This window comes from Azolla caroliniana, unplaced genomic scaffold, assembly GCF_043228905.1.
Source record: "Azolla caroliniana isolate FFs.n. ecotype wild unplaced genomic scaffold, voAzoCaro1.0.p SCAF_2, whole genome shotgun sequence".
Lineage (NCBI taxonomy): Eukaryota > Viridiplantae > Streptophyta > Polypodiopsida > Salviniales > Salviniaceae > Azolla > Azolla caroliniana.
In genome coordinates this window covers 18176841-18231423 of record NW_028230437.1, presented here as the reverse complement: position 1 = coordinate 18231423, position 54583 = coordinate 18176841, and the positions used below count along the sequence as shown (strand labels likewise).

The window sequence follows — 54583 nt, the reverse complement described above, 5'->3', positions numbered from 1 at the left end:
TCCTTCATCGCCACCACTCGGAGCGGAATGTCGTTTCTCTTCTTCGGGTGCTTCCACAAGAATCCGTCCCGGAGAAAGAATCGGTACGCTTTCTTCCGGATCCGGTTGGCCTCGTCCTTCGTCCATGACGCGTCCGGCGTCATCGTCCTTAAGAAACCCCCAATCTGCAGCCACTCCCCATCGTACTTGCTCTCGTTAAAATCATTAGGCGCCGGAGTGCTCGCCCCCTCGGTTGTTACGTAAGCCGCCTCGAAGAAGTCCACGCCGACTTCCTCGTCCTCCGAAACCATGCCGCCCTCGTCGTCGAATCGCGCCCTCGAAAGCATGTCGGCCATGGCATTGTCTTTCCTGGAAATGTGTCGTATTTCCGGATCCAGGGACTTGATGTACGCTATCCACCTGAGCATTGCCAGGTCCGGGGTTGCGCATCCGGAAACCATGCCGAGAATCGGCAGGCAGTCCGTCTCGATAATTACCACTGGCCCGATCAGATAGTCTTTATCGGCCTTCACCGCCAAAACGATACCCCAGAGTTCGCGTTTAACCTGGGCGTATCCTCGTTGTCGCTCGCTGAGGACCTTCGCGCCGAACCGGATTGGGAACCGAATACCGTTCTCATCTCCTTGGTTGACGACCCATCCGATCCCGGTCGGACTTGTATCTACCGTTATGTAGATGGGAGTTCCTTTCTCGTAGACAGCCTTCCGGAGCGCCGGAGCTGCAGCAAGAGCCTCCTTCATCTTTCAGACCGACTCCGTATGCTCGTCTCGCCCCTTTTTTAGCAACCCGTATAGCGGCTCGGCAACGTGGGCGTAGTGCGGGATCCATATGTGGTAGAACGCGCATGCTCCCAAGAACATCCGTACCTTCGTGACCGAGTTACAGTCGGGTTTCATTGCGGAGATGGCTTCCACCTTAGCCGGGGACGGTTTCCGGCCATACGGTCCGCATAGATGTCCGACGACCATGATCTCTGATTGCCCGAAGGCCGATTTCTCCCCGGAGAAGGTGAGCCTCGCGTCCTCTAGCCTCTACAGCACCCTCTCGCAGTCGTCAATGTGTGTCGCTACGAATCTCCGGCATCCGTCTGGTCTGATCGTTTCGTCTTTTTCCTCCACCGGACATCCCTTGATCGGGATGTATTCCAAGAATGGCATGGTGATGTCCGGGATACAATCCCTCAGCACGTTGTTCATCGCATTCACCCTGTGGGCCACCAAGTTCGTCCCTCCTTGTGGCAGGGTACACATCCACACTAGGCCGAGAGGAGTCCGCATCGTCGTAATGTCTCTGCTCTCTACGGTTAGTTGTAACTGATCGTACCCCGAGTACAGATCACCGACCGAGTAGATCGACCTTCCGGCGAAGGCCTCCGCAAACTCGTCTATCGTTGGTCCGATTCCTGCGTTTCGAGTGGTCACTCTGTTGACCGGTTGTAGGTCTTGAATGAAGTGCAACGTCCCGTTCATCTTTGGTACGGTAAACCACCGGTTCGAGTACGGGGCACTCGACGGTTCGAGGATGCCCATATCAACTTTCTGCCTCAACAGCTCCATCAGCTCCGGGATGTGAGCTCTCGGTACCGGAATTGGTTTGAGATTCCACGGCACATGCGGTACCGTGAATATCACCATCAGCTTCACGACTGTCGGGTCTACGTACCCGATCTCTCCCGGTGAGAGGAGGCTTTCCCATGCCTTCCGAGCATTCTCCGAAACCGGTCTTCTTCCGCCGGCAGTAGGAACCCGCCCCCACCGATTTTGAGCTCCCGTAGCGTTCTGTCGGTGAAGGTGTGTCCTATGCTGGCCGGATCTCGTAAACTGGGGTCTGACGCGACCCCCTTGATTCGCAACTCGCTGCCCTCTGGTAAGGGTGCCGCGACTGGCCTTACCTTCCGGTCCACAGTCTTATACTTCGTGTTAACCCGGGCCGTCCGATCCGACTCGAGCCCTCGACTGAAGTCCGCGATGATTTCGTACATCTCTTCTGAACAAACCGGTATCATCCGGTTCTCTTTAAGGCCCTCTCTGACCACCTCTCGTAGTATTCCCAAGGTGTCGTCGAAGGAGACCGCCTCCACGGCACCGTTGATTTCTTCGCTGGGCCCGAGAACTCCGCATGCCCAAAGTCTCTCTTCCGCCCTTGTCTTTTCTCGGCCAGCGACGCCGACTATCGTACACCCTTAGTTGTCGGAGAAACAAAACTTCCTACTTATGGTACAAGGCTTCTTCGGTTTCGTCTCTATCATACATTTGTGGGGGTTTCCCGAAGTGTCCGGACTGTCGCGGCCCCACGCCTTGGCAGCCCTCTCTAAAAATCCTCTCGGTTCTCGCCACTGAGGGACTTGCGGTTTCGCTCATGGTTCGGTCGCACCGTCAGGAACTGGACTGAATGACGCCCGTCCTGACTCTTGACCCTCACGTAAGCCGACCCGTTGTCCAGCACCTTGGTCTCCATCCGTGTTGCCGTAATGTACGGTTCTCCTAGTATGACCAGGTGCGAGGACGTCTCCTGCACAAAGAAGTGTTGGTCTATCTCGACGTCGCCGATCTTGACTCGCACGTTTGGGCAGGCCCCGTGTAGTTCCTCTGTGGCGCGCGTCGCCGCCCGTATCTTCCACCCGTGCTTGGTGTTGATCGCCCATTTCCCCTTTTTGTAGAAGTCCATGGACATCAGGTTTATTTCCGAACCGTGGTCTACCAGCGCCACCACCGGTTCCTGAACATCTCCGATCTTCACCGGGCTTTCTGTGGTCGCTCGGGCCCAGTGTGGCCTCGAATAGTGGCTCTCCGCCCACTCGTCTTCCAGTGCCATGTCCTCTATGTGTGTCGTCCGCACCTCCACCGGCCTTTCCGGTTCTGCCTCCGTCGACAGCCTCTTCCTCTTTACCAAGTCTACGATGGAGTCGTGGAACTCCTTCTTGGCGATTCTGAGCACCTCCCGCAACGACAGTTCCACCTTGCTGTCGAGGATTTGTCCTTCCAGGACCTTTCGTAGGTCCGTGGTCCTTTCGATCTCCGTGCCCAAATGGTATCCGCCCTTCTTGTGGTTGTCCCGGGCACTGGACTCACCGGCCTCGTTCCGTTTTGACCCGAATCGGGTTTCGTATCTCTGCGAGGGTCCGACCCCTCCGGTTTTATCTACCCGTTTGTCTTCAACCAGAGCCTCGTAGTTCTAGCAAGCTGCTTCGACGAAACCCGTCTTTTCTTCGACCGAGTCACTCGACCCGGTTACCTCCTGGACCCGCTTCTCCGCGCGGTCCGCCTCGTCTTTCTTTAGTCGGGCACCGGCGAGGCCTTCCAGCACCGTCGGCCAGAACCCGGCTTTGCTCTCCTTCCGGGCCTCGCTGCCTCCGACCCGAATACCGGCTGACACTGAGTAGTAGACGGTCTCCGCGTGCCGGGCCGCCGCCTCTTCCATCAGCCTTTTCATTCCTCCTCGCCCGTCGTTTCGATTCAGGGCCCTCCGGGTATCGCTGGCGTGCACCTGACCTTCCCACAGGTACACTACTCGGCTTCTCAAAGCCTCCGCAAAGTCCCCGCAGTCTTTCCGGATGTGGCCGACCTCGTCGCACCACATGCACCTATTTCCTGCCGGAGGCCGTCGGTCACAAGCTTGATCGCCGCCCTCCCTCCGAGCCTGGGCGATCTGGAGATCCTTAACCACTTGTGTCAACTCCTCCAAAGTTGTTCCCCCGGATGAGCCTCTGACCACGCCGGTCGAAGCCGAACCGGTTTCGAGCCACTCCCGGGTCTCTTCCCGTCGTGCCTCCGGTATCGGTTCGAGCTTCCTTGCTGCGACAGGTCCCGCCCCGGTCGCCTCTGTATCAGCCCACTCCCACCGTTTGTTAAAACGGTCGCAGACTCTTTTTACCGTGGCCCAGTCGGCCGTCAGTCCGTCTTCGGTTTCCAGTAAGGAGCCCACTTGCCCCCGATCCCGTGCGTCAACCGATTTGACAAACAGTAGGACACAACTTGTGTCCAGAACGGTCCGATCGAGCGCTGAAAGGCGCGCAAAGCGTTCCTCAAACTCCCGGAGGAGTACCGACGCATTTCTTCCTTTGTTGGGGGACTCCACCCACTCCATGAAGCCCTGCTTCGAAAGTTCAAGCACGTCATTCAACCCGTATTTCTCCAAGAGCCGTCCTTCGAACTCCTCCCAGGTCCGGCTCTCTGCCCGGACCCCGAGCACCTCCGCATCGATGCCTGGCATCGCCACTCAAGGGAATCCGGCAAGACGCCTCTCTTCCGGAATATCCCTCATCAACATCTCCGCCTGGTAGGACGCCAAATACCTCGTGGCATCCTTTCCACTGAACCGGCCGTTCATACCGACGATCGCCTCAATAGCCCTGTCAAGGGCGCCGGTGCCCTCGCGCACGCTCATTATCCGGTCCACGGCCGAAGCCATGGCCTCTGCAAGATCCGACCCCCTCATCTTCTGCTCCTCTGTCGCCTGTTTCACGTCGGGTTCACCAAATAAGTCGCATTGTTATGCGCGTGCGTGGAGAAACGAGGCGGGACCACCGGGGTCTTGAACCGAAGAGCAAGTGATAGGAGGGGAAAGAGAAAGAGAGAAACGACCAGTTACGTATGAGCAAAGAAACACAGGGACACAACCCGTCAACGCAGAAGACACGAATGGACACCGAGACAGAGAGACACGAATGTTTGTATATTAACAAGTGACACAAAAACAATAGAGCATGCGAGCGGTTACAACCGAACAGGCCGACGAACAGATGCCGATGCCTGCTCGTCTGCGCACGAAAGGGGATAGGATGGAGGTGCTGCCGGAAGCACATGGGCGTTCCTCGAAGCAGCGCGAGCCTCCCGAAAACCTGCAGAGAAGAGCAATAGAGAACAAGCAGAGGAGAAGTGTTCGGTTACGATCCGACAACACTTCGTCCTCCTCAATGCGCGATCCCTTCTCCCTGCGTCTCCCTCTCCTTTATAGCGTCAAGAAGGGAGCCGTCTCCCTCATTTACTTCCTACCTACCGAATCTAACTACCTAGGATATACCTATGTACCTAATTCCCTATTGTATACATTAAGGGCGCGTACGCGTGAAGAGCCGGTTCACGCGCGCTATGCACCGATTGCGCTAAGGGACGGTTTTCTTCACGACAACGGATGTAGGTGAACCAAGCTCCTACGAGGAAGCAATCGTTGCACCTAACGCCGAGACATGGCTACAAGCCATGAAGTCCAAGATGGAATTGCTTCATCAGAATCAAACATGGGAGGTGGTTGAACTACCAATCGGAACGAAGTTGGTGCCTTGCAAATGTGTCTGACTCAAAGAAGCCCAAATACAATGTTGAACTCGTCACAAAAGTAGGACTTGGAGGCTGCAATCCCCATCTTACGCAACTGGTGCATGATTTTTGAGTTCCAAGCACAGAGGGCTTGCTTGAGGCCGTAAAGCGACTTCTTCAGTCGGCATATTGCCGACTTGTTCAACTCTAACTTAAATCCGGGGGGCTAGACCATGTATATCTGTTCTTCAAGATCTCCTTGAAGAAATGCATTCTTCATGTCCATCTGGTGGAGATGCCACCCCCTTGTCGCCACTACTACGAGCACCACATGAACCGTTGTGAAGGTCTTGTCGTAATCAATTTCGTGGGTCTGTGCATATCTTTTGGCCACCATATGGGCCTTGTATCGGTTGACCGAACCGTTGGCATTATACTTCACCATGTATACCCATTTACATCTGATCGGTTTGTAGTGTCGGGGAGGGTCAACCAAGTAGTCCCATGTGTCGTTAGCATCTAATGCCTGCATTACTTCCTCCATGGCGGATCACCACTTGGCATTTATGATGCCTCCGCATAGCTTTCCAACTCACGGGCTTCAGGCAGTTTCGTCATGTATGCGTAATGGTGCGCCATGTACTCATTATAACCGTACCGAATTAACAACTTCTTGTGGCGAGTCGATTGGCGTAGCTTCTCATTCGCCGATTTGAGGGACCTCTTGGCCACACTCGACCTCAACTCTTGAGGTCTGTCTTCACTCTAGTTGGTGTCGGATTCTCCCTAATCTGACGCCGCTTTGTTTGTGCCGTACTCCAGTATCTTCATCTTCCCCTTCTCTTTCTGCGCATATCATCTCCTCGGTTCCTTGTGTGGGGAGTGTATGACCAAGTCGTCACTGCTCACCATCTCTTCATTCTGCTCGTCTTCCCGACTCAACTATTCATTTGAACCACTAAGTTGGAATGAAATCAGACTCTCTTCCTGACTGCCAAAATCTTCTTCTTCTTCTAGGATCATGTTGGCCTCATTGGCCTCATCCTCAGTAATCGGGAGGTCGGACGTGTCGTGGGTTGGAGTCGGAAGTGAATACCAGGAGGATGCCAAATCGTCGAACACAACGTCTCGGTTCACTCGGACTTGTTTGGTGGGGGGTTATAACACTTATACCCCTTCTGTTCTTGTGAGTAACCGACCAATATGCACTTTTCTGACTTCGTATCCAACTTCTTCCTCTTCTCATTGTCATGAAGACATACATCTTGGCTTATCATGACATTCATCTTGGCGAACCAGGAATCGAACCCATAACCTCTTGGTTTACATATTGTACTTTAACCATTGTAATAACATATGTGAGATGTAATCATAATAATTATATGTTTAGTTATTACGAGATATTTAGAACATTCTAGATTATTCTAGAATGTTCTTGAATATTTCATGATTATATTTATTATTATTATTATTCATAAATATCTAAAATATTCTAGAACATTCTAGAATACTCCATAAGGGCCTATAAATAAGAGTCCATACACTCATCACAACTCATTCGGTTCAAACTGTCGTGACTCTTGAGTAGGAAGCAGAGAGAGAGCGATGGCGATAGAGATAACGATAACCATTACTGGAGGATTTCGAGGCATTCGTTAAGGAGTTTCAAGCTAGTTTTGGAGATACGGATAGCACTAGGACTGCAATAAACAAGATTCGAAGACTCCGACAAGGAGATCGTCCCGCTTCAGCTTATGCCGCAGATTTCCGTCTCTTGGCATGCGACATCCCTTGGGATGAGGCAGCCTTAATGGATCAATTCCGTCAGGGTTTGCGTAACGATGTCAAAGATCTTCTTCTTACTTTCCATGAAGATCCAAAGTCTCTTACTGAAGCTATTAGCCGAGCTGTGCGATGTGATAATCGCCTATTTGAGCGACGTTCTGAACGTCAACAAATGTTACGCCGCCAACCGGAACAGACATACGCTTCTATAGTCGCCACACCGCCACAAGGTTCTAGACCCGTTACGAGGGATGGTCCCACTCCGATGGAAATAGAGTCGACACAACGTCGAGGGCCCTTATCAGATGCTGAGAAACAACGACGTCGGGCGCATCGCCTATGCCTCTACTGTGGTGGTCCAGGACATATAGCTGTGAATTGTCCACATAAACCCAGGCGTCAAGTTTACCAAGTAAGTGCACATGACAACCCTACATCAAGTTCTACTATCACTTCTAATAACTTAAGTACTAAGCCTAATAGCCCATGCCATGAGAATAGATTTGATGTCTTGAGCCAATTAGAGGATGTGTTAAACGAATAAGTCCGGCCAAAATAGGAGCCATTTGGTTGGACCATCCTAGTTATGTAGAGTCAGTACCTAGTTGTGGTTCCATTTCATCAAATCAAGTTAGTAGAGTTTTTTCTGCACAAGTCGAGCTTAGCACATCTACAGGTCATCGCGCCCTAGCCTCTGCCCTCCTAGATTCCGGAGCCAATTCTTGTTTCATGGATCGCGAGTTTGCATTGACTCAAAACATCATCTTGAAAAAACTCCCAAACCCAGTAGCTGTAGGAGTCATCGATGGTCGCCCTATAGCATCAGGAGATATAGTCGAAGAGTCTGAACCAATTCGTGTAGTCCTAGGTAATTTGGCTAGTGTCATCTCATTTAACATCATTAGTAGTCCAGAGCACTCTTTAGTTCTTGGTCTTCCTTGGTTTGAGTTACATAACCCAACCATTGATTGGAGAAAAAGAACTATTGAAGAGGTCACCGTACAATCCAAGTCTCTTGAAGCTCCAACTAAGGATCTAGGATCCCCCACAATTTCAACAATCTCTATACATCAATTACGAGAGGATGGAAGAAAGGAAGACATGATGGTATTTGCGGTTTTAGCAACTCCCTCATCTAGCTCACAAGAATTGGGGGTCCAACTACCAAAGAAGTACATAGAATTCTCCGATGTGTTCGATAAGGTGAAGGCTAATAGACTACCAGAGCATCGACCATATGATTGCCCAATTGATTTGCAGCCAGGAAAAGAGCCTCCATGGGGACCAATTTATAATCTTTCGCCCATGGAGTTAGAGGTTCTTCGAGAATATATCAATGAGAACTTGGCAAATGGTTTTATCCAACATTCAAAATCTCCTGCTGGTGCACCCATCTTTTTCGTTAAGAAGAAAGATGGTACGCTTCGTATGGTCGTGGATTATCGAGGCTTGAATAAAGTGACCGTTAGAAACCGATATGCTCTCCCATTGATCTCAAGCCTTCTAGAACGCCTCAGTGAAGCAAAGTATTTCACGAAGTTAGATCTTCGAGGTGCCTACAACCTTGTTCGAATTCGTCCTGGGGATGAATGGAAGACGGCGTTCCGCACTCGCTATGGTCATTTTGAGTACACAGTGATGCCTTTTGGCCTCACGAATGCACCAGCAGTCTTCCAACATATGGCGAATGATATTTTTCGAGACTTCCTCGATATCTTCATCATTGTTTACCTGGATGATATCTTGATCTACTCAAAAACTCAAGAAGAACATGATATACATGTTCGCCAAGTTTTGCAACGGCTACGAGAGTATGGTCTCTATGCAAAATTGGAGAAGTGTAGTTTCGACCAATGTCAAGTGGAGTTTTTGGGGTACATAGTCTCTTCAAATGGCATCTCTATGGATCCATCAAAGGTTCAAACAATTTTGGATTGGCAAACACCACAGTCCGTACGAGATGTGCAATGTTTTTTGGGGTTCGCAAACTTTTATCACAAGTTCATCAAAGATTATTCAAAAATTGTGTTGCCCCTCACTCAACTGACGCACAAGAATCGACCATTTGTATGGAGTATAGATGCGAACTCTGCATTTGAGGGTTTAAAGCAAGCATTTACATCCGCACCAATCTTAATCCATGTCGATCCAATGAGGCGCTTTATACTTGAAGCTGATGCATCGGATTTCGCACTCGGAAGTGTACTATCCCAAATTGGTGATGATGGTGAACTGCACCCGGTGGCTTTTCACTCACGAAAATTTGAAGCCGCAGAAATCAACTATGAGATTCACGACAAAGAGCTTCTTGCCATTGTGGATTCTTTTCAACAATGGCGTCATTTTCTGGAGGGTTCTTCTCAGCAGATTATTGTCTACAATGATCATAAAAATCTAACATACTTTCAAAGTGCTAGAGTTTTGAATCGACGACAAGCTCGTTGGGCGCAGTTCTTAACTCGTTTCGATTTTGTAATTCTATATCGCCCTGGGATGCAACAAGGAAAAGCAGATGCTTTATCTAGACGTTCGTATATGGAACTTCAACCTGGAGAGGCCGCATTTGAAAGCCAAAAACAAATCCTCTTAGGTCCTGATCGTCTGCGAATAATGGCAATGCATACCATCAACACACCGGGAGATTCAAGGCTTCTTGATTCCATTCGTGAGCAGATTGCGACTGATGCGTTCGCCCAAGAGGTTTTGAGCCATATTATCCCAAATCGTGCATCTAGCTCCCAAACTCAAAATCCTCGTCTAGACTACACCCAGTTTAGTTGGCATGATGGGTTACTTTTTCGACAAACTCTCTTGTATGTGCCTGACGGTCCTTCTCGACTCAAAGTCATGCAACAATGTCATGACACACCAATGGCGGGACACTTCGGCATCCACAAGACTTTTGAGTTGATTTCTCGCCGATATTGGTGGCCACGGCTTCGCCATTTTGTTACGGATTATGTTCGTAGCTGTGATACATGTTGCCGATCAAAAAAGCCTCGACATCATCCATATGGCTTATTACAGCCAATGCCTATTCCGGAGAGCCCATGGAAATCTATTTCCTTGGACTTTATTACGGATCTTCCACCTTCCAAGGGATTTGATTCGATTCTCACGGTTGTCGATCATTTTACGAAGATGGCACATTTCCTTCCATGCACAAAGACCATTACTAGTCAAGAGACAGCTGATTTACTCATGCGGGAGGTGTTTCGCCATCATGGTCTTCCGGATGATATTATCAGTGATCGGGGTCCCCAATTCATCTCGAAATTTTGGCGGCACATGTTCAAACTCTTACATACTTCTTGTAAACTCTCTTCCGGCTACCATCCAGAGACTAATGGGCAGAGTGAGCGCACCAACCAAACAGTCGAGCAATATCTACGTTGTTTTGTCAACTATCAACAAGATGATTGGGTGGATTTACTACCTTTGGCAGAATTTGCTTATAACAACTCCGAGCATTCTTCTACTGGATATTCCCCATTTTTTGCAAACATTGGGTACCATCCTCGTTGGACGATGCTTGAACATCCTGAACTCCCAAAAAACCCAGCTGCTGAAGATCGGCTCACTCGACTCCAAGAAGTTCAGGATATGCTTTTGCATCATTTATGTGAAGCCCAAAACACTCAAAAGAAGATTGTTGACCGTCATCGGCGTGATTCATCGACTACATTTCAAGTAGGCGATCGTGTATGGCTCTTACAAGGTAGCATTAAAACGACCCGACCTTGCTACAAATTGGATTATCAACGTTTTGGCCCATATGTCATAAGTGGTAAGATCAATGATGTGACATTTCGTCTTGATCTTCCTCCTCATATGCGTTGTCGTAGTGTATTTCGTACACTACGTGAAAAAGTAAAAATAATATAACCGATTTAATTACATATAAATAAATAAAATAAGAATAATCAAGATATTTATCACGTGCATAGGGCAAGATTCGAACCTTGTACCTCCACATAGTCAGACCTCAACTTTACCATTATACTACCTTATCTTTAGTGTTTTATAAATAGATTTAATAACTATAATTGCTTTATTTGTGCCTACCTTTATTAAAAGGTAAATCATGCATTTTTAGAGTGCGTGAATATTTTATAGAAAAACGCAAGCAACTAAAAAGTGACTCATGCACATCTAGCGTGCATGAGCACTATATTTAGCAAATAAAAGCAAGGATTAGAAAAGCATTACATGCACATTTAGTGTGCATGAACGTATTAGAAAAAGCATGTAGCTATGCTTAGTCTCTCCCATCACTATATAAGGATGGGGAGCACATTGTAGTTTTTGTTGATTATTTTTCTATAATGATCAATCAATCTAAAATATTCGTGGGATTCACGAATTTGCTAAAATAATTCTCTCTTACTACCTAAATATTGACTAAATATACTAAACTCGTGGGATTCACGAGATTCTTATCTTATAACTCTTTATACCTATTCTTTACTAGCCTTATTTGTATTTTTCTTTCTCCTAGTCCAAAACCTCGGCGGTTCCCACCCGACTCACGCAAACGATCCGGAGCCGAAAGGCACGACAGCGTCTTCACCCGGTCTTCCATGTTTCACTTTTGGAGCCCTACACAACGAGCTCTATTCCGGGTCGTGTTACACCTCCCCCACCTCCAATTGACGTTTCCAATGGCTCTGAATATGAGGTTGCCGCTATCCTCGACTCTAAGATCATTCGCAACAAACTATACTACTTGGTTGGTTGGTTAGGCTATACACCTAATGATCGAACATGGGAGCCTGCCGAACATCTTGCCAATGCCTCCGACATGGTTGTTGCATTTCACAACCAATATCCTCATAAACCAAGTCTGAACTCTTTTCTTCCGACTCGTGCAACTCGTCATCGAAAAGGGGGGATAATGTCATGAAGACATACATCTTGGCTTATCATGACATTCATCTTGGCGAACCAGGAATCGAACCCATAACCTCTTGGTTTACATATTGTACTTTAACCATTGTAATAACATATGTGAGATGTAATCATAATAATTATATGTTTAGTTATTACGAGATATTTAGAACATTCTAGATTATTCTAGAATGTTCTTGAATATTTCATGATTATATTTATTATTATTATTATTCATAAATATCTAAAATATTCTAGAACATTCTAGAATACTCCATAAGGGCCTATAAATAAGAGTCCATACACTCATCACAACTCATTCGGTTCAACACCAGTCTTTAGCCCTTAGCCTACTCCTTGTAATCTTCTTTCTCATGATATAATCTCATTCCCATTTCTTATCTCTCACTTATACTTTTCTCTCTCTCGCACTCTCTCCCTCTTTCACTCTCTTTTGCTATCACTATCGCTATCTCTACCGCTCTCGCCATCTCTATCGTTATCGTTATCTCTATCGCCATCGCTCTCTCTCTGCTTCCTACTCAAGAGTCACGACACTCATCTGGCACATGCACATAGGAAATGCTACCAAATACCCTCAGGTGTTTCAATTTTGTCTTTCACCCGAAATTTAGCTCATGTGCTAACACCTTTTCTTCAATCCTATTCTGGATGTAGTTCGTTCTCCGAATCACTTCGGCCCAGTAAAACTTGGGCATGCTCTTCTCCTCCAGCATTGCCCGTGCCACCTCGACAATTGAACGATTCTTTCGCTCGGCTACACCGTTCTGCTTCGGCGTATACCTACAACTGAATTCTCACCGAATTCCCATTTGTTGTAGATAACAGTTGAATTAGCGGGAAAAGTATTATTTTCTGCCATCTAATCACAGGCACTTGATCTTTCTTTCTGTTTCCCTCTCCACTAAGCTTTTTAGGTTCCGAAAGTAGTCGAAGACTTCACTCTTCTTTTCTATTAGGTAGATCCACGTGTGCCTATTGTAGTCGTCGATGAAGGAGACGAAGTATCGACTCCTGCCTAAACTCACATTCTGTGCCGGTCCTCATACATTTGAATGTATCAAGTCGAGCTTGTTTCGGCTCTGATTTCGCTCATTGAGGAATGGAAGTTGGTGTTGCTTATGTAGCTGGCAGGCTTCACAAATTTGGGCCTTCCGGCCACTTAATTTCGACAAAACGAACACAACTTGTTTTGTTTACAACTCTTGACGCCTTAGGTAGTTGTCGTGGCCGATCCGCTTACGCCATAAATCGAAGTCCTACTCGACTTTTTGTCCTTTGGCGAACAAAGCGGTGCCGACATCATTTGTGTTGAGGCTGAACATCCTCCCTTCTCGGTGCCCTTGCGCAATGATTTGGCCTTCTTTGATGAAGCACCCACGATGGGTGAACCAGACTTGCATCCCTTGCTCGACGATCTGTCCGATCGACACCAACTTCTTTGTGCTTGTCGGGATGTGCAAAACATTCATCAGTCTCCCCTTCTGTTCGATATGGCTCAGGGGGACATCACTGACATGCTCGATGGGATGTGAGTTGTCGTCATCGGTTTCGACTACCCCCAGTTGTTTTGGTCTCTCCAGATATGAGAACCACTCTTTGTGGCTCGGCATGTGATTTGTCGCTCCGGAATCTATGTACCACACCTCCTTCGGTTTTGAGGTGCTTGTCATCATCGAGTTAACTTTGTGTTTCATCACAAAGGTAGGGCCCTTTCCGATTCTGGGTCATTCTGACCCCTCGGCGTAGTGCAAACGTGGCCGATTCCCGTGTTCGGATTTGTTCAATCCGGATTTATCCGAATAAGCCTTCTTCTTCTAGCATTTGCTTTCTCGATGACCCTTCTAGCCACAATACCAGCATTTCGTCTCAGTTTTCCCATGCCGGTTCCCAGTCCAGAACTGCTTTTGACATGTCAATTATGCTTTTGATTTTTCTCTTGTTGCCTGCCACCATTGCGTGCTGATCCACCTCGTCCTCCATGAGCACGGGGCCGATTCACCTCTGTGCACACCAGTTTTCGTGATCCTTGACACACCTGCGTGGTTTTCTTCGACCATGAGCATCGATTGCAGGTTGAAGAACGACGATGGCTTCTCCCTTGTGTAGATAGCCGTCCGGATTGGCCCGTACCTCTGAGCTAGACCACTGAGGCAGATCTGTACCATCTCATCTTCATCCAACACCATATTGATGGATCCCAGGGCATCACAGATCTCCTTTATTTTGGTGGTGTAGTCAATCATCGTCATATCCTTCTATCAGATATTGTTGAGCTCTTCCCGGAGCTGCATCTTCTGGGTCATGGTACTTGTGGCGAAAATCTTTTTTAGATTTTCCTAGGCCTCCTTCAACGTCTTCACATCCCAAATGTAGCCCAACATCTGATCATGCACAGAGGATGCAAGGTAGTACAAGACTTTGCTTGCTCCTTGTTCCAAAACCGGAAAATCCTGATGTGCCAAATCTGGGGCTACTTCATTCACTCCTTCCACATTACTCCAATATCCGTGTCCAAGAAGATATTGTTGTATCTTGTAAGACCAGGATGCATAGTTACTCTGATCGAGCTTCTTCGTCGGAAGTGAGATTGCAATCCTTCTATCCATTTTCTTCTTGTTATTTATTATTACTGAGGTCTAAGGTTTGTCTGTGTTACATCTCGTGTTGGCAGCAGAGTATTCTCAACCCTCGCGCTCTAATACCATGTGAAGATTAGTGTGCAAAAGCCAAAACAGACACAACCGACAAACCTGGACAGCAACAGAAAACTCAGAGAACAATAGAGAGACACACACAGAGTGCCCGAGAGAGATAGAGAGAGAGCAAAACACACATGAACTCAATTTAAAAAATACTTGTCTCTCCTTTTTACAAATATGCTCAGTGAGCACTTTTATACAAGTTCATAAAGGACGGTCACAAGTATTGACAAGTACTTCAATGCTCATAACTGAGCTATTGACACTAATTCCCAAAAATATGCATATCTACTAGACTAGGATCATAGGCCTCTCACGGCCTACTGGCTCCACGTGGATCCAGTTCTCCGATCTGATCCAGGCCTAGCCGATCGGTCTTCACTCGATCCGACTCTCGGCCAATCCGGCCCATGTTGAGATTGCTTGCTCAACATAGAACAACGCTTTGGAGCACTAAGGACAATGATGGAACTACGACAAATGACCAGGCAGAAGAGAATCAAACAAACAATAGTGGAAGGAAAGTTGAAGACCGGCTTGATCGGATGAGCCAAAAAGGCAAAAGAATCTGAATGCCAAGAGGCCGAATATTCAATACTGAGCGAGGATACCGACTAGAGAGGAAACGATCGAGGGGCGAACGAACTTGAATACAGATCGAAGATCCTGCTAGGAGCACTAGAGCAAGCATGAGCGGAAAGCAAATGATCTACCAAAGGCCGAGAGTTAGAATCGGACACGAGCCAATTCTCACGAACGAGCCGATTCGGATAACATGCTATCCGGATAACTAGCCGAATAAGGCTAGAGCCCAACTTTACCTCTGCAAATTCGGCCGAATGCTGACAACCTTGTATGTATACTTGTAACTATAGATTAGATTTGTAGTCTAGGTTCATGGGGGAGATAACCCCAATTACTTGTATACATAAGAAAGAGTAGCCCTTTTACAAGGGAGTTTGTTGGCATAAAAGGTTGACTCCTTCCACCTTGAATCTTTAGTCTGAACACATCTTCGAGTTAGGGCTTGAGTATATAAGCTCAACCCTAACATTGTAACAACAATAATCTTGATACTCGGAGTGTAAGAGTTTCAGAGTGAGAAGGTAAGGACTTCCATTGAAGGTTTGAAACTATGTCCATCCTTTGTCTCTCTTCTTGTTTTACATATGTGTTGTTTGTTGTACATCTTAGGAAGGTCCTCATACGCATTCTTCCACATATCTATTCTTATACTTTCAGCATAAAATTCAACTTTAGTCATTGTATGTTGAACACTAGAGCTTCTACAAACTTCTAGAGAATGCATAGCTTGCATGCATACCTCCACCTTCTTGTATAAATACTTGGGTGCACCTTGATTCCGATAAAGGTGAAAAAGGTCAGTTACAAAAGCATAAGTTGAGTTTCAGTTCTCTTTCTCTTGCCTCTTCTCTCTCTTAGTATTTAGTCTCGTCTTGGTTTTGTTGTATTCTACTCGTCCGTGAGAATAGAGCTCAAAATGAGATCCCCATTGGCCAAGCTACATGCAAATTGCTTCTTTGACTCTTGCCTTTTTTTCTCCCATAAATGGCTTCACAACAAATGATGGTCCACCTTGACGTTCCTTTGGTGTATTAGTTTCTCGTTGCATACTAATGCCACATGCATTCTAAACAATGACAATCGCACCAATGATTTAACATCCTTTGATGTGGAAGAACATATCACTAGCTACCCTTTCATTGATTACACAAGGGAATAACCACCAACCAATCTCAAGCTACTAACATATAAAATAAGCATTAAAAAAGCTCTAACCTTACTCTTCAAACTACTCACATTCATGAGACTTAATGATCACCTAACCACAACGTGACTTACTCACATTTCAACATGCTTGCTAGAGAAACAATGGAGAGATAAGAAATCACCAATTGCATGATCAAGCTCTCATTAATTAGTAAAAATGATTTCAAGTCTAAGCTAAATAAGATGATTATGCTTATGGCATAATATTAAGAGGTCGAGAGGGAAAGTTATGCATTTAACATGCTTATAATTTGTCACAACTTTCTTGAGATCATTGAAAAGGTTATAGACATTGCCTTAATTATTCAACATTACTATAATTATGTGACTTTCATTCTAGGGAAAGGTATAAAGGTTTATACACATACAATTCTATGCCAATAAAAACTCCAATATTCATGGGTTTACTAAACATCAACGTAGCATGATATTGCATCCCTAAACAATTCATAAGTCAATTTACCTATCATAGAATTGCATTGTCATTTGCATACCTATATCTCTTAAAGCTACCTCTTTTCCCCTTTGTAACAATTCATAATCAATACTTGATATGTTCATAAGTAGTACATTGCACATCCACGCAGTTCATGTATAGCCCATTCTCGACCCATCTAGTATATTTGCAAGACTATGGATTATCTGTCTAGAAATTTATGAACAAACTTTAAAACTATAGATCACACAAATTTTGTACTTACTAAGATCACATCCGAAGTGCAATACCAAAATATTAGTGCCCTTGCTTCTTGGCAAGTAGAACTCATATTGAAACACTCATAAAAATTACAAAGCAAAAAGACACTCTTGGCCTGCTTGAACGTTATTTTAGGTTAACACCATAACCCTAGAATTTTTGGAGCAACTAGCATACCCCTTCTTAAGTTAAACCAACTAACAGTTTGCTGAAGGCTAACAAGTAGCAAGAAAAGAAAAAGATTAACCGCCATAATAATCAGAAGATGGGTTGAATCGTGAGCCTAATTAATGTTAGTATTAGGATAGTGAGCAGTATAATATTAGGATAGCTCCTATTACCACTAATATTCAAATAGTTAGAAGTCAATAATAAAAATCAACGTTTTGGGTTGCACTTTACACTAATAGCAATTGATGTTTGTTAAAAACCATCATAGCTAGTGAAGTGAATTTCTTATTCATTTAGGCTTAGCTTGCTTCAAAATGCCAATCAGGTTTTGAGCTTCTCAAAATAATGCTCATGTGTAATTAATAGATGGATAAATGAGCACATTATTCAAGAGAATGATGCATCGTTGGACACGGGATAGAAATAGATGATCACAAGTATTTCATGGATTCGTTAAGCATGATATATTGTATGAGACATGGAAGTCTCATGGTTAACTCATACAGTTGCTCATGGATATATCCTGCAATGGCCCTGCATAGGTCATGAACAGGTCAATCAGAGGATAAAACACTATTTCAAAAGCTTGTCATCCTGGATCCGAGACTCACCTCCATAGAAGTCTGAATTAAGTGCTATCACTTGCTCTCCAAATGAATAGGCCTATGTTAAGAAAAGATGAATTGATGAAATTCTTTCCACAATGAGGCTTTCCAATCATGTCACTTCGCACCAAAATTAGAATTGTTGGAAGAGTTATCTTCTGGATGTGCATATAAATATCTGCAATCTTCACTAATTTGAAAAAGGCATAACATTTCATCTAAATATAGTGCTCCCATATCAACGTAATGGACAAGATTGATCTACGGAGTTAAGGTCACATTATTTTTATCCACCTCTCAAACCTCCTCATACAGATTCACTTCAGGACTTTGAAATTGTAGTGTCATTGATAAACTCATTCTCTCATATCGTATCCTTATTAGTTATGAATCATGATATACAAGAAATCAGCAAGCCACCTACAATGTAGGAAAGTTATCAACTCTGAAATGTTGAACTGGACAGGAGAAAACAAAGTGTCATGAACCTTGCCGAGGTAGTTGATACGTTAACCACACATCGAAACATGGCATTGCTCAGAACTAGAGTACAGATTGGATCAAACCTTTACAGTAGATTTAGGGCTCATCTTACCATTCTTAAAAACTAATGAAAAAAACTCGTTTACAAGGTAAAGGAATTTCTGGTTGTTTTGCAGATGTCGGAAATAAAGCTTTCAATATCAGGTGCCATGTGAGCAATACATTTGCATTGCCTACCTTTTAATTGACTGAGATCATCTTAACTCGAAGTTAATTGCAACTCATCTCCATTGCCATTAATCATAACCGGATCAAAAGAACTGCTAAGTCTGCTTCAAAAAAAGTATCATACCAGAGTTAGATTAAAATTACATGTTATCAGCATTTGGAAGCACAAGAAGTTATAACCCTTCAATTAAAATTCCTTCTACGCAATGGACAGGTGAATGAAGGAAATGGAAAAGAAGATACCTGAGTTGCAAAAGATCATTATTATACGCACGTTCACTGTCCGATCTACCACAGCCAACATGGGAAGAAGAGGTGACGTCCATCATCATCTTCCCTTCTCCTTCTCCTTCTTCTTCTCCTCCTCCTCCTTCTTCTTCTTGTTCTTCCTCCTCTTCTTCTTCCTCTTCTTCTTCTTCCTCCTCTGAGTTCCAGTATGTTCCTAAGCTCGCATCATAACTACCGTCTTCTTCCAGATGGAGACCGTGATTATGAGATCTCAATTCCATCAGCTACAACATTTATGTGCACATTAAGAGAGAGAGGTCAACGTCTATTGATATTTGTAGACATTTATGTAGTGGATAAAGAGAAACAGATTATTTTTGCTCACATTCAATGCTTTTAAAATTATTTAGTACAGATTTAATTATTGAGTCGACCAAATAGGTAAGAGCCTGTATGTAGATATATATGAAGTTCTCACCTCCTTCCTCAAACTCGCATTTTCTTTGATAAGCTGCGTTTCCTGCCCAAATTATTATGTCATAATACGAAATAAACACACACACAAACATAAATACATGAAAAGCTTATGATTCACTAACCTTCTGGATCATGTTCTCCACGCTAGCCATCAAAAGTTCCTCCTGAATTTATGTAAAATTGTCAGAGGAGACGTATTTTAACGCAACTTATTTATTAGTACTTTGCCAAATCCGGGCAACAATATGGATGAGTCATATTCAAATATGGTCTTGTTAATGCTGAAGAAACAGAAACATGCATTCACAAGTAGCACACATAAAAGCATGAAAAAGGTCAGTACTTATTCCATGAGGCTTGACTTAGCGTTGACACGAAAGTTACCGAGTGAGGTTAAATATAACATGTTACCTTCATGTGATGGATATTTCTCAATCCATTTTCTAATTCCTCTTCCAACTTGCTAAGATCCTCATAGGATAGCTTCCGTAGAGCTTCCGTATCTCCAGTCCTCAATCTGTATACATGCATATGCATATTGTCTTTGTCATACATTAGTATTATTGCTCGGATATCTAACTAACACCAAGAAACATTAAAATGACAACATGGTCAAGCATTCATACAAAGAGTCAGACATAGGAAGGAATCCTGTTTTCTATCTTTTCACACAATGCGAAACTGTAGTGATCTATTGGCAAGGCATCACACACCTTTTCTTACACCAATGCAGTATGTCCGTGGTCACAGATCTCAATGTGAAATGGAAGCCCACATAGGGCATTTACTACATTGAAACCATGATAATCATATAACGAACATAGTCACACCAACGCATAAAACAATAAGTGAAACAATTGTGACAAGGTCTTGATGGTAACAAACCCTGATGTTCAAAACTGATAAGATATGGTAAGAACGAATATCTTGGGACATATAATACCTTTGTTGTAGTTGAAGCCTTTCCACCTCATTCCTCAGCATCATTACATCCTGTTTCACAATATAAATGTCATCTTTACATAACATTATAGAACTACCGGTAAAAAAACATTATCATCTTCTTCATGAATTTATAGAAATTTAACAGGCTATAACATCCACTCATGTTTATATGCACAAGCAAGAGGCTAGGGAGAAATTGATGTATAAAATAAAACAGGAAGATATTGCAGAGAGTCGTAAGACGTGGAGACAGTTCAGAAGCAATGCAACAAATATTACATATGATCAAAGATCATATGAAAGAAACCATGAAGTGTTCAGTTTCAATGGTGAATGCATTCCATAATATAAAACAATTTCTTGCAAGATTGTTGAATAATCATTGAGAACAAACCAGCATAAATACAAGTAAACAAAGGAAAGCTCAAGATTTTGAATTGAGATTGAAACTTCTGTCTCCAATAAAGAATAATCCAAAATGTCTTTCTGCTTTCTGCTTTTTTATCTCGGTTGAAGAGGTAATTATATATTTCTAGTTTCATAAACAAACAACATAATGGGCAGTGAAAGTCTTGTTTGGAATCCAACCCCCATGGCACAATTGCCAAATCCATTCTTCCACAAATTTGCATGCATGTGCAGATGCCAATATCAATTTATAGCTGATGTGAAGAGTCAAGGCGCTGCCCTATCTGTTGAAGGCATACTAATAAGTCCACCTCGGGACGTCAACAAAGAGAGTGCATTATAGTGGGCCATCTTTGTACCAAGAACATTTTGGGGGTTGATCCAATTTCTTTGATTCTCCAACTTAATGAAGGCTTGAATCACTACTCTTTTCCACTTTTATCAACATGTTCAATAAGGATGGTTCAAACCACATTTTAATGGGGGTGGTGTGTTTACAGTTATACCATGTAGTGAGTAGACCCTACTTGCATTTCACTACCAAAAACGATAATTTATTGCAATGTTCAATAAGTTCTTTTGATGGTATAAGCACTAAGATATTGTACATTTTTCCTAGAGTACTGTTCCCAAATATAGTGGACAATAGTCATAGGTTAGGACAATGACTTGGTCACTATTAGTGTTGCTCCCATCTCCACCTTGATGATAGAACCAATGCATTGCTACATATCGGATGTGCACTCCCTGGATTACAACTTCACACTTTTTGTTCATTAAGATATTTACTATATATTGATGAACAAGTCTTTGAATACATAGGAATGTGTTCTCTCCTAAAGATATCTCAAAATACTTGGCAATTTTCTCCAAAGAGCAAATGCAATTCTATATAAAGACCTGTATGTTCTTATAGGCTGCAAACCATCATCGAGCATTTCAATTCCAACATTTTCTTCAGTACCCTTTTGAAAGCCCACCCAACACATTAACCTTAATATAATAGTGCTCTTTTCATTTTTCAAGCATCTTAACCTTAACCTTTGATATCTTTTGCTACCTTTACATATATTTGTAGTTCTTTGTCTTTATTGTTATCATTCACTTTTATAAAGATTATTTTTTTGACAGCTCTTACCATTATTTTAGATTTGGGAGTTTGACCATTGATATTTAATTGTTATTATTTGATGATGTTTTAGCTTTTATGTACGTCATATTGAATTTGACCTCTTCAAATTACCTTATGATATCTATAGTCATTCGATAGAAAATTTATTAATTCCATCTTTAAAACACCATCCAATTTTATTTTTTGCTTTTCTAACTCTTATTATATTTTGTGTTACATTACTTTGTCTCTAGTCATTTTTTGTTGCATTACCCACTTGAATGAATGTAGTACTGGTCTTGCTTGAATGAATGTTGAATCCCTACATTCATGTCCACTCTATACATTCTAATCTCTACCGAATCTTCGTTAATTTTTGTCTTGTATTTGGTCTACGGATGTCTTCATACTTGTCTTCATTAATTGACATTGATGACATATTAGAACACTGAATGTGAGGTGATCATTTATGAAACCAAGGTTGGAGAGACACATGACGATAGGGTAGATATCTGGAGGACCCTATAGATACTAGAGAAGGAAAGGAAAGTGGGCCGCACCAAATGAAGTGATGCTTGAAGGTGAACACAAGATACCCAAAGTGGAAATCTTACACCAAGTAATTACACATTAGATCAGTTGAGAAGAGGTTATGCAACAATAAATGTAACAAGAGTTAGAAAAGCAAAACTCAAAATTACTGAATGCATCAACTTATAAATGATTTTATAAAAGAAAGCCATAAGAACATGCTCTAATAGCTAAAATGGGTAGAAGGGCAAACAAGGGAATACATCTTAAACTCCTTTCTCATGTTTAGACTTTTCGCACAACTATAATATAGTGACTATACATAAAACAATGTATAATGTAGATATATGAGAACTTAAGTTACAAATATAGTTAAACTTCTCTTCACAAAAATACTAACTTGGGCCAATTTAAGATGGAGAGAATTTTTTATTTTTTTAATACCAAAAAAGAATATGCTCCATTAGTTAAAATATACACAACTTTGATCCCTTTCTCGAGTAGGCCTTGCCTAAACTATCCTATCATGCATGAATGATCTCACTTATTTACCTTACACTTTCGCATGTGTCTCTAGCCATCCTTTCATACACATCACTTGCATTCAATATCCCACATAACATCTCGTTCATGCCCCTCTTTTAACTAATGGGACGGGGAACAACCATCTGGGTACTACATATTACCATCGTATAACCATTCCATTTGTTGTGGCCATCGATGTAGTAGACCACTGTTTTCTAAAACTCAGCCTCATTAATTCTGAAGCATCATCAATAGCATCAATCTACTCATATTGAGCTCTCCGTGTAGTTATTAGTGTCCTATATTAGCTTAATCGATTCAGCTAGACGGCATTTGTTTGCTGAAAAGACCCTGGTACACCTTGTTGTCCATATGCATCATATGATAATGGGTGTAAGCAGCGTCCATAGATCTCAAGTTTTTGCTTCTACGGAATAATTACACGAACGCTATTGTTAGTAATCAGCCGAACAGTTCCATTCTCCCCTCTGTACATAGCTTTGCATGTCTATCGTATTTCGCCACATCATCTTCAAGACAATTCTAGGAAGCATGTCCCTAGTTGAGGGTGAACGAACTAGATGACCTTCCGCATACAGCCGCTGCCTCAAGACATTCCCAAAGACAATGGGAAATGCTTTCTAACTCTCCAGATGTAGTACTATGTCTACGTTCTCCATTGGGGCCTTGACCCTACATCCCTACTAGCAAGGCTCTATGCACAACTAGCCATAAACACATCATTAGCTTGCAGTCATTATTGTCATGCCATATCATTTTCCAGAATTTATCTAGTCTCTTTTCACTGATGCCCTCCTGTATCCAAAATTAATGTGTTGCAATCTTATTGTGTTCTTGTTCTAGAATAATTTACCTCCCAAACTTCGTGCTGTACCTAAAAAATTGGATCAGCTTTGCCCCCTCAATTCTATCACAAACACAACAAGCATAGACAAGGACAAAGCACAGATGATGGGGTTAAGCTCGACGGATGAACTTGGAGCTAGATGTGACAAGGCTAGGAACTCTAGATGTTATGAGCGACGTGAGAGCATGAAGACAGAAATAAAGATCAAAGAGACAAAGATGAGACGAAACGAGAATACTAGATTGATGTGTCAATGATTGGTGTTGAATCCCTTAAAACGGTTACACGTATTTATACTATGAGTCGAAGTACATGCATTACAATATTTGGGAGAATATTCTAGAACCCGCTAGTTCTAGAACTTTCTAAAAACTTATAGAACTTAAAATAGATAATCTACGAATAGTCTATTGACATATAGATAACATGACCATATATTTGGACGTGTCGGTTAGAACACAACACTTGACTATATATAAGAGGTCAACAATTCAAATCTTGACATGACACATTTTCCTCCCCTTTACGGCCACCTTTTCGAAAGCATGGTGTAGGGGTGAGTTGAGAGAGAAAACCAAGTACGTTGAGGAGTGAGTGACTATGAGCAATCCTCGCCAGAAATAGGAACACGAGTGAACGTGAGCAACCATGTTTGGTCCTCACCGGAGACTTGAACACCAAGGGGGTGAGTGACCATGTACGGTTCTCACCAAATACTGGAACACCAACGTGAGCATGGGCGACCACGTTCGGTCCTCATTGAAGATTGGAACAGCAACGTTCGTGTGAGATGGTCCTCATCAGGAACTGGAAAACCAACGAGCATGAGCGACCACGTGCGAGCCTCACCGGAGATTGGAACACCAACATGAGTGAGCGACCATGTGTGGTACTCAACGAAGACAGGAGCACCAACGGACGTGAGCAACCATGTGTAGTCTTCATTGGGAACTGGAACACCAACGGACGTGAGCAACCATGTGTGTAGTCTTCATTGGGAACTGGAACACCAACGGACGTGAGCGACCATGTGCAGTACTCACCGAGAACTGGAACACCAACAAGCGTGAGCGACCAATACGGTCCTCACCAAGAATTGGAACACCAACGGGCGTGGGCGACCATGTGTGGTCATGTGCAGTCCTCACCGGAGACGAGAACACCAACGGATGTGAGCGATCATGTGCGGTCCTCACTAGGAACTGGAACACCAACGGATGTGAGCAACCATGTGCAATCCTCACCGAAGACGCGAACACCAACAGATGTGAGAGATCATGTGCGGAGACGAGAACACCAACGGATGTGAGCGATCATGTGCGGTCCTCACTGGGAACTGGAGCACCAATGGATGTGAGCAACCATGTGCAATCCTCACCGAAGACACGAACACCAACAGATGTGAGAGATCATGTGCGGTCCTCACTGGGAACTGGAACACCAACGGACGTGAGCAACCATGTGCGGTCCTCACCGGAGACTTGAACACCAACGGACGTGAGCAACCATGTGCGGTCCTCACCGAGAACTGGAACACCAACAGGCGTGAGCGACCATGTACAATCGTCATCGGAGACATGAACACCAATGGGTGTAAGAGACGATGTACGGTCCTGACCGAAGACATGAACACCAACGGAAATGAGCGACCATGTGTGGTCCTCACTGGGAACTGGAACACCAACGAGCGTGAGTGACCATGTGCAATCCTCACCGGAGATGCGAACACCAACGGACATGAGCGACCATGTGTGGTCCTCACCGGGAACTGGAACACCAAGGAGCATGAGCGACCACGTGCGAGCCTCACCGGAGACTAGAACACCAACATGAGTGAGCGACCATGTGTGGTCCTCACCGAAGACAGGTCTTCATAGGAGACGAGAACACCAATGGCAATGAGCGACCATGTGCGGTCCTCACCAGGAACTGGAACACCAACGGGGATGAGCAACAATGAGCGATCCTGACTAGAGACACGAACACCAATGGACGTGAGCGACGATGTGCGGTACTCACCGAGAACTAGGACACCAACGAGCGTGAGAGACCATGTAAGGTCCTCACCGAATACACGAACACCCATGGATGTGAGCCACCCCACACGGTCCTCACTGGGAATTGGAACACTCGACGAAAATGACGATTACGCAAAGTAGTATTGATGACGACAATAAGAGGGTTGAAGATGATGATGTCGAAGCCAAAGCAATGAAGGCAATGATGTTGACGAAGCAACTTTGGAAGCAAAGACTTTAATTATGGTAATGATGGAAGCGGCGAAAGAGATGAAGAGGATAAGAAACATAGAGATCGAGATGTTGAGGTTCTGAAGAAATACAAAGACACGTATACAAAGGATGATAGAAAACACAAAGCCAAGGATGAAGGAGATAGGAAACGCAGAGAAAGTGACGAAGATAATAAGAAACACTTCGATTGAGATGAAAACGATAGGAAACGAAATGAGAAGGATGACAATGACAAAAAATGCAAAGATAAGGATGTGGAAGCTGATACGAAGTGCAGAGATAGAGATGTGAAGAATGAGAAGAATCTAAAAGACAAAGACAATGATGAGAAGAAACTAAGAGATAGAGATGGCAAGGAAGATAGAAAACAAAGGGATGTTGATAATAATAACTCTAGAACCAATGACAGTGAAGATGGTAACTCTAGAGGCAATGGTGATGATGAAAATGGGTAATGCTTCAAGTTGGAAGGGATTCAAACTGTCACAGACACACCAACGCTAGACTATGATAAAGTATAGATGACAAGGCTACGACCATAGCTCCTAATATTCGCATACGTCCAATTTATTGGACGTACACAAACGTTTGCAAACGTACGCATATGATATTCGTTTGGCCTTTTTTTTTGGTGACCTTTTTTGGGTTTATTTAATTTTTTATATTCATAATTCTTTGTGAATAGAAGTGACAGTCTGACACACACACACACTCTCTCTCTCTCACACGAGAACTAACAGATCTCTCTCTACAAAATCTAGATATCTAATATACATATTACACACTCCCTCGCACAGACAACCCATAGCTCCTCTCTCTCTCTCTCTCTAGAATCTAGATATACACTCAACCATTGTCTCCTCACACATGCAAAACAAGACTTCTCTCTCTAGACCACACACGCTCTCTCTCTCTCTCTCTCTCTCACACACACACACACACAATATGTACACCATATGTATATATAATATATCTATGTACTGCGTATGGATTTCAATCATACTTGGAGCCTTTTCACGTATGAGTATGATACGAATATAGGCGTTTGAGTATGACACGAATGGGACGTATGGCTAGAACTATGGCTACAACCGATAAGATTACGAACGTGGACCTCAACGTGATAAGGGTAGAAACTCAAGAAGTTGGGAGCAATTAGATGAGGAACTTAAGACGCTAAGAACAAATCTTGACATCATTGTTGTCATGCCAATGACATATATTGCCCACTAGAATTTGATTTGCAATCACAATCTTGGCCACAAAGGATAATTTTATTGCATTCCACCATATTAGCTTCGTTTTTATGTTGTCCACTAGTAAATTTTAGTTTTTTGCTCGATCGTATAGAGTGAAGTATGCATCGTCAATATCAACTAAGTTGTCTTTACTTTTAATCAATCACAAGGGTGACATGGCCAAGGTCAAGATGATCCACGCCTACTTGACAGTACATTGCTATTGCTTGCTCAATATTAACCCATAGATCCCCTTTCAAGTTTTTCAGTTAAGATCCCACTTACGCATTTCTTGGTATTGATTAAATTAACACATGAGTAGGCATAAAGCTAAAGAAAGTTATGATTGCTCTTTATTAATAAGATGGTTTTGGCAAGAAGTGTTTGACAACCACCATCTTCACATTTTAGACCCTTACACATTATAACAAGTAGCAGGTTTAAGGTTTGTTATTGTTAAAGATTTGAGGTTTGTGCTTGATATACCTTTGGGCTTGTCCCTAATAAACATTAAAGGGAGTTATTTTTCTTGTTAACAATTAGTGTTTCCCCAAGAGAGGAAGAGCACACATGCCTGAGTCAAGGCTTTTGTACAGGGGGTGAGAGAAGGGAGGTTGCCAAGAAGATAGTCGTAAGGTACGAAGTTAGAAATCAATTAATATTTTTGCCTTAAATGGAAAAGAACATTTGCCTTCAGTAATTATCCAGAATGGAGGGGCTTTAAAGCTTGATAGGGGAAAAATGGCTTTAATTGGTCAATAGCAAAGATACTAAGAGAAAAGCCATATAAGGAAACAAGTTAAGACCAACAAGGATCATGACTTGTACGTGATAAATGGCTTTAATTGGTTAATAACAAGGATAATAAGAGAAAAACCATACAAGGAAACAAGTTAGGAGAAAAAAGGGTCATGAAACATATTTAACAATAATAAATGGAACGAACTGACAAGAAAAGTGATAGGTTTCCATGAGCAATGTACAATCTATGGAAATTTCGTCACCTCTCTTTCAATCTACAATATTTGTCTTTGGCCTAAATGGAGAGGGTAGTGTATTGTGGTTTTTGGTAGATCTCAGAGCTAAGAAGAAAGTAATCATCTCCTAATAACTATGCCCATGAGAATATTCAACAGTTTCCCTCTCCACCAGCATTATCGTTCTACACTAACCCATTAGGATCCCTATTGTTGGCAAATGGGTTTCCTAGTTTGTATTGGATACTCCAAACTATCTATTTCTAATGCTCTCAGCTTGCTGCAAGCCTCATCAAACTCTACTTTCCATTGCACAACCCAAATTGTATATTCTCTCTCGAACCTCCATGTGCAGTATTCCATAATCATGGTTCGAGCAACTCATGTAGTTTTAATCCTTGGCCCAAGTCATATATTCTAGAGCAACAAACAGTAGCCTATTGTTCAGCCTTCATTTCTACAAACTTTGAATATGAAGCCGTTTGTTATGCTTTAGCTTTGGGTGATTTGGTTACAATATCGCCCAATGGAATTGTGTCAGGAATTTGCGATCGCCATGCTTCACAGTGATTATTGGACCTGCATCTTTCTACCACAAATTCCATTGCTTCATGGCCACACCAACACCTCAATGTGCAATATTATTATTCGCCTGAGCATGTGATCATTCGAGACCTTCTCACATAAAATTACTTGGAGCTCCAATTCACTGTAAGATAATGTCTTTACATGGTGCCATTAGTAAGAAGTGTCTTTACTTCCTGAAATAAATAGTCTTCAGATTTCCTTAGACATCAACCTTGCTATAGTAACACTTTATTCTTGCTTCTGTAAGTTGTTCCAATAACAAAGTTTTCTACACCATGCTTTGTAATTGTGTTTAACGTCTTTGTTGCTGTCAGTATTTCAGGTTGAAAGTTTCATTACAAGATGTATTTATATGGCACAATACTTGTCTTTCATGCGATTACCAATCAAAGTTTCTCTTTTTCTTTGAAACCCTATTTCTACAAAAATTAAGTATTTAATGTAAGTCCATTTATCGTAAACTCACCTATTATTGTTTTGTGGCAGTAGCTAGATTTGTGAGGCGCCATTTCCTCTTGGTGTTGATACTGCTGCCTTAAAGCTTGGAATTTCAAGAGGAGTAATAATACCTTGGGGTGAAGATTTCTGCACAAGACCAACTCCAATTAGTGATCCATTTTTCATTGGAGGAAACACATCTCTTGCTTCTGAGATGAATGGTCATGTCGTCAACCCTATGGATATCAAAAGATGTATAATTTCCTTAAGTAATAGCAAGGTAGAGGAAATAGGTGATACTATTGGGGGAAACCTTTGAATTACTGGATTGAATATCTATTTTTTATTTTCTGTTCACAATTTCAAGGAACAAAAACATAAAACCCCATAGTTTCATCTGTGAAACAATCTTATTGATCAGATCCTCAAGAAATAGACTTTTCATCCATCTCTGAAGAGATTCTGAACTTCTAAAAAGGTTTCAGCTAGAGCTAGCATAAACATTCTGACCAAGCTGTTCCGCTTAGAGCTCTCTCTCTCTCTCTCTCTCTCTCTCTCTCTCTCTCTCTCTCTCTTTTCCTTGTTTTTTTCTAAATTTATATATTAAAACAATCATGAAAGAGATGTGTTCAGGTTCTCAACCATGGGCAGAGATAATTTGTTATTTTGTGGAGAAAGTGGGGATACAACATGGTGAATCTCTCTCTCTCTCTAAGCTGGCTCTAGTTATTTATAATCTATTATGGCATCAACATAGATTTTGGGTTCTCATCATTAGTACACCATGTATCAATTCTCCTAGACTACATGCCATATTGATGTGTTGAACCAACAATGTCACGATTGCAATACAATGGACATATTCATGACCTCCACTATAGACCAATTGACTCTCTCTCTCTCTCTCCCATTGGCAATGCTCCACCTTCGGACTTTCTTTTTCTTGCATTGTCAATCCTGAGCAATCCCTAGACATATTTCTAATGTTATCATAAAACCTATCAATCAATCTTTCTTTCTGAGAATGACAATACAGTCTATAATTCTCAGTTTCATTTTATAATTTAGTAGGCATATTAAGTGGAACAATATTCCACTTAATATTCCCATAAATGGAACAATAATCTGAGTTGTAATGTATAGTCGTCGCATTTAACATTTCAGACTTCTAATGGCCACAATCAATCTTTTGTTACTTATGATTTCATAAAAGAACATGTAGAAGGGTGAGGGAACGGTTGAAGTCCTAATGGCGGGTCATTATACATTTGTTGATCACTTGTTACACTTCTAAGTTTCCATTCATTACAGGTAAACTATTGTGAGTTTCTAACGTGGTGTAAGAGTGATCATGGCAATACAGGTGTTCAATTGAACTTCACATCATCTCCTTCATTACGACAGTTGCTTTTGATGCAAAGTCAAATTTTTGTAATAACCTCACAGGGCTTTTCTACAATGCTTTTGCAAAGTCTAGCAATCATATGAAGATTCAGGAATTGCATTAATTGAAGATAACAATTCTAAATCACTGAACAATGTATCAGATTAATTGGAAATACGCAAAAAACAAAGAAAACAAAATATGGAAGTTGAAGGTGCCAAGTATGTTTGATTCTTATGCATACTCTCGAGGACCATGTTAAACGAGAGAAAATTGTAAATCCAAATAATCCAATGTCTTTGCTCTCTACAGCTGCAATGAAATTCCAGCCATGGAAAAGGAGAAATTTAGACAGCACGTTTGAATTAGTTATGGGAAAATTCCATTTGATCACAATGTTTCAACACACTTTTTAGTTGGTGATAAATCAGAGCTCAGATCGTTCTACTTCCCAATCAGTAAATGATTTTGGCAGGAGGATAAGGCGACATTTCTAACACAAGCTCATGGAAGGATTATAAGTGGCATTAGATGGAGGGAAAGGAGTTGGACTAGTGTAGAGTGTATTTGGATGTTAAGGGGAGGAAATTTCATATTAGTGTCTGAAGTATTAGAAGAAATTCTAAGGCAATTAACAGTTGATTAACCAAAATGGTGTAGTGATTTGTTGAAATTAAGCCATTATTGGGATAACTCAACGGAATACTACTGCATGATTCCTAGTATATGTCCACGAAGAAGTATTCATGGAGCAACCATAGGGTTTTCAAACACCCAATTTGAAAGAAAACCTTTTGCAGAAAGTTAATCAAATTCTAAATAAAAAAGAAGAATCTAGTATAAAGGGCTAGATTCCTCACTGAAGGCGAATTTAAGAGTTATCTAGTGGAGGCACTGCTCTACATCAAAACATCAGCGTCCTAATGGCATGAATAAACGAGCCAACATAGAGCCAACTCTAAGTATGATCATTTGCATGGATTGCCATGATTAACTTCGAAAAATCCTAATAATGTATGTGAGGCGTGCCAGCTTGGCAAGCAATATAGGGATCCATTCCAAAACAAAAGGAACATGAGTAAAGGCTTCTTGGACATCATCCAATTAGACATATGGGGCCCGGCTCAAAACGAGACAATCAGTGGGTATAGGTACTTTGTTACCTTCATCGAGGATTATTCACGGCATACCTATATATGCTCGATGAAGTTGAAAAGGTCTTCTCACTTTCTCAAGTTAAAGAATCGAGTGGAAAACGAGACGAATAACAAGACTCGATGCTTACGAATCGATGGTAACCAAGAATACTTCTCAACTGAGTTCAAGGCTATTCTAGAAGAGAAGGGGGTTCATTAGGAATTCTGATGCCGATACACCAGAACAAAACGGAGAATTGCACAATTCTTTAGATGGCCCACCCCATGCTACAAGAGAAGAACATGCCTAAGATCTATTGGGCAGAGGCATCACTTACAGCAATGTATCTCCTCAATGGGTGCACACTCGAGGGTGTCCATGACATCACCCCTCACGAGAAGTATTTAGGGAAAAAGGCAGACCTTTAGCACTTTAAGGTTTTTGGCAGCATCATGATATGTCAGTGATGGTTTACCTTGAGCTTCATGCCTACATCCTTGACATATTTGATAATACTGAAAAGATTTTTTCTTTTATATCATTCATGTTCTTTTAAATCATGTATGAGATTCCATCTCATACATGCAACCACATACCTAACATGTGGGTTGAGCTAATAATTTATGTTTCATGTAGAGCATAAACCTATTTCTGTTGGTACAATTATACATAGCATATAGATTATATTAACTAAGAGCGTACAAGTCCTGTAATATGGCATGGGTTAGAATAGTTTATTGCTAACACAACAAATGACAATAAAAAGTTTAAACATTATCCATACGCATCACTCTAACATACAAGTGAGTAGGTACTCCTATTAGATGTGTATAGTCAATGGTTTCATGTGTAACCAAAAGTATAAACCCTAAAATTTTACTTAGGTGTATTTTCTGCATATTGCAGATTGCTGTGCTAACATTGATAAGCATCAACCGTTTCATTTCCATTACTCTTTCAACTCAAGCTCTTCTAGCCAATCATCAGCAAAATGTAGAGCTAAATTTGCATTCAGGTTGTAGAAGGACCTCACAAGGATGTGTAATTGACCAATCAGTCGGTAAGCGGCACATAATACCACACCGTTTTATAAAGTTAAGCACAATTGTCTATGTATAAATCATATTACATCTTTCTTTGCATACAAGAGGGATTTTGTAGACTTATTTGACATTTTTACTCTTAGTAGGGATCTCACAATCCAGCAAGTGTGTAAACGAAACCTCACAGTTTAAAAAGTCTCTAAAATTAAAAACTCAATAGTGATCTTGATGGGTACTATCAAGATTGTGATTGAAGCATGAAATTGCGATCATGCCTGAGATTTTCTTGATCACATGTTTATACATCATGGTAGTCAGGCAATTCATGGACATATAGTCAAGATATCAATCACATACAATTGAACATAGCAGAACAGACTTGAATTGCATTTGAAGCAATCAATGCCCCCATTGTCACAATCGAAGATATGAGGGTAGAACCTCAGTCAAATGAGATGCCATAAGTAGAGAAATTTTTAAAGATTCGGTATGCCATTGTTATTTTGTTCATGTATTTCATATTTTCTTGCATATAAGTGAAGGTTTTAAGTGCCAAACTCACTACAACAGAATGGTTGTTTCCATCAGTCATAGCAACATTTGGTTCTATGGTTGATATTGATAAAAACACCAAATTGAAACGTCTCTAATGAGTCTGAGTAAATCTTCACTACTATTTTCTATGTGCGAGAAAAATACTTTTCCAATTCATTCTATCATATCATTATATTCATATATGATATTTTCCAAGTTTTTGGCCAATACGTCAGAAATACTTGGCAATAAAATCAAAACATTACACGCTCTATATCAGATGCTTCCCCGTTACTTTTGTAAAGTTTAGTGCCATCTTCCAAAAGATGGTTTCATATACTAAAAATTAAGTTCACGGTAAATAGGTGTCCAATGAGAGTCTAGAAAATTCACCATTGCTAATGCAAATCCATATACAGACACACAACAAAAGTAGTAGATTATTTACCCTTTCATCTTTTGAGCTTGCAAGCCTGACCTTGCATGCACTTGACAAAGATGACTGGTAACAGATAACAGAGTAACAGGAATCATGTTTTAAAGGGTTGGGAACCAGTGATGATGCATAAGACCATTTCCTTGGGTTTGAAACGTGTTTTCAATTTAATTACAACCATGCGAACCCACACACATCCATAGCATGAGGTTAATAGTCTGGTCATATTTAGGGACTTATGCATGCAAGTAGTTGAATAAACAAGAACTGCAATTGTATATGTAAATGCAGGCTTGTTGTCAAAGCAATTACTGTATATTCATTAAAAGCAGCAGTGAGAAAAGTTGAAGCACTGATACAAGACATTTGCCAAACATATCTTGCAAAATTAACGCCAAAAAAACGTGTACATTCCTGAAGAGATCCCATTATATTATGCCAAAAAACGTGTACATTCCAAATGGCCCAATATCTCTTGCTCATAAAATGACTCTTAGTACCAGGATTGACCATCCTCAACGCAATGGGACTTGACTGTCTTGCTGTGCTTCTTATCCTGTGATGGATCCTCAGTGACTTAGTTTATATTTAGCAGCAACAGTTCTTCAATCGTTTATCTTGTGCATATAATCTCCACCACCTTGCTGAGTGTGCATATCATATAGTCAACAAAAAATCAAGGGACCTAGGTATGAACACCAGCTTGACCCTCAGACTGTGCCATTGACTGCAGATGACCATTACGACCTAGAGCAACTTACGTCAGTAATTTTGACCCTGATATTGTAACTGAAAGACCCTTTCAAGTCAGTTGATTGGTGGTGATCTTTCCCTTGCTCATATCGTTGGACTGAAAAGGGCCCTAGTAAGGTACGTCATTTGTTATTGCTATGTGTACTTATCCAAACCCTATTCTATGATGGAAAAACTAATATACTAGTATGGTCATGATAGGATTTCTTGAACCGGAGGTTGACTGAATCGGAGAAATGAAGTGTTGTGATATGACTGCAGTGACTCATTATTCACCACAGCTATTTCAAACTTCTTCAACGAAAATCTCTCTCTCTCTCTCTCTCTACCTTAAATTCCCACAAAAACTTGAAAGGTCAAAATGTTGAGCCCAGAATTCAATAGAAGTTGAAGGCAAGGACTCAACTCACAGGATGAGTAGGCGGGGATGGCAGCTGGCGGGAGTCCAGGGAGGGCGAGCGCAGCAGATGATGATGATGATGATGATGATGATGATGATCATGTGCAGGACGGTGTTGGGTTTGATTCAGGTGCAGCTGAATGATATCTTCCAGGCGGCTGAAAGAAGAAAGAAAGAGATGGTGATCAGTAGAATTATTATTCAGGGGAAAGAAAGAAAGAAAGATGGGTAGGGTTTCAAATCACTGCGGACAGGAGGAGGATTAAGGAGCATAATAGATGGCCTGACGGGATGGACGGCAGTACCGGGGATTGGCGAAGTGGTAGAGCTTGCCGGAGCTGGAGGAGATGATGAGGGCCACGTCGGCGTCGCAGAGGACGGAGAGCTCACGCGCCTTCTTCACCAGGCCCACGCGCCGCTTGCAGAAGGTCACCTGCCGGCTGGTCGCGTTCTCGATACGCTTGATCTGGATCTTGCAGCGACCCATCCAACACCCCTCTCTCAGAGTCTCTCTCTCTCTCTCTCTCTCTCTCTCTCTCTCTCTCGCGCTCGCGCACTGTGTATGTCTCTGTCTCTCTCTACAGCTAGCGTGCCTGTGTATCTGGTCTTCTGTGCGTATTTTTACGGCTTACCTTTTTTCTTTTCTTATAGAGAGAGATGTGGTCTTTCTTATGGTTGAATGAATGAATGAATGAATGAATGAATGAATGGGGAGGGGGGGTTTGCGCCCGCGTGCTAAAAAACAGGGGAGTCTTTCGTTATTCGATAAGGAAAAAGAAATGGAATTAAATGGGGGTAGGGTCCACGTGTCTCCATTCCACCGGTGGAGGCCCGTTTAGCTGTACCAAAAAAAACAACTTTTCCTCCCATTTCTATAAAAGGAAGCCTTCCTTTCTTTCTCTTTTGGTTTCTTGCACCACTCACCCCATTATTATTGTTAATTTGTTTGGCACGTGATTTAATACCCCTGGACGCGTGTCACCACCTCTTTCGTTTCGTGGTCCACATTTCTTGGGGGAACGATTCTCGTTTTTAAAACCCAAACAGTAAATAAATAAATAAGCAAAAAATAAATAAAAAAGATCACATCGACATAAATAATAATAATAATAATAATAATAGAAAAGAAAAAGAAAAAGAAAACAGAGAAGAATCATGCAGGACATCTTCAGGGTATATATATATGTACATACATACATATTATGGACGAGGCGAACGAACGGATGGAAAGATTTGATTCAAACGTCTCAAAAACGGAGGTTTTTTTTTATAAAGGAGTTGAAGACGTGTTCCCGGCAGACAACCTATATATAGTTATCAGTGACTAGCATAAAGGGCTTCTGGCCCAAAACATTCAGAGTTGCTTTAAACGCCATACATAGTTTCTTTCCTCTATACATACATACATACATACATACATGTCTTCTTCATACATACATACATATTTACCATGAATGACAAACTAATTCACATTATTAACCCACGAAATGACGTATGTTTGATAGACGTCTCTCTCTCTCTCTCTCTCTCTCTCTCTCTCTCTCTCTCTCTCTTTCAAAGCTCTCTGTAAGTTCACTCCGGCCATCGTTTTCTACGTTCTATAGCTCGTTGGAAAGCTCTTTGAGAGAGCTTTCTAAAGAATGTTCATTTACTGAATTCCGTTACCGTGGCGAGAAGTTATGAGCATTTTCATCCGCAGCCATCTTTGCCCCACGGTTCCTCAAACGGAAGGTAGATTTTGAAGCCCTAAGTCGAGTGAAAGGTACATTCTCTCTCCTTCCCTCTTTGCCTCTCTTTTCCCGTACGGTTTATCCCTACAATGGCAAATACTCGTAAAACCGCCGCAAAGTTTGGGGGTATGATTGATAATGAGCCGAGATCACCAACAAATCTCGATTCTAATGCAATGGACAAAATGCTTATGAGTCACTTGATTTCTCTTCAAGAAACCATAAACAAGCAAGGTGAAGAGATTAGGATGTTAATGAAAGAGAATACTAAGCTCCAAAGTGTTGTCATTGAGAATGAAAGTCTTAAACAAGTGGTTGCAAAACTTCAAGAAGAGATTCAAGAATGTAAAAGAGCTTCATTTGAAACAAATGAGCGCCTTAACAAGATTGAGTTAAAGGAAGCATTAAAAGAAGAAAAATTGGATACGATGAGGCGGGATGTAAGTGAGATGAAAAATGTATGTACAACGAAGTCATGGGCCGATGTATGTGGTGGGGATGTGTTATCAAACTCATCTAATATGCATGTGATGCATCAAGAGAAGAATATAGAAAGCATAGATGTCCGAGAATTGAAAGAACGCGAACGACGATCAAAGAACATTGTCGTCCGTGGGATTAAAGAAGAGAGTATGGAAACACCCGCATCCCTTGGAAAGGCCATTGGTGAATTTTTTAGCATGCATTATGGGATGTCAGATGTGAATGTATATGGGGCACACCGAGTTGGGAAACATGGTGTTACTCGCTCCGGAGAAAGGCCTATTGTATGCACAATGACAGATGATACAAAGCGGCGGATCATACTCGAAAATAGTTGGGTATACCTCAAAGGTACACAATGCTTTGTGAGTGAAGATCGTACTATCTCACAACAAAATGCTCGTCGTAAAGCATATGAAGAAAGATTGAAAAACAAGGTTAAGGATGTGCCTAAAGATGGAAATGTAGGCAAATAGGGACACGTGATCTATGAGACTAACCCACGCCTTTTACGACTATGCTTTTGGAATTGCAATGGATACCCATGGAATGTGGGATTTGGCATAGAGGAGTTCACCAATGACTCGGATATCACACTTCTTGTTGAAACATGGGAGCATGATACTCAAAGGATTCAAGGTTTAGGAAACTATAATGTACACTCTTTGATATGGAAGAAAAATCCAAGACAAAGAAGAGGACAAGGAGGGGTGGCATGTTTGATTAAGAAGGAAATAGAGAAATATGTGTCAATCATAAAAAATGATGAAAATAAATGCTACATATGGCTCAAAATAGAAACACCTAATGATTTGCCCACTTTTGTTGTTGGATGTTACATTCCTCATCAAGATTCTAACTTTTATGCTTGTTTGGATAAAGATCAACCGTTTGCCAATCTAGAAGATGATATTGCTTATTTCAAATCCAAAGGGGAAGTTATTGTCTTTGGTGACATGAATGCTCGTACAAGAAGTTTCCAACTTGATTCACAAGAATCTTTCATGCCACATATCTCAAGGATGCAAGAGGATATGCAAATGTATAACCGCTCTTCTAGCGATGAAAAAGATCCGGACCAATTTGGGAAGTTACTCCTACAAATGTGCAATAGTACCGGATTGCTTATTGCAAATGGTATTTCCTTATGGCCCAACACTAATGGTTTTACATGTAGAAAATACAACGGAAATAGTGTGATTGATTATGTGCTACTTTCCGAAGGTATTTTGGATCGTATACATAAATTCTCACTTGGTGAATGGACACCGGAATCAGATCATAGGCCTTTATGTATTGATCTCAAATGTATGCATAGGTTTGATTGTGAGAAGGCTATTGAAGATAATAAACAACCGCACTTGAGCATGAACCTTAAGCGAGCACCCATGTATTCCAAGATGGTTGAGGATATGTTACAAATGACAAAGATACAACATGGTGCCACACTAGAATGCAAATGGGAAGCTTTCAAGAAAGTCATTCTCTCATGTACAAACAAATGTTTTTCGACCAACCGCACATCTTGGAAATGCACCAAGAAACTTAGGAAAAAATGGTTTGATAAAGAATGTCGTGAAGCTCGAAAGTGCCTTATGGTTTTGGATGTAGTTAAGGATAAAGAGAATTACCAAAAGCATTTGCATGAGTATAAAAGGCTTATTCAAAGAAAGAGAAGAATATGGGAAGTTACTCAACAATTTATCCAAACGCAAGAGAAAGCACATGCATGTGCTAAATTTTGGGGAAATCTAAAGGGAAAACGTGTTGAGAGTTATGGTGACTTAACTCTTCACGACTTGTCTATGCATTGTAAGAATTTATATGAGTTATCTCTTGCCGGAAAGATGATGTGTTATGGTTCTCTTTCACATATGCCTTCCTTCTTTACAATTGAAGATATATGCATAGGACTTAAGAAATTGGCCTCTCGAAAGGCAAGCGATCTTCAATGTATAAAGGCTGAAATGCTCAAATGGACGGGAAAGGAAGCACATATATGGATAAGCGATATGTTTAATGATGCATTGCAACATGGTATGCCGTACGATTGGACTACAAATTGGATCAAACCTTTACATAAAGGTGGAGATATAAATAATGTAAACAACTATCGAAGCATCATGGTTGGCTCATTAATGGCAAAACTATTTGGATGTATAATGGAATCAAAGATAAGTGTATGGGCTGAAAAAAGTGGTAAGAGAGCTTATGGACAAGCTGGCTTTCGGAAACACCATAGCACCATTGATCACCTTATCACCCTTCGAGTATTAATGGAGGAAAGTCGCCTTAGAGGTAAAGGTTTATATTGTTGCTTTGTAGACTTCAAGAAAGCTTTTGATATGGTACCTCGTGAGCATCTTTGGAGGCGAATGGAAGAACTTGAGGTGCCAAGTGAATATATGCTTGCAATTTCCCGAATTTATGAGAAGGTTATATGTTGTGTGCGCATGAAAGATAAACTTTCAGATTTTTTCAAAAGCACTATTGGTGTTAAGCAAGGATGCCCACTCTCACCAACACTATTTGGTCTATGCATTGATGAATTGGAAGAAATGGTTACCAAGTTTGCAAAGGAAGAATGTGTTGAAGAAGTTGCCATTGGGAATGTTGTGATTATGCTTTTGCTATATGCAGATGACGTAGTGCTTTTTGCAAATACTTTAGGAGATGCACAAAAGCTTATGAAGGCATTGGAAAAATTTTGCATGCATACTAAATTAAGTGTCAATAGCTCTAAAACAAAGATTATGCTTGTGAAGAGCCAAAAAAGAGATAAACCATGCATTATGTACAACAATGAGCCACTTGAATGTGTGGAAAGCTTCAAATATCTTGGCCTTGAAGTTCCTTCAAATCATAGATGGAATGAATGTGCTACACGCCGCTTAGAGGCGGGCAAACGAGCATACTATGCATTTGAGAACACATGCAATCTTGGAGATATTAAGTGTTGGGTCCTCAAGAAATATCTTTTTGACACTTTGGTGACACCAGTTCTTCTCTATGGGGTGGAAGTATGGGGCGGTAGCATCCCTAAGTCTATGTGGAAAGAGTTTGAAAATGTCCAAAAGCATTTTCTTACCAAGTTTCTACAAGTTAAGAAACAAACGCCCTACACCCTGCTCCTCCTTGAGACGGGATTGCTTCCCATTGAGATCATGGCCATGGAAAGGGTTGTTGAATACATGCTTAAGGTTCAAAAAAGTCCCTCACATCGACTTCCTAGAATTGCGTGGGAAGCAAGCAAAAAGATCCAAAAGACGCATAAAAGCAAAATTTTGTGTTCCGGTTGGATGCAAGATATAGAAAAATGGTTTGGTAGATGGGATGCGAGACACTTGCTTCATGATGCATCATTAGATTCCTCTGTAAATGAGGCATTTTTGCAACGCCAATGTATCATGACATGGGACAAATGTGGAGGCTCACGCTTCACACATTATACTACACATGTTGCACCTAACTACAAAACCATATTCTTTGCGGAACGGGGAAATCGTACACATCCATACATGTTAGAGCCCATACCGTTATCTGCCATTCGAACCATTGCTTCCATGCGACTTAGCTCACATGCATTGCGATGTGAAACAGGGCGTTGGGGTACAAGTGATGAGAGTGGTCGGCTATGCACACTTTGCCCTAAACAAGTTCGCGAGTCTGAGTATCACACTTTGATACAATGCTCTGCCTTTGATCATATTCGACCATGCTTTCCACATCTCTTCGATCGAGCCCAATCTTTGCATGAATTCCTCTCACAACCACAATGTGCACTCTCGATTGCAACATTCATTGGTAAAGTTCTTGAACATCGAGAGTCACTACTCACTTTCACACGTATCACGTGAAATGTAATATTTTTGGTCTCATAGGTCATATTTGATCTCCGAAGACGATAATATAATCTATCTATCTATCTATCTCTCTCTCTCTCTCTCATACACACGTGACAAACATCCATGTGGATAATATCACCCACGATTTTGAGTTTCCTTCATAAATGACCTTCAAACTCTGGATCCAACTTTAATGCTGAAAAGTTTATATATATTCCAAATATGTATGCTAGTGATCCTTGAGTCATCCATTTTCCTGCGTACTATATTAAGTAAAGAAACCCATCGTGGTGACGTTCTAATGAAACGCATATGTACATACTGCTAAATAAAGAATCGGACAAATTGTTCTAAAATCTTTGGCTTTTCATGCGCCGCTTACTTGCCATATTATATATACATACATGCATACCTAATTCATTGCATGTTCTTTCTCCTTCTAATAAATAACCCATAGGAGGTGGTGCCTAAACGTTGTATCCCCCCTGAGCTAATAGTTAGAAAACGTTTATTTTCCTTGCTTTCTGACTAACAAGCAGCCCAATGAAAGGAAGGGTGCCTTCGGTGAGAGGAATAGATCATTCAGTTTTGTGAACTGTTCAACTATTTGATACCATCAATGTATAGTTTCTCACTTATACTGCCAGATTAAAGCCTGAACTCTTGAGCGAAGGAAAACAAGTGCCTACTCAGGAACGTTGTTATCTTACTTACTTAATCATGTAAAAACTAAGTGCTGAAGTGAAGAAATATGGGGACAACGAATTACTATAAGCATATTAGGTATACTGAGCTGAAATCTTAGAAGCAAAAAAGAAAAACAGAGCTCCTTCACGAATGCCCAGCCTTAGACGGCAATGTGACAGATGGCTTCATTAAGTTCGTTGTCCAGTGTTTTGCATATCTTTTGCAATTATATCTGAAACCAGGGAGGAATACTTTAAGCAACACCACATCGAATTTGAGTGGGTGCTTGCTTGTCAGATGAATGACTCTGAAAATCTTACTGATTAACTGTACATATGTTTTGTTCAACGTCTAGAAATGGCGGATTGAAGAGAGTCATTCTTGAAAATGTATATGCATGATGATCACATTCGAAAAATAAAAGCTTTAATGACGAGCTGCATAATCAGTAGTAGCTTGCAACATATTACTAGAATATGAAGGCGGCTCTGCAATTTGAAGTAGTTGGCCACTCGGGATGTATTATTGTGAACGATTGAGTAACTAAAGCGAAGATAAAAGACTGATGAAGCAACTGCGGAGACCGCTCAAGTAGCTGAGAAAGACACTATATTCGAGCAGCAGAATTGTACTAGTTGTACTACATGTGCTTGGATACTTGCTTTTTGACTATCCTTAGTACTTAGTACTTACCCTCCTCCCCCTATTTCCATGGATCATGGCCCTTTATAGCTATATAGGGTTGTGGTGACCTTGTTGTGTCCTCATCATTATCCACCTTCGCTAGAAATAGGTTTTAATCCTCCACAACTATCATCCATCAGCAGATATCCCATGCAAGTTCGACGTAAGCACACTCCGTTTCTTGAAGTCACGTGACTTACAATCTCGTTTAGTAAGATAGTTTTGAAATTTGTATAAGACTTGACCTACCCTAGTGAAACATGAACGTCAGTGTCATTTATCTGGACCCGACATATTTGACACCCCTCCGTTACAGAAGGAATTTTTTGTGGACATCTGGGACGCTACCTGCTTGTGGACCCCACGTATCAACCCACCCCCTAAATACTTTCTGCACTAAGGACATCCACTAAGGACATCCGGAGGACAATATGGCATACCTGTGTACAACATTCCAAGACCACATGAACCCAAATGAAATATTGCCTCCTTTTAAAGCACATGTCAAGTCGATCACCTTTAACAATGGATGAGCTCCATCTCTCCTTACATGGTTGAGGTGTGAACTAATGCATATGGCCTACATTATTGTTCAGTGACTTTGGATATCTATTTTCGAGATGAGGAACACATTAGGGTGATTTACAAGAGACACAAAACCTTCATTATCTTCCAACTCGTTAAGCGTGTTGACACCTTCTACCTGGAATGCAATTGATCAATCCATTCAATATTTCTATATCGAGATTTTTTTACATTATGTTGCCAATTTTATTTGATTTGGACCATGGAGCAACCATCAATTTCAAAAAGTCAAAGGAAGATTATTGATAAGTTGAACGACTACTAGGAACCCACATTGATTGTTAGTTGTTTGTTTCAACCTAACAATGACCTCAAAGCATTAACATTAGCCATGTGAACCAGAAATGTATATTTCTCCATTGGATACGTGCACACACATTCACTCAAAACATCAACTTTGAATCTTCCCCGTGAAGATCATGCCATGCAAGTCATAGTTGATTAGAAATTATTTATGCAACATGCAAAGAATTTTGACTCTCATTGAGTTTTGTGTGCAAAAGCATTGTGCGTGTGTGAGAGTGGGCATGTGAGCAATAGAAGGAACCAAAGAAAATAACCAGAAAATAAAATATTATACATAGGAGAGGGATAGGTTAGACATTTATTCTAATGTAAGCATGAAAATAAGGAAATAACACGTTCGAGTTTAGAAGTGGAAGGATCGCAGATTCCTTTTACAATTGTGCAAATTTATGCAATATATAGAAACTTGTTACACCAATGTATTCGTCAATCCATATAAAATTTGCTCAATTATTAATATTTAACAAGTTTCAAAGTAAAAAGCATGTACTATTTGAACACTGTTAAAGTTGATGATCTCCAAATATGAAACTTATTTAAAAATTATATGATATGACAATTCTTTATTCAATTGACAATCGTTAAACTTTCAAATTGTATCATGCAATTTGCAAATGTTAAGAATTAGGTAATTAAGTACGGGTTAATTAGTAGTACCTAATAATGTGATTAAGCAACGAAAGATTATGTGATGTGTGTGTATGTATGTGAGAGTGTGAGAGGAAGAGAGAAAGAATACTTATGAATAACGAGACAAGATTGGGGATGATTAGTTATATTAAAAAGCATCATCAAATACAAAAATACCCACAATGAGGTATATATACATCTCATGTGCAAAGGTGCACATATACGAGTAGAATATAGGTACAAAGGTGTAAGTCCTATATTAAATGAACATGGGAGTGGAAGATCTACAATGTATCCCACTCAAGTACAAAATCCTATTTAAGGCTTTAACGTCAACATACTAACTAGATTCTATCTAGGTAACTACTAAGTTACGTGTGTTGACTAACTAACTAAATCTAGTTGAGCTTGATATCTCAACAACAAAGTTGGTTGAAATGTTGTGAAAATCATGATCTTTAGACATAAATGTAGTTAAATTACAAACCATGAACATGTTCTATACAACAATTGATCTCTAGGTTTAACCATCGTGTGGAGGTGTAGGGAGAAGAAATGGAAGTGATAGCTATAGTTAGTGATTATGTGTTATGCACTTTAATACTTATTGAATGTTGCCTGATATACACACCCATGAGAGAGTTTCCCCAATACACACCTATGAGAGAGGACAACCATATACACGTATCATATAATGGATACACTCGGACACTCATTATGGTCACACACCCAAAAGTAAGGTGGGTTCGATTTGTAGAACATACTCGATGATCAAAAGTGAAGTTTAGGTTAAAACGATTATAACAAGTACATCGATTGAAACATGTATCTTAGTAAAGCTTAGTAATGTTATAACATTGATAGCAACAACACAAATGTAACAATATAAACTTCAGTAGAAATATTTAAAGAAACAATATAAACATGGAATCATTACAATGTTTTTTATAAAATACAAAATTCATTACATTACTATATGTTCATCATTCTCTTCGTCTTCCTTTTAAGATCTGTCCTCAGAATTTTGTGCATCGACATCCACTCCAGTTAGGTTGGCTACCGTGGGGTCCTCCAAAAGCTCATCATTAAAGTTCTATAAGCTCCCTAGGTTCACCAGCCAAGGGAGGAATAGGTCACGAGAGGCAGCTTGTAACCGTTCCGTATCCGTGGTATGCTTTGCCCCTACCTCCTCGTCTTGATCTGGGCACTCCCATAAAGCTTTAATTTGCATATTAATGAAACATACTTGCTCCTCATCCTTCTCCAATGCAACTGTATTTCGGAATAGTTTCAAGGTGTATGCAGATGTCATACCTATCACGAAAATAATAAGATCATAGGTTCAATTAGACAACCAATAAGTATATACTTTTGTGGAGAAAATTCTAAGAACATACTCATGCTAGAAAACAAATCTAAAATCCAATCTCCTTCGTTAGAGAACATTTCGATAAGGCGCATCATGAGTCGTTGGGGATTTTGGTAAGGATTGACTAGGCCACGTTCAGTCATCGTGACATGTCACAATTTCCGCATAACTATTGGGTACACTAACATATTTGAACCTTCGACCTCATTTGAATGTTCCTTAATCCATTGCTTCTTTATTTTATCATAATAACGAACAGTTATGTATTCAATAACATTGACAAACCAAAAGGTTGGTCCTTTATTAACGTTGGTGTTGATCTTATAAATGACAAAAAGAAACCAAAAGACATAGACTCAAGTATTAGTTACATAAACTGACAAGAATTGAATGCAACTAAAATTGAATTAGTCATTGTATAAGCCTTACCAAGTAAGGTTCTCTACACCATGACAACGAGATCTCAACAATTGAGCCACAGAATATCCTTGGTTCATACTATGAAAGACCACTATTCTCCACAAGCTCGTTGGGGTCAATTCCGCGAAATCCTTCACCATTTTCTCGAATTATTTGAACCTAAATGGTTCATCATCATAAGAAGATCTAGCCATACGGAATCCGTATGGAATATCTGCAATGAGTAAGGTGTACTCCTTTGGTAACTTTTGGATCATCTCTGCCACATCACCGCAATACACATTATAATACAATTCTCGGGTGATATCCTTTTTGTAGCCGAACTTCTTGAAAGTTCCGTCATCGTCCACATCCAACGCCTTCACTAAGCGTCAGTCCTTTTCTTTCCACGCTCTTTTAAGATGGGCAAGAAACGAAGTTGGAAAATCATGTATATCTTCGACTTCTCTAGGCTTCTTGCTACGACATGGTTTCTATGTGAAACAATAAATGAAGTAACTCATACTTATTCTTAAAATATGTAATCAAATAGAATGGCAAATATAAAATATGTAATACTAACCCAATCCTTAAAAGCAATAAAATATTCCAATAACGCCTTGTATGAAGACGTAATTGAATTTTCATATACACCTTGTGAATAGTAAAGCATAAACAACCATTAGCATTTATGAATTCCGAGAAGACAAAACATGTATTCAAAAAAAAAGTATTAGGCTTACTTGTTGAACTTTGTGACCATTTCTTCTAAGCTTAGCTATTTCGCCACGACTCTAGACAAGACAAACACAAGTAGCTGCTCTTCTTTTATACCCTACATGCCTCTCCATGGTGTTAGCTTCATGTCGTCCGCTGCTTCCACGATGGTCAGATCAATTTTTTTTGTCGCAGTTGACTTCAACTCTAGTTGTGGGTCACCTTCCTTTTGTTGTTGTTGACCTGTCACCTCCTTGTTTTCCCACATTGTAAAGATCTGGTCTTGCAATGCCCAAACAACCCCATCTCTAAAGGCAAGTTGGAACCACGACTCGTACTTCCAAATACCATCAGACTTTATTGCATCATCCACAACGATCCCAACTTCATGAAGACAATGACGTCAAAGTGCTGGAAATATCTTTGATCCAATTCTTTGCTTGACATCTAAGTATTGATGGTGAAAAGCTCGGATGCGCTTTATCGATGACATCTTTTGATGATAGTCTTTGTCGTTGTTATGGTCCTAGGCTAACAACTTCACTTCATCCATTGCTAGGGACATGTAGACGAAAGCAGACCAAATGACAACTCTGCCCCTAGTGTTGTCCTCGCATCTTCTTCATCCTTGTATCGAGTTGGGGCCGAAGAGTAGAGCAACTCGATACTTGGTATCGAGTTGGGGTATAAAGGGGGAGCAACTCGATACCAAGTATCGAGTTGGTCGCCACATATGTAAGAATGTCTCGTTCAGATGCACTTGGTGGGTTGTTTGGCTTATAATGGGACAATTAGACCTCACGTCTTCATTACTTACCGGAATGTCCACAACGAGCCCAACCTAACAGTTACTGTGATTAAAAGTGTTCTGATGAATTGGGGGCACCCATTGCCCCCTATTCTCTACATTCAATTGGACAACACTGCTAGGGAGAACAAGAATTCAAACTGTCTTTGGATATTTGAGCATGTTGATGGAACAAGGAGTGTTTAGGAAAGTTAAGTTAACTTCCTTTTGGTTAGTCACACACATGACCGTATTGATCAGATGTTCAGTATATTCTATAGACAGTTCTCTCAAAATGATGCTTTCACATTACGAAAGTTATTTGATGTCATTTGTGATGCATATACACCACGTCTGAATGTGCTCCACTTAAAGGAGATATACGACTTTAAGAGATGCATAACAGATAGTGGGGAGGAGAATGTGATAATGTTATCCCAATTAAACAATATTAGCTTCAATAACGTGTTGTTGATAAAGAAAAATGATATAAGTGGTTGTACACTATTGCATGCAAAGCAATATTCATCTTCCCCACAGTGGGAGCCAGAAGGCGATTGCCAGTTCTTGCTTCATATGCCATCAGTAACTACTGTTCATGGTGCAAAACAAATGCCAATTGAGAATAAAAAGGAAATGCATAGTGACTTGGTAGATGAACAAAGAAACTTTTGGATGCAAGCCTTACAAGAGAAAAGGAAGCACATTGATAATGCAAAGAAGTATGTTGGACCACAAAATACCTCATGGTGGGACATGTTCTTTAGTGATCAAGAAGGAATTATTGATAATTCCTTCACTGGCATTTGGCCCTTGCAAATACCATTTACCTGGTTCGTATAACACACGCCTAATTCTCAATCATGCAACTAATGTGGATCTTGACAACTTGCTCCATCCACAACAAAGAGACATCTATGTGGGACCGAGGATGACAAAAGCAGTAGGATGACATCTATGTGGGTCCGAGGATATCAATAAAGGTTGGGATGTTAATTGCCACACCTGCCTATGACAATGAAATGGGGCACCAACTTTGGATTAGTAAAGTATTGGACATGGTGATGGATGAAAACCAAAATCATATAAAGTCTACAAAGGTGCATTGGTACGAAACTAAAAGCAAGAATGCATTTAAAGGCAAGTATACCCTCATTTCATCATCTCTTGACTACGTTGAGATTCTGTTTCGTGGTGGGTCAACTCTTGTAGCCAGCACGCCAGCACCAGGTATGACTCGATGCCACGACGGTGGTATGGGACACCGATCGAGGCTTGCGTCTGTCTCGATCCCTTCGTTCGGGGGTGGTCGGGTGGATTGACACCCTTCTTTCTCTCTCTCCTTTCTTATTTCATATATATTACATCCTTATCATATGCTTACATTAGACCATCACTCTAACATTTGATATCAAAGTTTATGTTTCTAATGTTTCTTATGTTGGTTTTTGTTGTATGGTGATCAATCAACATGCTGTCAACCTTTATTCAAATAGCGATAAGCAAAGGAACTTCAATAACTTTCTTGTTTTTTTTTCTACTCTTTCTTCTCCCAACCTAATCATGTTTAGTCAATATGTTTTTTCTTTATTGATTCAATGATCTTGTAGTGGTAATGGATTGGTTGTATAAAACGTATACATGTGTATGAGACCAATACCTCATTTGACATATATTTGATATGTGATTCGCATCATATGCACACAAGATTAATACCTCAATTGCATTGTCGAGGTAGTTGTGGTTCATGCGGCGAAGTCACAAGGACTAAGGTTTAAGGGGAGTTGAAGAAACTTTTATAAATCTTGCACACAAATGTTAGGAAGATTAAGGATAAGAAGAATAAGAGTTAAAAGTATTGTGTGACAAAGAGACGAGCATAGATTAGAGACAAAGACCATATATGGCTTAAGAAGCAAGAGTATATGATATTAACATGATTTATATTAAGAATATAAGATTTTACCACAAAGATTCAAGATAGCAGGAATAAAAGTTCAAAGTAATGTATGAGAGAGAGACGAACAAGGATGAGAGATAAAGACAATGTATGATTGAAGAGGTAAGAAAATATGATAAGAATATGTATTATATCAAAAACCCAAGATTTTACCAAAGTTACAATTTTGATCACAAGATACGACTTTTCTTTTGCTGAATTGTAGATTTGAACCTTTGACTCCAACTTCGAAACACAAGCCTCTTCCCAAATGAGCTAACTTGTTTGTTTGATTATATTATTTGATTTCTTACTTTCTCTTCTTGATTACTTTATCCATCCCTTAATTCCTTGCCTCTCTTTATAGGTTCTCTCATGCATATGATGATATAGGGGTTGCATGGCATGCATGTAATGCATGATCGCCATTTGGTACACATGCTTTACATGTGATGCATGATAGCCATCATGCTCATCTAAGCTCTAATGTAAGATACACATGTCATAAGTATGATGATAAAAATATAACTATAGAAAATAACTTATCATAATGGTATATGCTTCGTCCTTGGTGTGCGGTTATGGGTTCAAGTCTCTCAAATGTTACTTAATACAATATTGAAGTTTATTTTTATATCGTAAAGCAAATCCTTCACGACACCCACCCCCTCTGAACTTGCACATTGGTTGTACAAAGTTTATCCAAAGTCTTGGAAAAACTCTTCATTTCGTTTTTGAACTGGATGTCCCCACAAGCATTCTTTGTTTCTTTCATGGTTAGGCGTCATGGTTAAGATATGGCCTCTCTTCCTTCCATCCTGACTCTTGATCCTCACGAAAGCCGAATAATCCTTAATCATAGTTGTTTCCATCCTTACTACGTTGATGTATGGTTCACCATCCATTGTTTCCATACTCACTACATTGATGTATGGTTGACCAAGGATGACGGGGTAGGTTGATCCATCTTGCACATAGTAATTTTTATCCACCGACACATCTCTCTTTGTTGCTTTGACATTAGGACCTGCTCTGAATAGATCCTCCATCATCTCTATGACAGGAACTACACGCTCCGATGAACAACGCTCGGCCACAACCAAGCTTAGAATAAATCACAGAAAACAGGGAATGAAAGCACAACACAATAGAGAGAAGAGTACACAGGATGTTTACGTGGAAAACCCAAACTTGGGAAAAACCACGGCAGCCCACAGACTGCAAACTATCACTATATCAAAATGTACAATAAGAAAGCACCGAGGCCACGACCTCGAGCTTGCTATCTTCGCCACAGGCGGCGGTTACAACAGAGGCAACAACCTCTTCCTCTCTCTCACTCTCTCTGTACACAGTTACGCGCTCTAATCTTGCACCAACACGAATGACAACAACCTCATACAATAAGTTTTCCCTAAGTCACATTTATACTAATATGAATTTTCGGCTATTTACAAATATAGCCCCGATGGGCTCTTAGAAAATGTATTTACGAATATATCCCTTCATCCGGTGAGCACTTCTCATCGGGCCTTCATCATCCGACTCTAGCTGGGTACTCCTCATCCGGTTCTCACCGGGTCTTCCGTAGCCGGGTACTCCTCATCCGGTTCACACCGGGTCTTCCGTAGCCGGGTACTTGTCATCCGGTTCTCACCGGGTCTTCCATAGCTGGGTACTCCTCATCCAGTTTCGGCCTTGGCCTATCGGCCTCGGCCGAATTTGCTCATCAACACTGTTCTTCTCACTTCCCATCCGGAGGGACCTGTTTCCGAACACTCTGTTGCAACTCTTTTCTTGGAACCATGATTCTTATTTATTGCCACCTTCCTTGAGCACAACATTCCGACGACATCATGTTAATTTCTGATCCATGATCCACCAAAGCAATACAAGGAATCTGTTGCTCCGTAAATTTTGTAGGTGCCTCCGTTGTTGCTTGAGCCCAATGGTTCTTTGTATAATGACTCTTGTCCCCTTCATGAATCCCAACATCATTTATCTTCTTTACACCTGCAACATTCATGGATTCATGAACCAAATCTTGGAGACTTGTTGCTGCACACTCTCTTGTAACTTCTTCCATGAAATGTTTTATATCCGTCGTGGCTTCTGTGTCCGAAGCAAGCTTGAAAGTTGGGTCTGTCTTCCCTTTGGCATTATCAACTTCTTTTGACTCAAGAGCATCCTTTTCTATCTCTCTTCTTTGAAGTTGTTCTTGTGTCTCATGTTTCTTTGCCGAATCAGCCTCCTCAACTCTCTTTCTCTTCTCTTTCACTATTGCATATTGTACATTCAGTTGGGCAAATGCTGATAGTGTGTCTACTAGATCATTCCATCCAGTGAAGTTTTATATTTCATCACCTGTGCTTTTTAATTCATTCACTTGAACCTTCCCTTTTCTTGCATACTCCATCACACCTTGCCAAAAGCCAGATCCACCATATGAGTCTTCTACGCACAACCCTAACGTTGTCACAGATTGTATTGTTTGAGTTGTTTCTTTCTCGGCATCTTCCATTAGATTTTTCATTCCACCTCGCCCGAAGTTGAGTTGAAGTGGTTGTCGAGTCTCTGTCGAGTGAATCTTACCATCTCGATAATAGATTTTATCATGATTAAGAGCATCCCTATTTTCTTGAGTCTTTCTTATGATGGTTGATATTGTCACACCACATACACCTTCGGATCAATCCCCCTCCTTGCCTTGACCAAGTTGAGCATTGTCCCGATTCTAGTTTTGTCACTTTGATCGACAAGTCTTTCATGCCTTTCACGAACTCATGCAAGAGTGAATCTTCTATTTTCTTCTCTCCCGAATTGTTTCCCATTTCGTCTCCCTTCCTCTCAGGCAACTCCCGTGTCGTTAGAGACTATGTTGAGCATGAGCTCCACGAATCATCCTCAATCCGATGAATAGACAGAACGAGTAAATCAAATTAATGAGGACATGCTTTGAGCATACGTTGGTGCAAAACCAACAAAATGGGAACATTATCTCCCAATTTTGGAGTTTGCTTATAACAGCTCCAAGCATACATCAACGTGATATAGCTCTTTTATGTTGATGTATGGTTTTAAGCCACACGCCCCGATTGATGTTAATATACATCATGATGAGCTGCGAAGTACGCAATTTTTTTTCGAGATATACAAGATATGTTGCATATTGCATGAGATAATATAAAAACAGGTCAAGATAGAGCGCATTTTTATGCCGATCATAATAGGGAACCTCATGTATTCAACCCTGGACAGAAGGTATTTTTCCGTGCACCTCATAATTCTAAGACATTGTTTACGAGTAAGTGCACTAAGTTAGCCCCACGGTTTTGTGGACCTTTTTCAAGTCCTCAAATGCATTGGTTCATCAGCCTATCGTCTCACTCATCCTAATGGCATTGAAATTCATTCATTTTTCCATTAAGTCGTCTAAAAGAACTTTTAGGTATTAGCGACAATATAGTTACAACTGAAACTATAATTACTTTTGACGAATTATCTTCTAAACCACATGTACCAAAAAGAATTCTCGATGTTAAAACAAAAAATATGTGTTCTAAAATCATCCGAGAATTTAAAATTAAATGGATGGATAAATTTATCAAAGATGTCACAGGGGAACGCAAAAATACTCGTAGAACTAACTTCCCTAACTTTCCATTGCAAGAGTGCAATGTTTTAAAGAGGGGGAGTATGTTACAGGCATGACCATATAATATCCCGTGGTAAGAATTTATCATAGTATTCTATACACATGGATAAGTATGAGGGTTAAATGAGATTGTAAAGAAGAGGAGGATTACTTTTAATCCTCGGATTGAGACAACCCATTAGGCCAAGTGTGAACTTGCCTGGGGGCCTAGGGTCTCGCTATAAATATGAGGCCTAACTACCCTCATTTCATCATCTCTTGACTACGTCAAGACTCTGTTTCATGGTGGGTCAACTTTTGTAGCGAGCGCGCCAGCACCAGGTACAACTCGATGCCACAACAATGGTATGGGACGTTGATCAAGGCTCGAGTCCGTCTCGATCCCTTCACTCTGGGGTCATCAAGTGGATCGACACACTTTTCTCTCTCTCTCCTTTCTTATTTTCATACATATGATATCCTTATCATATGCTTACATTAGATCTCTAACACAAGTTCACAATCCTCCCTTAAGGGTTGTCTCAATCCCTAAGATTAAAAATAATCATCTCTTCTTTACATTCTCCATTAATCCTTAAATTTTTATCCTTGTGTGTAGAAAAGTACCGTAAAACTACCACAGGATAAGTGATTGTTATGCCCATATATACTTCCCCTCTTTAAAACATTGCAATCTTGCAACGAAATGGTGGGAAAGTTAGTTTTAATGTTGTTTTGCGTTCCCAAGTAGCATCTTTTATAGATTTATCCATCCATTCAATTTTAAACTCTCGAAAATGTTTTGTGTTAACATTGAGAATCTTCTTTGATACATCTGGTTTAGAAGTTAAATCCTCCTCATAAGTAGAGCTTCAATTATAATTGTATAATCACTAGAACCAAGAATTTCTTTTAAATGACTTACATGAAAACTAGACGGATTCCAACACCATTAGGAAGAGGGAGGCGATAGGCTGATAAATCAATGTGCGTGAGGCACTTATAGAAATATCTTTTGTCTAAGATTGAATACATGACGTTTTCTATTATGATTGGCATAAAAATGTGATCTACCTTAGAGTTGTTTTTATATTATCTCATGCAATATGAAACATATCTTGATATCCCTTAAAAAGTTTTGTGTATTTCTCAACTCATTATTATGTATATCATCAATCGAGGCTCATGGTTGAAAGCCATAGAGGGGCTATATCCCTTTGTTCTATGCTTGAGTCGTAAGCGAACTCCATAGTTGAGACATAACGTTCCCATTTTGTTGGCTTTGCAACAACGTATGCTCAAAGCATATCCTCAACAACATTGTCCATTGACTTAAGGATGGTTCATGGAGATCATTCTCAAGGTAGTTTCTAGCCTTTTAAATACTTGTGTCCAAAAGTCACTAGTAAATTTTGACTCTCAATCAAGGCTAGATTTTTGAATTAGGCTTTTAGCATGACGAATATAAATCTTGAGCGAGAAAAATATTAATTTAGAGAGGTTAGTTATATCGCACCTCAAAGTGTTCAAAAGCATTGCGAATGTACTCATCCCTAATGAAAAACAACAAAAGCCTGTCACAAAGTCGGAGAAATGTATCCTCGTAGGATACTCGTCTGAGTAAAAGGAATACATGTGCCATAACACTTCAACCCAAGCGGTTTAGGTGAGTCAAGATGTACTTCGACGAATCGACATTGTCATGATATGGCATGGTATGGCTCCAAAAGGATTCGAACCCATGACATTGTATTACATGGGTTGAACCCTTACCATTAAACCATGCATTGTAACACAAACGATATTATTTTCATTTATTATTTTCCCAGAGAAAATTCATGTATATTCCAGATTACTTTGGAACATTCTAGAGCCTAAGGCGCTGCA

At 40.9% G+C, this 54583-nt stretch overlaps 1 protein-coding gene across 4 annotated transcripts; it reads right to left on the bottom strand.

The window, feature by feature from the left end:
- Nucleotides 1–17513: 17513 nt before the first annotated feature.
- Nucleotides 17514–35446, bottom strand: LOC147867463 (agamous-like MADS-box protein MADS1). 4 transcript variants are annotated; one of them, XR_015529347.1, is made up of 10 exons: nucleotides 35207–35446; nucleotides 34912–35059; nucleotides 20277–20326; nucleotides 19745–19850; nucleotides 19456–19497; nucleotides 19335–19376; nucleotides 18872–19140; nucleotides 18623–18729; nucleotides 17924–17975; nucleotides 17514–17846 (listed from the first exon to the last, which is right to left on the bottom strand). XR_015529347.1 is itself a non-coding variant. In XM_087315248.1 (9 exons), exons 1-8 carry the CDS (start codon nucleotides 35386–35388, stop codon nucleotides 18660–18662), a joined length of 909 nt encoding a protein of 302 aa, XP_087171374.1. In that variant the 5' UTR covers nucleotides 35389–35446; the 3' UTR covers nucleotides 18156–18293; nucleotides 18623–18659. The 4 variants fall into 4 exon arrangements, 1 of the variants encoding a protein (XP_087171374.1); XR_015529346.1 differs by having other exon boundaries at nucleotides 18638–18729; XR_015529348.1 differs by lacking the exon at nucleotides 19335–19376 and having other exon boundaries at nucleotides 18638–18729.
- Nucleotides 35447–54583: the final 19137 nt, after the last annotated feature.

What these genes read in the sequence shown, in the direction of transcription:
- LOC147867463 (XM_087315248.1), bottom strand. Translation starts at nt 35,388, where the DNA reads ATGGGTCGCTGCAAGATCCAGATCAAGCGTATCGAGAACGCGACCAGC. An exon ending in AGGCTTCAACTACAACAAAG is followed by an intron (nt 19,851 to 20,276) that starts GTATTATATGTC and finishes GCATGTATACAG; the next exon opens with ATTGAGGACTGGAGATACGG. An exon ending in GAAATATCCATCACATGAAG is followed by an intron (nt 19,498 to 19,744) that starts GTAACATGTTAT and finishes ACATAAATTCAG; the next exon opens with GAGGAACTTTTGATGGCTAG.